The sequence below is a fragment of the Coregonus clupeaformis genome, chromosome 36, assembly GCF_020615455.1.
Source record: "Coregonus clupeaformis isolate EN_2021a chromosome 36, ASM2061545v1, whole genome shotgun sequence".
Lineage (NCBI taxonomy): Eukaryota > Metazoa > Chordata > Actinopteri > Salmoniformes > Salmonidae > Coregonus > Coregonus clupeaformis.
This window is the reverse complement of record NC_059227.1, coordinates 6,004,040-6,076,128: the sequence shown is the minus strand read 5'-3', so window position 1 is coordinate 6,076,128 and position 72,089 is coordinate 6,004,040. Positions and strand designations below refer to the sequence as shown.

The following is a 72,089-nucleotide window of genomic DNA, read 5'->3' as shown; positions in this document are numbered from 1 at the left end:
GGCCTCTCTCATCTTTTTAAGTGGGAGAACTTGCACAATTGGTGGCTGACTAAATACTTTTTTCCCCCACTGTATGTGGTTTAACTAAGGGAAAGCAGTGGTGAAATACAGAGTTGAAAGATGTGAGAAATGTCTGGTAAGCAGACTCCACATCTGCCTGATTATAAACATTTTCATCAATCAACATCTTAAAGCGCTCACAATTACTTTTGTTAAATATTCTACATTTAATGCTACTAATCATTCCCATCTGTGTCCAGAAATGTCCAGCTGCCAAAGAGAATTGTAGAATTGTAAAGCGGTCAGAAATGTCAGTTGACACAGTCCACATAACACCACTGAAGACTTCAGAGGGTTACGACATTTAGAGCAATGTGTGTTTTTTCATGAGGTGGAACACATGAACAAAGTAGAGTAAATGTGTGTGTGTGTGTGTGTGTGTGTGTGTATGTGTGTGTGTGTGTGTGTGTGTCAAATCAGGTGACTATAGCGGAGTCACTTGCCATAGGCCTAGGAGAGGGGGGTGAACGGCCTGCTGATCAAACTTCAGGTATGCGATGTTGCCTTTCTTTCGTTCTTAAATTAGTGAACGACCAGCAGTTCCTTTCTTTTGAGGCGTACCTTTTTGAAGAAGACTTAATTGATGAAGATGTTGGTTCCCTTCAGGCACTTGGCCTGAGAATCTCCTCATCGTTGAGCCTGAACAGTTTCACCACTATAGATCTGGGCCGTCCATCGGGGAACAAAGGGCCATTCCTATACAACTCTCCATCTCCATGAGTTTAGAGTTTGAGTTGATCTGCCAGGAGTTTCCTGGTCCCACCGTCTGTGTCACGCCAAGTTTTAGTCTTTACGTCCTCAATTCCATCGATTAAAATGTTATTGCGCCTCGATTGGTTTTTTCGAGGTGGTCTCCTTTGGAAGAGTGCTTGTCAAGTGTTGTTTGGAAGATTTCAAAACCATGTCTGAGGATTTAGCATTCAGTCTGGCTGGTGACATCCCTTTAGCTCCTCCACCACCGACTGCGTCAATTCCAATCTGTGTTTAAATTTCATTACATCCTTAAAACAGATCATCATGTTAGATAAACTGCACTGTTGGTGCTAGAAACACAAGCATTTCGCTACACCCGCAATAACATCTGCTAAACACGTGTATGTGACAAATAACATTTGATTTGAACCCTTTTGTTGGTAGAATCCATAAAGAGTTGCAGGAAGGACTTCAAGTTATTTTCCTGCAGATCTATTAGATTATTATTTAACTATTTTTGTTGATCGAGTAGTTCATGGAGTGTATTGCTTGATACGTATTCCCCTTCACAATTGAGCTTTGAGGCGTTTTTCTGTCTAGTATTAGCCATGCTACAAGCTTGTTGTGAGCTAAAATGAGTTCGCAAACACAACCCACACCCTGCCTCCTGAAAATAAGCTCTGCCAGTGAAATGGCAAACACACACAAGCAACACAGACTTGATGACACATGCACCAGTACGATAAACGGAGAGAAGGCAGAGAACTTACTCACTGTATGGATCCTGGCTGCACTTTACTAAACGAGCGGGAGATTACCAACTAGCAAATTAGTGCTGTGGATACAAGCAGTATGTGGGGCAGTAAGCCAAAACACCAGTCAAAGATGCTTGGGAGAGACAGTGGTAGGTCCTGGATGGCAGGGAGCTCGGCCCTAGTGATGTACTGGGCCGTAGGCACTACCCTCTGTAGCGCCTTTTGCTCGGTTGCCAAGCAGTTGCCATACTGGTGATGCAGCCAGTCAAAATGCTCTCAATGGTGCAGCTGTATAATTTTTTGAGGATCAAGGAGTACAGGATGGGACTGAGCATGCACCCCTGAGGGGCCCCAGTGTTGCGGGTCAGCATGGCGGATGTGTTGTTGCCTACCCTCAACACCTGGTGGTGGCCCGTCAGGAAGTCCAGGATGCAGTTGCAGAGAGGTGTTCTTAGCATTGTTTTAATTTATTTTAATTTTTTACATCTTTTAGGGGGTAGATCAGCTTTAATATTGCAGATAGATTGTAACTTCCATCAATGTAATTGTCTGCATCACTTCCAATTGCCCATATGTTGTTTTTTCTCGCAAATATATATACTCTGTACCGGTGCCCGTAGCTAAATCTGCAGAGCTGGGAAGATTGTATCCCCCATATAAATAACATTTTATTGGTAGCAAGACTTTTGTATAATAATTTACATTGAAAAATTCTAAGTTTTGAATCTGGCGTCGTTTTGCGTATCATTTCATAAACACTATGCCATGGAATCGGTACATCAAAAATCTCTTGCCAACTATTTTGCAATCTATATGGGACGGCTGTCAAACCTTTGGTCCTTAAATTAAACTGGTATACTTTTTTATTTATCACAATCTTCTTTAACCAATTATGGTCTTTAATGCAGGGCCGACAGACAAGTTCCTTACTTTTTCCCCCTTCCACTTTCCTCTTCCATTTTTGCGGTAATGCTGCAATTATTTGGTTGTAATTTTGGGTAGAGCAGACATTTCCATATGTTTTGTTAGCTGCATGTGCAACATAACTCCACCAGTGCTACCTATGATATCATTTATGAAGATTATACATTTTTTCAAACATATTTTCAACAAAAAAAAACAATTAGTATATTTGAGTTTAACCACAATATTTGTTGCATTATTTGTTCTGTCATTTCTGGAGGATTAAAATGAAATTGCAACCAACTTTCTATGGCTTGTTTTAGAAATAGTGATATTTGGGAGATGATTTCCTTTTCAAATAACTGAAAGTGAGAGTTTGTAATCTGAATAAAGGGAAAAAGGCCATTCTTGAACATGGTGTGAGACAATCTTTTTTTATTTGTATATTTTTTTCCTTTTTTGGGGGGTAGATCAGCTTAATATTGCAGATAGATTGTAACTTCCATCAATGTAATTGTCTGCATCACTTCCAATCCCCCATGTTTAAAAAAATAATATATATATATATACAGTGAGGGAAAAAAGTATTTGATCCCCTGCTGATTTTGTACGTTTGCCCACTGACAAAGAGATGATCAGTCTATAATTTTAATGGTAGGTTTATTTGAACAGTGAGAGACAGAATAACAAAAAAATCTATAAAAATGCATGTCAAAAATTTTATAAATTGATTTGCATTTTAATGAGGGAAATAAGTATTTGACCCCTCTGCAAAACATGACAGTACTTGGTGGCAAAGCCCTTGTTGGCAATCACAGAGGTCAGACATTTCTTGTAGTTGGCCACCAGGTTTGCACACATCTCAGGAGGGATTTTGTCCCACTCCTCTTTGCAGATCTTCTCCAAGTCATTAAGGTTTTGAGGCTGACGTTTGGCAACTCAAACCTTCAGCTCCCTCCACAGATTTTCTATGAGATTAAGGTCTGGAGACTGGCTAGGCCACTCCAGGACCTTAATGTGCTTCTTCTTGAGCCACTCCTTTGTTGCCTTGGCCGTGTGTTTTGGGTCATTGTCATGCTGGAATACCCATCCACGACCCATTTTCAATGCCCTGGCTGAGGGAAGGAGGTTCTCACCCAAGATTTGACGGTACATGGCCCCGTCCATCGTCCCTTTGATGCGGTGAAGTTGTCCTGTCCCCTTAGCAGAAATGTTGGGTAGAGCAGACATTTCCATATGTTTTTGTTAGCTGCATGTGCGACATAACTCCACCAGTCCTACCGATGATATCATTTACGAAGATAATACCTTTTTTTTTTTTTTTTTGACAAAAATAAAAGTTTTTTTGTCAATTTGAGTTTAACCACAATATTTGTTGCATTATTTGATCTGTCGTTTCTGGAGGATTAAATTGAAATTGCAACCAACTTCCTATGGCTTGTTTTAGAAATAGTGATATTTGGGAGATGATTTCCTTTTCAAATAACTGAAAGTGAGTGGTTGTAATCTGAATAAAGGGAAAAAAGCTATTCTTGAACATTGGGTGAGACAATCTTACTAATTTGCTAGAGAACCAGTTCGGATTTAAGTATAACTTTTGTATGACTGAAGCTTTTAGTGATAGGTCTAATGCATTAATAATTAATAATTTCTGTCCTCCGAATTCATATTCATTATATAAATAGGCCCGTTTAATTTTGTCTGGCTTGCCATTCCAAATAAAACTGAATCTTTTTTTCTCAAATAATTTAAAAAACTGTTCGCTAGGCGTAGGCAAGACCATAAGCAAATAGGTAAACTGGGATAATACTAAAGAGTTAATCAGGGTGATTTTTTCACAAATTGACAGGTATTTACCTTTCCATGGTAGCAAGATCTTATCTATTTTTGCTAACTTTCTATTGAAATTTATTGGAGTGAGATCATTTATTTCCTTTGGGAAATGTATTCCGAGTATATCCACATCACCATCAGACCATTTTATTGGTAAACTACATGGTAATGTAAATTTTTTATTTTTTAGTGATCCAATACCTAATATAGTACATTTGTCATAATTTGGTTGTAATCCAGAGAGGTTAGAAAATGTATCTAGATCCTCTATGAGGCTGTGGAGGGATTCTAGTTGTGGATTTAAAAGAAAACATGAATCATCAGCGTACAATGACACCTTTGTTTTTAAGCCCAGGATTTCTAATCCCCTGATATTATTGTTGGATCTGATTTTAATAGCTAACATTTCAATGGACATAATAAATAGTTATGCTGATAATGGACAACCTTGTTTCACTCCTCTGGACAGTTTAAAACTTTCTGAGAAATAGCCATTATTTACTGGGTGGGTAGACCATTTCAGTTTGTCGGTGATGTGTACGCCAAGGAACTTGAAGCTTTCCACCTTCTCCACTGCGGTCCCGTCGATGTGGATAGGGGGGTGCACCCTCTGCTGTTTCCTGAAGTCCATGATCATCTCCTTTGTTTTGTTGATGTTGAGTGAGAGGTTATTTTCCTGGCACCACACTCCCAGAGCCCTCGCCTCCTCCCTGTAGGCGGTCTCGTCATTGTTGGTAATCAAGGCTACTACTGTTGTGTCATCTGCAAACTTGATGATTGAGTTGGAGGCGTGCTTGGCCACGCAGTCATGGGTGAACAGGGAGTACAGGAGGGGGCTGAGCATGCACCATTGTGGGGCCCCAGTGTTGAGGATCAGCGAAGTGGAGATGTTGTTTCCTACCTTCACCACCTGGGGGGCGGCCCGTCAGGAAGTCCAGGACCCAGTTGCACAGGGCGGGGTTCAGACCCAGGGCCTCGAGCTTAATGATGAGCTTGGAGGGTACTATGGTGTTGAATGCTGAGCTATAGTCAATGAACAGCATTCGTACATAGGTATTCCTCTTGTCCAGATGGGATAGGGCAGTGTGCAGTGTGATGGCAATTGCATCGTCTGTGGATCTATTGGGGCGGTAAGCAAATTGAAGTGGGTCTAGGGTGACAGGTAAGGTAGAGGTGATATGATCCTTGACTAGTCTCTCAAAGCACTTCATGATGACAGAGGTGAGTGCTACAGTGCAATAGTCATTTAGTTCAGTTACCTTCGCTTTCTTGGGTACAGGAACAATGGTGGCCATCTTGAAGCATGTGGGAACAGCAGACTGGGAAAGGGAGAGATTGAATATGTCCATAAACACACCAGCCAGCTGGTCTGCGCATGCTCTGAGGACGCGGCTAGGGATGCCGTCTGGGCCGGCAGCCTTGCGGGGGTTAACATGCTTAAATGTCTTAATCACGTTGGCCATGGAGAAGGAGAGGCCACAGTCCTTGGTAGTGGGCCTCGTCAGTGGCACTGTGTTATCCTCAGTGGCACTGTGTTATCCTCGTGCCACTGAGGGTTAAGTGCCTTGCTCAAGGGCACATCGACAGATTTTTCACCTAGTCAGCTCGGGGATTGAAACCAGCAACCTTTCAGTTACTCTTAACCAATAGGCTACCTGCTGCCCACATAGGTGTTCCTCTTGTCCACGTGGGAGAGGGCAGTGTGGAGTGCAATAGAGATTGCGTCATCTGTGGATCTGTTGCTCGTCTGGTAGGCTCTCATCACTGGGCAGCTCGCGGCTGGGTTTCCCTTTGTAATCCGTGATAGTTTGCAAGCCCTGCCACATTCAACAAGCGTCAGAGCTGGATTCGTAGGGTCCGATCTTAGTCCTGTAATGACATAGAAGCATCGGGCTTTAGTGTCCCGCTCCTTAAAAGCGGCAGTTCTAGCCGTTGGCTAAGTGCAGATGTTGCCTTTAATCCATGTCTTCTGGTTGGGATATGTATGTACGTATGTACACTACTGTTCAAAAGTTTGGGGTCACTTAGAAATGTCCTTGTTTTCGAAAGAGAATCAATTTTGTTGTCCATTAAAATAACATCAAATTGATCAGAAAAACAGTGTAGACATTGTAAATGGCTATTGTAGCTGGAAACAGCTGATTTTTTATGGGATATCTACATAGGCGTACATTTTTGTCACTTAGCAGACGCTCTTATCCAAAGCGACTTACAGTTAGTGAGTGCATACATAAAAATAAAAACAAAATCATACTGGCCCCCCGTGGGAATCAAACCCACAACCCTGGCGTCGCAAGCGCCATGCTCTACCAACTGAGCTACAGAGGGTCATTAACAGCAACCATCAGTCCTGTGTTCCAATGGCACGTTGTGTTTGCTAATCCAAGTTTATCTTTTTAAAAGGCTAATTGATCATTAGAAAACCCTTTTGAAATTATGTTAGCACAGCTGAAAACTGTTGTGCTGATTAAAAAAGCAATTAAACTGGCCTTCTTGAGACTAGTTGAGTATCTGGAGCATCAGCAATTGTGTGTTCGATTACAGGATCAAAATGGCCAGAAACAAATAACTTTCTTCTGAAACTCGTCAGTCTATTCTTGTTCAGAGAAATTAAGGCTATTCCATGCGAGAAATTGCCAAGAAACTGAACTGAATCTTGTACAATGCTGTGTACTATTCCCTTCACAGAACAGCGCAAACTGGCTCTAACCAGAATAGAAAGAGGAGTGGGAGGCCCCGGTGCACAACTGAGCAAGAGGACAAATAAATTAGAGTGTCTAGTTTGAGAAACAGACTCCTCACAGGTCCTCAACTGGCAGCTTCATTAAATAGTACCCGCAAAACACTAGTCTCAACGTCAACAGTGAAGAGGCGACTCCGGGAGGCTGACCTAGGCAGAGTTGCAAAGAAAAATACATATCTCAGACTGGCCAATAAAAAAAAAAGATTAAGATGGGCAAAAGAACACAGACACTGGACTTTTTCTTTGCAACTAGGATGCTAATATGACTAAGATCGTGCCTTTGGCTTCTGGACAACAAAATAAAGTTGATAAAACCAATAGAACTGGAGAGAAATGGCATAGCGGCTGGGTCCAACAGTGAAGTAAATGGAAGTAAATACATTTGTCATAAATAAAATACTTCACCAGAAAGCATAACTTAGCCACAGAGCAATCAAGGATCATTAGCTTAATTTTAGAAAAATAGCTGTGGATTGTTTCACATCACAAGCCCGTAGGCCTATGCTTATTTGGGAAGCGTGTGTGGCAGTAGGCTGATTATTGAGTTGCGGCTGTCAGTGAAAATGTTTACATTTTAGTCATTTAGCAGAAGCTCTTATCCAGAGCGACTCACAGTAATGAGTGCATACATTTTCATACTAGTCCCCCGTGGGAATCGAACCCACAACCCTGGCGTTGCAACCACCATGCTCTACCAACTGAGCTACACGGGACTAAAATATGTTTGAAGATAATGTGTCTTGAGTATAATTTAAAATGTTGTGACAAGAAGAAGGGGAGGGTGTGTGGCTAAGACATAGGCCAGTCTCTCTCCAGAATAGCTCAGCTGTTTCCCGCCAATTCCTTGTTTCATTGTGTGAATTGTTTGCCCTTTAATAAAACAAATTGTAATCAATTCTCCATTACACACAGTGCATTCGGAAAGTATTCAGACCCCTTGACTTTTTCCACATTTTGTTACATTACAGCCTTATTCTAAAATTGATGAAATTGTTTTTTCCCCCCTCATCAATCTACACACAATACCCCATAATGAGGAAGCAAAAACTGGTTTTTATTTTTAATACATTTGCAAAGATGTCTAAAAACCTGTTTTCGCTTTGTCATTATGGGGTATTGTTTGTAGATTGCTGAGGATTTTTATTTATTTAATCAATTTTAGAATAAGGCTGCAAAATGTGGGAAAAGTCAAGGGGTCTGAATACTATCCGAAGGCACTGTATGTCACCAGTACTAAATGTACCGTTAATCCCCATAATTTGGTTCCATACATTTCTGTTAATGCATGTATTATCGTTCTCATTCTCGGAGTGGAAACGTTGTTTGCAGAGTTCACAACCTGCTACACTTTTGAGAAACAAGTTGTGGTTCATCTCATAACCACAATTTACGAGATTTGCCCATTTTTTCATTATCTCCCCTCGATAATCACCAATCCTCGGTGTGAAAGAGCAATGGAAGTTATGCTGCTACATTGGCATATAGGCTGAGGTCCATGCGCTCATTTCTTTAGCCACCAATCGATCACGGTGTATCAATGTGTCCATATGGCAGAGGGTGGTGATCTCGCATTAGTGACTTTTACCTTTTAGATTTTTATCAGATTTGTATGATTAACCACGTGACAATGACTGAGAAAAAAAATGTTATTCTTGAAACTGTTCCACGAACATGTGCATATGAAAATCATAACGGGCATGCAGAACGGTAGAAATTGTAGAATAAATTGTAAGCTTTCCCAAACGTCAAACTCACGCGTCGCCTATGAAGTCTTTATCAAATAATTGCCTCCACGTTTCCATGGTTGGATTTTCTTAACACATACTGCCTCCAGCTCGCATTGTAAAGTGGTGGGTGACGCGCTGATAGCCTATTGCCTGCACTTGAATGGTGAATGGGATGCGTGCTTCAATTACCAGTTGAGAAATAAAAAATAGTAACTATTTAATTGTGCACCAAAACTGTTTTTAACACTCTATTGCATTTAGAATTGTTGCGCAATGAACAATAAAAGCACGTTTTACTACCAGCAGCAACCAGACGAGGAGCTGCAGGAGAAATCCAGCTCAAAATAAACTCTGTATGCTGTGCATGTGTGATATTTGTGTTGGATAAATAAGATACATGATGACTAAGGAAAACACACGCAGGCAAATTTAATTCCACAAAATTATGCAAATTAACCCATAGACCGATAAGCGTGAAGGTCGAATGTATTTTTATTGACTGGTATTTACATTGACATCAACGAATAAAAAACATTATTTTAGTATTTTTTTTAAAATCCTGGTCAGCAACAGTTTAATTGATTGGCTTTTATTTTTTATGTCAAAGCTGGCAATAACGTCGTTGATGCACTTATTAATGAGGCCGGTGACTGATGTGGTATACTCCTCAATGCCATCGGATGAGAATGTAAATGAGAATGTGTTCTCAGTCAACTTACCTGGTAAAATACGGGTAAAATAAAATAAATTCAAAAAAGTAGTTATAGCAACACAAACATCACACCTCTCTCTCTCAGCCAAAGCAGTGGTCAGAGTAGCAGGCAGTCACTGGAGGGGCCAGCCACAGCCGGAGGGGCCAGCCACAGCCGGAGGAACCTCAGACACACACTCATACTCCACAGCAGAGCTGCTCAAACTTTAACAGAGAGAGATCTAGAGGACAGCTGACTATCTGCACATTTTCATTTCCATAGGACACCAGAGATCATCTAGCTCCCACTCCACTTCTCCCAGATCTCACTGGAATGACCAGAGAGATTACATTTACATTTTAGTCATTTAGCAGACGCTCTTATCCAGAGCGACTTACAGTTAGTGCATACATTATTATTTTTTTGATTTTATTTTTTATACTGGCCCCCCATGGGAATCGAACCCACAACCCTGGCGTTGCAAATGCCATGCTCTACCAACTGAGCTACCTCCCTGCCAGCCATTCCCTCCCCTACCCTGGACGACGCTGGGCCAATTGTGCGGCGCCCCATGGGTTTCCCGGTCGCGGCCGGCTACGACAGAGCCTGGATTATCCTTCTTCCCTCTCGATTGTAAAATGAGATCTACAGAGAAGACATCCGATTTCAACATTTCCTCCCTCCTCTCTGCTGTAAAGGAGGACACCACATCTACAACTGAGGAAGTTATTTTACTGGCCACTAGGGAAGAGAACAGCTCTGCCTCCATTCAGCCTGGGCTCTGAGGCTGTCTGTCATTCTGCTCTGAACTAGTGGAGACACTGAACACCTGAGATGGATGTGGCGAGAGTGAATACCTCTACCTAGCCTTTCTACTAGGGTTATTCTGACCTGGAGTACGGGAAAGAGAAAGATAATAATATTTAGAGAAAGAGATTGAGATTGAAAAGGAGAGGGAAAGAGAGCGGGAGAAAGGAGGAGAGAAAGGGAGAGAGAGGAAGGGTAGAGAGAGGGAAAAGGGAGGAGAGAAAGGGAGAGGCGAAGGCATTAAGAGTGAGAGGAACAGCGAGAGCAACAAGGAGAGAGAGAGAGAGAGAGAGAGAGACAGAGAGGGAGAGAGACAGAGAGAGAGACAGAGAGAGAGAGAGAGAGAGAGAGAGAGAGAGAGAGAGAGAGAGAGAGAGAGAGAGAGAGAGAGAGAGAGAGAGAGAGAGAGAGAGAGAGAGAGAGACAGAGAGATACAGAGAGAGAGATAGAAAGCTCACCTGGAGGAGAGGTAAAGGATTACCTAACATCATATTGAAGAGGAGCGTGACTGTGTGGAAGTCCTTCTGGTGCTGGACAGACACATCGTATCTGGGAGACGACTGAGATATCAGCTGTGAGTAGCCCGTCTTTCACATCATTTAATGACTCAGGAAATTAAACACTGAACAAGGGAAGTGCTCAACTATAGTATGCATACTGCTAGTGTTTGATTTAAACAGTGAAATTGCTCTGGTATAATAAAATACCTATATCAGAGGAATTAGTCAATATTTGATGAGCTTATCCTGAATTAGATCACATGATGAGGTAGATTGGCTTATACTTCTCTGTCTGATAAACATTTGATGACAATATTGCACAACTTCCACCTAGATTTTTTCTGAGAAAAACAATTAGGCTATTTGCACCAAAGAAAAGAAGTGAAAGACAAAACAGTACAGATAAAAACCTGGTAAAAACGGTGTGCAGATGAGTTTGGAAGCCCAAAAGGGCTTATATGAAAACCACGGCACAAATATAAGTACAAAAAATAAAAGTTTGTTCAATCAGTTAAAGCATATTAAATATAATTGCACATGATATACTCATTATACAAGAAAAACCATCAAATCAAATGTTATTTGTCACATGCGCCGAATACAACAGGTGTAGACCTTACCGTGAAATGCTTACTTACAAGACCTTAACCAACAATGCAGTTGAAGAAAAACAAGAGTTAAGAAAGATATTTACTAAATAAACTAAAGTAAAAAATTAAAGGGCAACAATAAAATAACAATAACGAGGCTATATACAGGGGGTACCGGTACAGAGTCAGTGTGCGGGGACACATGCTAGTCGAGGTAATTGAGGTAATATGTACATGTAGGTAGGGGTAAAGTGACTATGCATAGATAATGAACAGAGAGTATCAGCAGCATAAAAGAGGGGGTGGGTGGGACAATGCAAATAGTCCAGGTAGCCATTTGATTAGCTGTTCAGCAGTCTTATGGCTTGGGGATAGAAGCTGTTAAGAAGCCTTTTGGACCTAGACTTGGCGCTCCGGTACCGCTTGCCGTGCGGTAGCAGAGAGAACAGTCTATGACTACGATGGCTGGAATCTTTGACAATTTGTAGGGCCTTCCTCTGACACCGCCTGGTATAGAGGTCCTGGATGGCAGGAAGCTTGACCCCAGTGATGTACTGGGCCGTACGCACTACCCTCTGTAGCGCCTTGAGGTCGGAGGTCGAGCAGTTGCCATACCAGGCGGTGATGCAGCCAGTCAGGATGCTCTCAATGGTGCAGCTGTATAACTTTTTGAGGATCTGAGGACCAATGCCAAACCTTTTCAGTCTCCTGAGGGGGAATAGGCTTTGTCGTGCCCTCTTCACGACTGTCTTGGTGTGTTTGGACCATGATAGTTTGTTGGTGATGTGGACACCAAGGAACATGAAGCTCTCAACCTGCTCCACTACAGCCCCGTCGATGAGAATGGGTGTGTGCTCGGCCCTCCATGTTTGATTATGTGTGTATGTGTGTGAGTGAGAGTTAGGCTACATGGATTATTGGGTAGTTTGGTTCATCAGGCTGACATCAGGCTGACATCATGACCAACAGTCTTCGCTTGAAGTTATTGAGGGATGATGAGGTTTTGGCAATGTGAAGATAATAATTCCAGAGTATGGTACCTCTGTATCTGATAGAGAATTGACTACGTGAGGTGCGGCAGTGGGGAGGGTGAAGGTTATCGCAGTCTTGCGCTATAAAAAAATATGGATTTCAGAATTAACCTGGAAGAATCCATTGAAGGGTTTAGGTAAACTGTCTGGGAGGTATGAGTATTTGTCTATGAAAGTGCATAATTGGCATACATTAATGTCGTAAATAGACAAGATATTGAGTTTCTTAAACAAAGGTGCATATGGAGCCAGGAAATTAGAGGAGGTGGCCAGTCTTGCACATGTATTTTGTATGATGAGTAATTTGTGTAGGTAAAGTTAGCATGGAGGGGTGCGTGGTAGTGGGAGTGGCCAATGGCACCGTTTTAGAGACCATCCTCTTGGCCGCGGCCGTTTTAAAGCTAATTTCCTGCAATTCTACGCATTTTGCCATGGCTTATGTCATGTGCTTATGCTATTGGAGTGACTCAAACATTATAACAAAACCAATCCAAGCCATTTTTGGAATTTTTGATTCTTCCTGAAAGTCTAGTTTTTTATTTAGGTGATTGTTAGTTCCCAAAGATGATCTTATTTAAAGCTGCAATATGTAGCTTTTTAGGAGACCCGACCAAATTCACATAGAAATGTTGGTTATAGATCTGTCATTCTCATTGAAAGCAAGTGTAAGAAGCAGTAGATCTGTTCTATGTGTGCTATTTCTATGCTTCTTAAGTGTCGTTTTTGAATATTTTACTTGTACTTTTGAACACCAGCTTCAAACAGCTGAAAATAGAGTATTGTTGGTTATGGAAAATATATTTCACAGCGGTTTAGATGGTACAATGATTCTCTACACTATACTTGCTTGTTCTGTCACATAAACTGAAGTTAACTATTAGAATTTTAGCAACCAGGATTTTATTTTTATTTAACTCGGTCAAGTCAGTTAAGAACAAATTCTTATTTACAATGACGGCCTACACCGGCCAAACCCGGACGACGCTGGGCCAATTGTGCGCCATCCTATGGGACTCCCAATCACGGCCGGTTGTGATACAGCCTGGAATCGAACCAGGGGGTCTGTAGTGACGCCTCTAGCACTGAGCTGCAGTGCCTTAGACCGCTGCGCCACTCGGAGAGATCTCTGCATAGTGCATCTTAAAAAATATATATCGCTCCATTATCTTTTCTACATACTTTATTTCTAGTTTTACTCGTTTAAGTTTACACTGAAAATGTTATACCATCCCAAAAAGTATATATATACAGTATCAACAAAAGTTTGGACACACTTCTTTATTTTTTACTATTTTCTACATTGTAGAATAATAGTGAAGACATCAAAACGATGAAATAACACACATGGAATCATATATTTTATATTTGAAATTCTTCAAAGTAGCCACCCTCTGCCTTGATGACAGCTTTGCACACTCTTGGCATTCTCTCAACCAGCTTCATGAGGTAGTCACCTGGAATGCATTTCAATTAACAGGTGTGCCTTCTTAAAAGTTAATTTCTGGAATTTCTTTCCTTCTTAATGGGTTTCAGCCAATCAGTTGTGTTGTGACAAGGTAGGGGTGGTATACAGAAGATAGCCCTATTTGGTAAAATACCAAGTCCATATTATGGCAAGAACAGCTCAAATAAGCAAAGAGAAACGACAGTCTATCATTACTTTAAGACATGAAGGTCAGTCAATACAGAAAATATCAAGACTTTGAACATTTCTTCAAGTGCAGTTGCAAAAACCATCAAGCGCTATGATGAAAGTTGCTCTCATGAGGACCGCCACAGGAAAGAAAGACCAAGAGTTAACTCTGCTGCAGAGGATAAGTTCATTAGAGTTACCAGCCTCAGAAATTGCAGCCCAAATAAATGCTTCACTGAGTTCAAGTAACAGACACATTTCAACATCAACTGTTCAGAGGAGACTGCGTGAATCAGACCTTCATGGTCGAATTTCTGCAAAGAAACCACTACTAAAGGACACCAATAAAACACGAGCAATACATTAGACCAGTGGAAATCTGTCCTTTGGTCTGATGAGTCCAAGTTTGAGATATTTGGTTCTAACCGCCGTGTCTTTGTGGGACACAGAGTAGGTGAACGGATGATCTCCGCATGTGTGGTTCCCACCGTGAAGCATGGAGGAGGAGGTGTGATTGTGTGGGGGTGCTTTGCTGGTGACACTGTCAGTGATTTATTTAGAATTCAAGGCACAGTTAACCAGCATGGCTACCACAGCATTCTGCAGCGATACTCCATTCCATCTGGTTTGCGCTTAGTGGGACTGTCATTTGTTTTTCAACAAGACAATGACCCAACACACCTGCAGGCTGTGTAAGGGCTATTTGACCAAGAAGGAGAGTGATGGAGTGCTGCATCAGATGACCTGGCCTCCACAATCACCCAACCTCAACCAAACTGAGATGGTTTGGGATGAGTCGGACGGCAGAGTGAAGGAAAAGCAGCCAACAAGTGCTCAGCATATGTGGGAACTCCTACAAGACTGTTGGAAAAGCATTCCAGGTGAAGCTGGTTGAGAGAATGCCAAGAGTGTGTAAAGCTTTTATCAAAGCAAAGGGTGGCTACTTTGAAGAATCTCAAATATATTTTGATTTGTTTAACACTTTTTTGGTTACTACATGATTCCATGTGTTATTTCATAGTTTTGATGTCTTCACTATTATTCTACAATGTGGAAAATAGTAAAAATAAAGAAAAACCCTTGAATGAGTAGGTGTCTCCAAACTTTTTACTGGTACTGTATATACAGTGCATTCGGAAAATATTCAGACCCCATCCCTTTTTCCACATTTTGTTACATTACAGCCTTATTATAAAATCGATAAAACAACATCTTCAATCTACACACAATACCCCATAATGACAAAGCAAAAACAGGTTTTTAGAAATGTTAGCAAATGTATGAAAAAATAAATAATAGAAATACCTTAGTTACAGTGGGGAAAAAAAGTATTTAGTCAGGCACCAATTGTGCAAGTTCTCCCACTTAAAAAGATGAGAGAGGCCTGTAATTTTCATTATAGGTACACGTCAACTATGACAGACAAAATGAGAAAAAAAAATCCAGAAAATCACATTGTAGGATTTTTTATGAATTTATTTGCAAATTATGGTGGAAAATAAGTATTTGGTCAATAACAAAAGTTTCTCAATACTTTGTTATATACCCTTTGTTGGCAATGACACAGGTCAAACGTTTTCTGTAAGTCTTCACAAAGTTTTCACTCACTGTTGCTGGTATTTTTGGCCCATTCCTCCATGCAGATCTCCTCTAGAGCAGTGATGTTTTGGGGCTGTTGCTGGGCAACACGGACTTTCAACTCCCTCCAAAGATTTTCTATGGGGTTGAGATCTGGAGACTGGCTAGGCCACTCCAGGACCTTGAAATGCTTCTTACGAAGCCACTCCTTCGTTGCCCGGGCGGTGTGTTTGGGATCATTGTCATGCTGAAAGACCCTGCCACGTTTCATCTTCAATGCCCTTGCTGATGGAAGGAGGTTTTCACTCAAAATCTCACGATACATGGCCCCATTCATTCTTTCCTTTACACGGATCAGTCGTCCTGGTCCCTTTGCAGAAAAACAGCCCCAAAGCATGATGTTTCCACCCCCATGCTTCACAGTAGGTATGGTGTTCTTTGGATGCAACTCAGCATTCTTTGTCCTCCAAACACGACGAGTTGAGTTTTTACCAAAAAGTCATCGGACCATATGACATTCTCCCAATCCTCTTCTGGACCATCCAAATGCACTCTAGCAAACTTCAGACGGGCCTGGACATGTACTGGCTTAAGCAGGGGGACACATCTGGCACTGCATGATTTGAGTCCCTGGCGGCGTAGTGTGTTACTGATGGTAGGCTTTGTTACTTTGGTCCCAGCTCTCTACAGGTCATTCACTAGGTCCCCCCTTGTGGTTCTGGGATTTTTGCTCACCGTTCTTGTGATCATTTTGACCCCACGGGGTGAGATCTTGCATGGAGCCCCAGATCGAGGGAGATTATCAGTGGTCTTGTATGTCTTCCATTTCCTAATAATTGCTCCCACAGTTGATTTCTTCAAACCAAGCTGCTTACCTATTGCAGATTCAGTCTTCCCAGCCTGGTGCAGGTCTACAATTTTGTTTCTGGTGTCCTTTGACAGCTCTTTGGTCTTGGCCATAGTGGAGTTTGGAGTGTGACTGTTTGAGGTTGTGGACAGGTGTCTTTTATACTGATAACAAGTTCAAACAGGTGCCATTCATACAGGTAACGAGTGGAGGACAGGGGATCCTCTTAAAGAAGAAGTTACAGGTCTGTGAGAGCCAGAAATCTTGCTTGTTTGTAGGTGACCAAATACTTATTTTCCACCATAACTTGCAAATAAATTCATTAAAAATCCTACAATGTGATTTTCTGGAATTTTTTTCCTCAATTTGTCTGTCATAGTTGACGTGTACCTATGATGAAAATGACAGGCCTCTCTCATCTTTTTAAGTGGGAGAACTTGCACAATTGGTGGCTGACTAAATACTTTTTTTCCCCACTGTACGTAAGTATTCAGACCCTTTGCTATGAGACTCGAAATTGAGCTCAGGTGCATCCTGTTTCCATTGATCATCCTTGAGATGTTTCTACCACTTGATTGGAGTCCACCTGTGGTAAATTAAATTGATTGGACATGATTTGGAAAGGCACACACCTGTCTATTTAAGGTCCCACAGTTGACAGTGCATGTCAGAGCAAAAACCAAGCCATGAGGTCGAAGGAATTGTCCATAGAGCTCCGAGACAGAATTGTGTCGAGGCACAGATCTGGCGAAGGGTACCAAAAAATGTTTGCAGCATTGAAGGTCCCCAAGAACACAGTGGCCTCCATCATTATTAAATGGAAGAAGTTTGGAACCACCAAGACGCTTCCTAGAGCAATCAGGGGAGAAGGGCCTTGGTGAGGGAGGTGACCAAGAACCCGATGGTGACTTGGACAGAGCTCCAGAGTTCCTCTGTGGACATGGGAGAACCTTCCAGAAGAACAACCATCTCTGCAGCACTCCACCAATCAGGCCTTTATGGTAGAGTGGCCAGACGGACGCCACTCCTCAGTAAAAGGCACATGACAGCCCGCTTGGAGTTTGCCAAAAGGTACCTAAAGGACTCTCAGACCATGAGAAACAAGATTCTCTGGTTTGATGAAACCAAGATTGAACTCTTTGGCATGAATGCCAAGCGTCATGTCTGGAGGAAACCTGGCACCATCCCTACGGTGAAGCATGGTTGTGGCAGCATCATGCTGTGGGGATGTCTTTCAGCGGCAGGGACTGAGAGACTAGTCAGGATCGAGGGAAAGATGAACGGAGAAAAGTGCAGAGAGATCCTTGATGAAAACCTGCTCCAGAGCGCTCAGGACATCAGACTGGGGCGAAGGTTCACCTTCCAACAGGTCAACGACCCTAAGCACACAGCCAAGACAACGCAGGAGTGGCTTCGGGACAAGTCTCTGAATGTCCTTGAGTGGCCCAGCCAGAGCCCGGACATGAACCCGATTGAACATCTCTGGAGAGACCTGAAAATAGCTGTGCAGCGACGCTCCCAATCGAACCTGACAGAGCTTGAGCGGATCTGCAGAGAAGAATGGGAGAAACTCCCCAAATATAGGTGTGGCAAGCTTGTAGCGTCATACCCAAGAAGACTCGAGGCTATAATCACTGCCAAAGGTACTTCAACAAAGTACTGAGTAAAGGGTCTGAATACTTATGTAAATGTCATATTTCAGTTTGTTATTTTTAATACATTTGCAAAAACCTGTTTTTGCTTTGTCATTATGGGGTATTGTGTGTAGATTGATGAGGATTTTTATTTTATTTTTATCCATCTTATAATAAGTAACAAAATGTGGAAAAAGTCAAGGGGTCTGAATACTTTCCGAATGCACTGTATATCAGTGGAGGCTGCTGAGGGAAGGACAGCTCATAATAATGGTTGGAATGGAGTCAATGGAACGGTATCAACCACATTTGATACCATTCCATTCACTCCATTCCAACCATTATTATGAACCGTCCTCCCCTCAGCAGCCTCCACTGATAAATATAGATATTTTATTGTATCGTTTGGAGTGGCGGCAACGATTTAGCAGTGCTAAATGAACATAGGGGAAAACACTGTCATTGTCTTCTGTAGCGTAGAGCATGGACACCAAGCAGCAGCACGATCCAGCAGCACGAGACTGTGCAGTGTGTGTGTGTGTGTGTGTGTGTGTTGCCTGGGTGTGTGTGACAACAAAGAACAACAAAGAGCTGACCACCACCAGCTGGAGATGTTAACACAACAGCCTTGACACAACTATAACTAGCTGTTGAAACAGCCTGGTATTGAGAGATGCTCCTGTTGAATGCAGCACTAGAGAATAACCAAAAGTGTACCTAGCCCCTTTAGCATGGTAAACCTCAAGCTGGAGTGTCCTGGTGTCTCAGTCTAAAATCTTGCACATTCATTATAATTCCGTGTAATTAGCCTAGAATAGCTCTATTTCCATCTTTTAGCAGACCAATGATCCACCTAATTTATCTGTCTTCTCTCCACACACTGCTATTGAAGTGTAACCAAGCGTTCGTAATTACAACACCAAAAAGGAGGCTATGGGCCTACATTACTGTAGTTTGGGATTGAAATTCAGATCAATCTTGGTTAAGAGAGAGAACATGTCCTGGTAGTCATTGTCAATCTTGTTGTTGTGAATCATCAAATACCTAATGTAATCACACACAGGCACGCACACGCTCACGCACACGCACACGCACACACACACGCACACACACACACGCACACACGCACACACACACACACACACACACACACACACACACACACACACACACACACACACACACACACACACACACACACACACACACACACACACACACACACACACACACACACACACACACACACACACACACACAGATTCACTCACTATGATAGATCGCTGCTGCCATTTAGCTGCGGCCTGCAGGGCGTTCAATTGATCCTCAGTGTTAATGTATAGAGATAGACCGATGAGCTGTGTGTGTCTGTCTGTCTGTCTGTCTGTCTGTCTGTCTGTCTGTCTGTCTGTCTGTCTGTGCTTCCGTGCGTGCGTTATTACAGATGAGGCGAGGTGCTAAAGAGGCTACATAGCCCAGGAACAAGAGGCTACATAGCCCAGGAACAAGAGGCTACATAGCCCAGGAATAAGAGGCTACATAGCCCAGGAACAAGAGGCTAAATAGCCCAGGAACAAGAGGCTACATAGCCCAGGAACAAGAGGCTACATAGCCCAGGAACAAGAGGCTACATAGCCCAGGAACAAGAGGCTACATAGCCCAGGAACAAGAGGCTACATAGCCCAGGAACAAGAGGCTAAATAGCCCAGGAACAAGAGGCTACATAGCCCAGGAACAAGAGGCTACATAGCCCAGGAACAAGAGGCTAAATAGCCCAGGAACAAGAGGCTAAATAGCCCAGGAACAAGAGGCTACATAGCCCAGGAACAAGAGGCTACATAGCCCAGGAACAAGAGGCTACATAGCCCAGGAACAAGAGGCTACATAGCCCAGGAACAAGAGGCTAAATTGCCCAGGAACAAGAGGCTACATAGCCCATGAACAAGAGGCTACATAGCCCAGGAACAAGAGGCTAAATAGCCCAGGAACAAGAGGCTACATAGCCCAGGAACAAGAGGCTACATATCCCAGGAACAAGAGGCTAAATAGCCCAGGAACAAGAGGCTACATAGCCCAGGAACAAGAGGCTACATATCCCAGGAACAAGAGGCTACATATCCCAGGAACAAGAGGCTACATAGCCCAGGAACAAGAGGCTACATAGCCCAGGAACAAGAGGCTACATAGCCCAGGAACAAGAGGCTACATAGCCCAGGAACAAGAGGCTACATAGCCCAGGAACAAGAGGCTACATAGCCCAGGAACAAGAGGCTAAATAGCCCAGGAACAAGAGGCTACATAGCCCAGGAACAAGAGGCTACATAGCCCAGGAACAAGAGGCTACATAGCCCAGGAACAAGAGGCTACACAGCCCAGGAACAAGAGGCTACATAGCCCAGGAACAAGAGGCTAAATAGCCCAGGAACAAGAGGCTACATAGCCCAGGAACAAGAGGCTAAATAGCCCAGGAACAAGAGCATTGTGGAGTGTATTAACAAACCAATCATATAGAGATGAGGATGGACATTAGACTATTAAGTCTACATCAGCCTGGCCAGAAGCTATTGATCTGTTGAGCTCAATATATGGACATGAGTTTCATCAAGATAAATCAACATCTAAGTCTTATCTGTTTCTTGTCACTCCAGACTAGTACAATGAAAAGCCTTGGGAAAGTCAACATTGCAGATAGTAACGTGTGCACTGCATTCAAAAAAACGTTATATTCAGTCATTGTGAAGTGGTTCTATAGAATCTAAGAGCATCGATCAAACAAAGGTTCAACCTTGAAGTGGAAATCATGTCCATTTCTTCTAGAACGCTAGACGCTTTCCATCCAGTTATTATTCAGAATGCAATCATCATCACATGCTTTACGTTTGACTCAGGCGTCTGTATACAGTGCATTCGGAAAGTATTCAGACCCCTTGAATTTTTCCACATTCTGTTACGTTACAGCCTTATTCTAACATTGATTCAATTGTTTTTTTTCCCTCATTCTACACACAACACCCCATAATGAAAGAAAAATCAAGTTTGTAGAAATTTTTGCAAATGTATTAAATATAAAGAATGAAATATCACATTTACATTGCTATTCAGACCCTTTACTTAGTACTTTGTTGAAGCACCTTTGGCAGCGATTACAGCCTTGAGTCTTCTTCTTGGGTATGACACTACAAGCTTGGCAGACCTGTATTTGCGGAGTTTCTCCCATTCATCGCTGCAGATCCTCTCAAGCTCTGTGAGGTTAGATGGGGAGCGTCGCAGCACAGCTATTTTCAGGTCTCCCCAGAGATGTTAGATCGGGTTCAAGTCCGGGCTCTGGCTGGGCCACTCAAGGACATTCAGAGACTTGTCCCAAAGCCACTCCTGCGTTGTCTTGGCTGTGTGCTTAGGTTCGTTGTCCTGTTGGAAGGTGAACCTTTGCCCCAGTCTGAGGTCCTGAGCACTCTGGAGCAGGTTTTCATCAAGGATCTCTCTGTACTTTCCCTCGATCCTGACTGGTCCCCCAGTCCCTGTCGCTGAAAAACATCCCCACGGCATGATGCTGCCACCACCATGCTTCACCGAAGGTATGGTGCCAGGTTTCCTCCAGACATGACGCTTGACATTCAGGCTAAAAGGTTAAATCTTGGTTTCATCATACCAGAGAATCTTGTTTTTCATGGTCTGAGAGTCCTTTAGGTGCCTTTTGGCAAACTCCAAGTGGGCTGTCATGTGCCTTTTACTGAGGAATGGCTTCCGTCTGGCCACTCTACAATAAAGGCCTGATTGGTGGAGTGCTGCAGAAATGGTTGTTCTTCTGGAAGGTTCTCCCATGTCCACAGAAGAACTCTAGAGCTCTGTCAGAGTGACCATCGGGTTCTTGGTCACCTCCTTGACCAAGGCCCTTCTCCCCCGATTTCTCAGTTTGGCCGGGCGGCCAGCTCTAAGAAGAGTCTTGGTGGGTCCAAACTTCTTCCATTTAAGAATGATGGAGGCCACTGTGTTCTTGGGGACCTTCAATGCTGCAGACATTTTTTGGTACCCTTCCCCAGATCTGTGCCTCGACACAATCCTGCCTCGGAGCTCTACGGACAATTCCTTTGACCTTATGGCTTGGTTTTTGCTCTGACATGCACTGTCAACTGTGGGACCTTATATAGACAGGTGTGTGCCTTTCCCAAATATTTTTTTTTTAGTCATTTAGCAGACGCTCTTATCCAGAGCGACTTACAGTTAGTGAGTGCATACATTTTTTTTTTTTTTTTTTATACAAATCATGTCCAATCAATTGAATGTACCACAGGTGTACTCCAATCAAGTTGTAAAAACATCTCAAGGATTATCAATGGAAACAGGATGGACCTGAGCTCAATTTTGAGTCTCATAGCAAAGGGTCTGAATACTTATGTAAATAAGGTATCTGTTTTATACTTTTAATAGATTTGCTAAAATGTCTAAAAACCAGTTTTCGCTTTGTCATTATGAGGCATTGTGTGTAGATTGATGAGGATATTTTTTTAATTTAATAAATTCCACAAAATGTGGAAAAAGGGAAGGGTTCTGAATACTTTCTGAATGCACTGCATGCCTACAACTCGAGTGATATAAAAATAGCAAACTATGACTGTAGCAGTGCATGGCCGGAGGAAGCGGGCCCTGGGAAGGAACATTTTAAAGGCCCACCTCTTGGCATCGGAGAGAACAAGCCAATTTCCTGCAATTCAACACATTTTGTCATGGGGCAGAGAGATGTTTTGTTGTTGCAGCTTTGAAGCTAATATCCTGTAATTCTACACATTTTGTCACGAGACAGAGAACATTTAGCAGTTTTAAAGCTGAGAGTGCATTTCTGGAAGAAGAAAAAAAAAAAACATTTTTGGGAGAAAACAAGCAGTATTAGGTTAAAAAATGTATAAATGGTGGAGTACTGTGGATACCAAGATCCCTGTGAGCCTTGCAGGCCCATGTTGCCCAGGGTTAAGAACGTAAATTGTACATTAATAATATTATATTGCATTACACTCTCTAAACTTATTCCACGGATCCATTAGCCAAAATGTGTTGAATCTGTTGCGAGTAATATTCATTTAAAAGTAGACTCAGCGAAATGACGTTGCCACGAGCAGCACCGCAGATATTGAGATGAGCGAGATGCAAGACTTCGCTCTCACACAGTCACACACAGTATCTGCGCATGTGCATGGGTTTGCTTCACACTCCTACAGGGTGGTAGCCAGGGCACCAAAACAGCGGAGAAGTTGAGCCTCGCACTTCAACGCTCTTAGTTTTTTTTTACGGAAATTGACCCACTATTGTCGTTTACTTTCTGCATCTACATCAAAATCGCATCGCTGAGTCCATCTTAAAAAATGTTTAAAAAACATATCTTAAATCTGTGGACCCCCTGCAGTACCACAGACCCCAGTTTGAGAACCCCTGGTGTAGGGGGTGTAGTGGTTGTTGAAGTTAGCCTCTGTTGCTGCTGTTGTTTTTATTGATCATGCTATTTTTTGGGTGCCATCTGCCTTTGTTGTAATGCACTTTGCGTTTAGTATTGTCATGTGTATGTTTGCCATTTTATTCTTACTCTGTAAGTATCTTGAAAGGCACAAATAAAATGTATTATTATTAGAGCAGTAGGTCATGGAGTATACAGAGTCTGAACAAAACACTGGAGGGGATGCAGGTGTTCAGGTGTGTGTATGTGTTTGTCTGTGTGTGTTTGTTTGTGTGTGTGTGTGTGTGTCTGTGTGTGTGTGTGTGTGTGTGTGTGTGTCTGTGTGTGTGTGTCTGTGTGTGTGTGTGTGTCTGTGTCTGTGTGTGTGTGTGTGTGTGTGTCTCTGTGTGTGTGTGTGTGTGTCTGTGTCTGTGTGTGTGTGTGTGTGTCTGTGTGTGTGTGTATGTGTGTGTGTGTGTGTGTGTGTCTGTGTGTGTGTATGTGTGTGTGTGTGTGTGTGTGTGTGTTCTGTTTCTCTCACCCTCTTTTCCTCCCCGTTTCTCCCTCTCTCTTTATCTCTCTCTGTCTCCCTTGAAAGTGGTGATTACCAGTTTTGCGAAGTGGTGATTGCAGCAGAGTAGACATGACATTTGTAGATGTTCCTGTATGAAGTCATGATTCTTGTCCCCGTGCCAGCCTGCCAGCCTGCCAGATGCTTGATGCTTTCTGATTAGAGAAAAATAATTGTAAAGTCACAGTAACATTCTTACATAGTCAAGGTCATATAACAGAGGCTCACCTCTATATTCCTTGACCCACAGCCAGAGGAGAATAGCTACCAGGGTTGGGGTCAATTCCCATTTCAATTCAGGATCTTGATCTAAACTGAAATTCCAATTCAACGTAATTTCATCCTCAGGCTGGCATCCAGCTAATCAACATGTCCGTCCTGTTGGATGGTAACGTGACAAGGTCTCATTTAGCTTCACACTCACTGACTCACACAGTCAGACATTAAAGCTACATACTTTGGCAGTCTGGACATACAGTACATGCTGCCTTGCTAGGTCCCTATATTCTAATTTTCCCTCTTACATAAAAGAATACTGCCGTTTTTTAAAAACAAAATGTGTAGGCTACTTAGTGAACATAGTGAAAAGTTGTGTGCAAGCTATGAGAGTTGGAGGAGTCTGGTGTGATGTGACCTGCCGGCCTCCAGATCAACACGATGTGTCCTGTTCTCCCGACATAGCAAACACAAGTGGATACTTCAACACTCACTCCAACCCAATGCCTCGGATATACAACAGTTAGGTTAGGATACAGCACGACCACACAACTAGAGCTGCTACAGAGCAGGCACTAGTCGTGGGGGGGGGGGGGGCTAGAGAGCAGGAGAGAAACGGTGGGGATTGGGAGAGGGAGAGAGGGGAGGAGAGAGAAAGGGAGAGAGTGGAGGAGAGAGAGAGAGAGAGAGAGAGAGAACTATATAATGAAAGTGGGAGCTCGTTATGTAGACAAAATTCCTGATTTCATGGATCCCCTAATTGCCCTGAAACGCGCCTCCTAAACACATTTCCGCCCACGTTCAATTAAGAGTCCGCTGGAGAGCTGTGGACTGCTGCTCGGCTCTCTTCTCTACCGTGACTCATCTTTCAGTGTGGGCAAAACACGGAGAGAGGGGCCACCAGGCCAACACGTCACCACAGTAACCCTCAGAGAGGAGAGAGGGGCCACCAGGCCAACACGTCACCACGGTAACCCTCAGAGAGGAGAGAGGGGCCACCAGGCCAACACGTCACCACGGTAACCCTCAGAGAGGAGAGAGGGGCCACCAGGCCAACACGTCACCACAGTAACCCTCAGAGAGGAGAGAGGGGCCACCAGGCCAACACGTCACCACGGTAACCCTCAGAGAGGAGAGAGGGGCCACCAGGCCAACACGTCACCACGGTAACCCTCAGAGAGGAGAGAGGGGCCACCAGGCCAACACGTCACCACGGTAACCCTCAGAGAGGAGAGAGGGGCCACCAGGCCAACACGTCACCACGGTAACCCTCAGAGAGGAGAGAGGGGCCACCAGGCCAACACGTCACCACAGTAACCCTCAGAGAGGAGAGAGGGGCCACCAGGCCAACACGTCACCACGGTAACCCTCAGAGAGGAGAGAGGGGCCACCAGGCCAACACGTCACCACGGTAACCCTCAGAGAGGAGAGAGGGGCCACCAGGCCAACACGTCACCACGGTAACCCTCAGAGAGGAGAGAGGGGCCACCAGGCCAACACGTCACCACAGTAACCTTTTAGACCCTAAGAGAGGAGAGAGGGGCCACTCAGTGCTTAATTTGTAAATCGGGAGGTACCGGAAACAAAAAGTGAGCGCTAGAGGGGGGTGACCTGGGGAGCTCTGAGGTACCGGAAAATCACCTTTATAATAAAGCATTGCATGCATATTATCGCATTTGCGTAGTGGTCTAGCCTACAGCAGTAGAGCAGAGGCGCTTGCAGAATTTTTTTTAATACCGCACAAAAGATAGAAATGTCAGGCTACTTTGACACTGACAAACTGAGAATGTGAGATCATTAAAATCCAACTCGTATTGAATCCATCCATAGCCTAGGCCTAGGCGTGTGGAGGAGACACACATATTGTACAATATGAGGAGGGAATGACAGTCCTAAAAAGGCTTTCCAGTTTCAATGACTCACCCAATGATGCGCAGCTCACTCACCAGCGATGGCCGATGTGCTCGTGCCAAAAGCCTATCTCTTTAGTTTTAGTTTGTAAAAACAATGCTGTTCGCTCAATAGGCCTATTTGGAAGTTGATAAAATATTTTCGTAGCCTACAGACAAGTATTTTGTTTCAGGAGGAGCCATTTGCTTTCCAACCTGTGCTATTCCGCAATTGTATTTGAAATATTGTGAAAGGCCTGTTTTGGCTGCACTGACAGATTTGCCAAGCGTTCCCGACTGTAGGCAATGCCTTGTGATTGGGCTACACACAATCCACATTTAGGCTATTAAAAAAAATTAAAAATACGCTACTGATCCTCTGTGGCTAAATTATAGGCCTACTCCTGGTGTAGTAATCTGAACTATTTCATTTATTTCTGAAGAGATGGCAGTAATTTTAGAACTTTGGCAAATGTATTTCAATGTATCAGGAATGCTGCAGCACCTCCAGCACCCTTCCCATGGCGATGATTCTATAAGGAAACACATGATGAAATACAACTCTGGAGAGATGAGAGTTGTAGACTCATGTCTATCAGAGCAGGAAAGAGATCATAGAAAGCTCTGTGAGAGATACAGGCACACAGCAACTGCCGTGACTTGGTCTCTAGGCTACGATGTTGGCTGGCCCAACCCGAATCAATTCTTAGAATATCTGGTGCGGGCTGAAAATCTACATTTTCACATTAGGCTAGGTTTTTTAGGGGGCAGGAGAATTACAGAGGAGGCAACTCAAATTATGAATTCACATTGCAAACAGTGAAAATTATGTTTCATGCCACGAGAGGTACCGGATCCTGGCAAATAGGTTCCGGACGATACAGTCCAAAACTGAGAGGTGCCGGATCCTGTTCCGGCAGGATCAAATTAAGCACTGGGGCTACCAAGTCAACACATCACCCCAGTAACCCTCTGACACCTGTTACACTGAGAGGGGGAGAGAGGGGCAGGGAGATAGAGGGGGAGAGAGGGGCAGGGAGATAGAGGGGGAGAGAGGGGCAGGGAGATAGAGGGGGAGAGAGGGGCAGGGAGATAGAGGGGGAGAGAGGGGGAGGAGATAGAGGGGTAGAGAGATAGAGGGGGAGGGAGATAGAGGGGGAGAGAGGGGCAGGGAGATAGAGGGGTAGAGAGGGGCAGGGAGATAGAGAGGGAGAGAGGGGCAGGGAGATAGAGGGGGAGGAGATAGAGTGGGAGAGAGATAGAGGGGGAGAGAGGGGGAGGGAGATAGAAGGGGAGAGAGTGGGAGGGAGATTGGGGGAGAGAGGGGAGGGAGATAGAGGGGGAGAGAGATAGAGGGGGAGAGGGGGAGGGAGATAGAGGGGGAGAGTGATAGAGGGAGAGAGAGGGGCAGGGAGATAGAGGGGGAGAGAGGGGTGGAGAGATAGAGGGGGAGAGAGGGGCAGGGATATCGGGGGGCAGGGAGATAGAGGGGGGAGAGGGGGAGGGAGATAGAGGGGGAGAAAGGGGCAGGGAGATAGAGGGGGAGAGAGGGGCAGGGAGATGGAGGGGGAGAGGGGCAGGGAGATAGAGGGGGAGAGAGATAGAGGGGGAGGGAGATAGAGGGGCAGGGAGATAGAGGGGTATAGAGTGGCAGGGAGATAGAGGGGGAGAGAGTGGCAGGGAGATAGAGAGGGAGAGAGGGGGAGGAGATAGAGGGGGAGAGAGATAGAGGGGGAGAGAGATAGAGAGTGAGAGAGGGGCAGGGAGATAGAGGGGGAGAGGGGCAGGGAGATAGAGGGGGAGAGATGGGCAGGGAGATAAAGGGGGAGAGAGATAGAGGGAGATAGAGAGGGAGAGAGGGGCAGGGAGATAGAGAGGGGGAGAGGGGGAGGAGATAGAGGGGGAGGGAGATAGAGGGGAGAGAGATAGAGGTGGAGAGAGGGGGATGCAGATAGAGGGGGAGAGGGGCAGGGAGATAGAGGGGAGAGAGGGGCAGGGAGATAGAGGGGGAGAGAGTGGCAGGGAGATACAGAGGGAGAGAGGGGGAGGAGATAGAGGGGGGATAGAGGGGGAGAGAGGGGCAGGGAGATAGAGGGGGAGAGGGGCAGGAGATAGAGGGGGAGAGAGGGGCAGGAAGATAGAGGGGGAGAGAGATAGAGGGGGGAGAGAGGGGGAGGGAGATAGAGGGTGAGGGAGGTAGAGGGTGAGGGAGATAGCGGGTGAGGGAGATAGAGAGGGAGAGAGGGGCAGGGAGATAGCGGGTGAGGGAGATAGAGGGGGAGAGAGGGGCAGGGGGGAGAGTGTCAGGGAGATAGAGGGGGAGAGAGGGGGAGGAGATAGAGGGGGAGAGAGATAGAGGGGGAGAGGGGGAAGGAGATAGAGGGGGGAGAGAGGGCCAAAGAGATAGAGGGGGAGAGAGGGCCAGGGAGATAAAGGGGGAGAGAGTGGCAGGGAGATAGAGGGGAGAGAGGGGCAGGGAGATAGAGGGGGAGAGAGTGTCAGGGAGATAGAGAGGGAGAGAGGGGGAGGAGATAGAGGGGGAGACAGATAGAGGGGGGAGGGAGATAGAGGGGGAGAGAGTGGCAGGGAGATAGAGAGGGAGAGAGGGGGAGGAGATAGAGGGGGAGGGAGATAGAGGGGGAGAGAGATAGAGGGGGAGAGAGGGGGCCTCCCGAGTGGCGCAGTGCCACTAGAGATCCTGGTTCGAATCCAGGCTCTGTCGTAGCCGGCCGCGACCGGGAGACCCATGGGGCGGCGCACAATTGGCCCAGTGTCGTCCAGGTTAGGGGAGGGAATGGCCGGCAGGGATGTAGCTCAGTTGGTAGAGCAGGGTTGTGGGTTCGATTCCCACGGGAGGTAAAAAAAATATAAATAAAATGTATGCACTCACTAACTTTAAGTCGCTCTGGATAAGAGCATCTGCTAAATTACTAAAATGTAAAATGAGATAGAGGGGGAGAGAGGCTAATGGAAAAAGGTAGAAAGGACAGAGAGATATGCTGGGGTAGAGGGAGGTAGAGAGAGAGCAAGAAATGGTGTTATAAAACCACTTAATTGGGTCTACCTAACCTTCATGTCCTCCACACAGAGGCCTTATCAGAGTATTGTTTCAGCCCTAGTACCTCTCTCTCTCTAGTGCATGTCCTAAATATTTGGTATTCTAGGTTGAGGGAGAGCTTTTTTATATTCAACCAGGGAGGCTTGTGGTAGGGCAGGTAACTCTTCCTAATAATAGGTCTTAGTTAACCAGCTACAGTGGGGTAAAAAGTATTTAGTCAGCCACCAATTGTGCAAGTTCTCCCACTTAAAAAGATGAGAGAGGCCTGTAAAAAATTGAGAGAGGCCTGTAAAATGAGAGAGGCCTGTAAAAAATTCCAGAAAATCACATTGTAGGATTTTTAATGAATTTATTTGCAAATTATGGTGGAAAATAAGTATTTGGTCACCTACAAACAAGCAACTGGCTCTCACAGACCTGTAACTTCTTCTTTAAGAGGCTCCTCTGTCCTCCACTCGTTACCTGTATTAATGGCACCTGTTTGAACTTGTTATCAGTATAAAAGAAAAGACATCTGTCCACAACCTCAAACAGCCACACTCCAAACTCCACTATGGCCAAGACCAAAGAGCTGTCAAAGGACACCAGAAACAAAATTGTAGACCTGCACCAGGCTGGGAAGACTGAATCTGCAATAGGTAAGCAGCTTGGTTTGAAGAAATCAACTGTGGGAACAATTATTAGGAAATGGAAGACATACAAGACCACTGGTAATCTCCCTCGATCTGGGGCTCCACGCAAGATCTCACCCCGTGGGGTCAAAATGATCACAAGAACGGTGAGCAAAAATCCCAGAACCACACGGGGGGACCTAGGGAATGATCTGCAGAGAGCTGGGACCAAAGTAACAAAGCCTACCATCAGTAACACACTACGCCGCCAGGGACTCAAATCCTGCAGTACCAGACGTGTCCCCCTGCTTAAGCCAGTACATGTCCAGGCCCGTCTGAAGTTTGCTAGAGTGCATTTGGATGATCCAGAAGAGGATTGGGAGAATGTCATATGGTCAGATGAAACCAAAATATAACTTTTTGGTAAAAACTCAACTCGTCATATTTGGAGGACAAAGAATGCTGAGTTGCATCCAAAGAACACCATACCTACTCTGAAGCATGGGGGTGGAAACATCATGCTTTGGGGCTGTTTTTCTGCAAAGGGACCAGGACGACTGATCCGTGTAAAGGAAAGAATGAATGGGGCCATGTATCGTGAGATTTTGAGTGAAAACCTCCTTCCATCAGCAAGGGCATTGAAGATGAAACGTGGCTGTCTTTCAGCATGACAATGATCCCAAACACACCGCCTGGGCAACGAAGGAGTGGCTTCGTAAGAAGCATTTCAAGGTCCTGGAGTGGCCTAGCCAGTCTCCAGATCTCAACCCAATAGAAAATCTTTGGAGGGAGTTGAAAGTCAGCGATAGCCCCAAAACATCACTGCTCTAGAGGAGATCTGCATGGAGGAATGGGCCAAAATACCAGCAACAGTGTGTGAAAACCTTGTGAAGACTTACAGAAAACGTTTGACCTGTGTCATTGCCAACAAAGGGTATATAACAAAGTATTGAGAAACTTTTGTTATTGACCAAATACTTATTTTCCACCATAATTTGCAAATAAATTCTTTAAAAATCCTACAATGTGATTTTCTGGAGAAAAAAAATCTCATTTTGTCTGTCATAGTTGACGTGTACCTATGATGAAAATTACAGGCCTCTCTCATCTTTTTAAGTGGGAGAACTTGCACAATTGGTGGCTGACTAAATACTTTTTTTCCCCACTGTATGTGTTAGTAAAAAGGCTTCAGGTTTGCTAACAGAGGTCAATAATAGCTTTGTATGGCTTTTACATGACAAATAATTATTCTTTCAACAGATTATACTCTTTCACCCCAAAATAAAATGATAAATATGTAATGTTATGCCCCTGCTGTGGCAGTGATCTGAGGGAGTTGAATTAGGCTAGAATGTTCAGGCTATGCTATGTCAGTGAATCACTGCTTCTCTGGATTGTCCCAGTATTTAGAACTGGAGAGCAATGGCCAATGCCCATTTTATACAGTCGGCCTACCGCTCATTCTTCAAGCATGAGCCAATCTAGTGTTGTTACTAAGGAATATGAGATGCCTCTGTCTGCTTTTTCTGTTACTAAGAAATATGAGATGCCTCTGTCTGCTTTTTCTGTTACTAAGGAATATGAGATGCCTCTGTCTGCTTTTTCTGTTACTAAGGAATATGAGATGCCTCTGTCTGCTTTTTCTGTTACTATGCAATATGAGATGCCTCTGTCTGCTTTTTCGGGGTGAACATGTAAAAGATACAGGCAGAAATGTAGTTAAAGTAAAACACTTGGCATCTTGGTCATCAGATTGATTTTACATTTACATTTTAGTCATTTAGCAGACGCTCTTATCCAGAGCGACTTACAGTTAGTGAATGCATACGTTTTAATTTATTTTTTCATACTGGCCCCCCGTGGGAAATGAACCCACATCCCTGCCGGCCAAACCCTCCCCTACCTTGGACGACGCTGGACCAATTGTGCGCCGCCCATGGGTCTCCCGGTCACGGCTTGCTGCATTGATAGTTGATTTTTGAAGATGCATCATGCTTTTGTAACTCAATTTAATACAGACATGTTTAAAACTACACAAATATAAACGTAACAATTTCAAAGATTTTACTGAGTTGCACATCTATTGTATTTTTTTGGAGTTCTCTCATGCTAACAGTTGAAGGCTGTCTCCCAACTTTTTCCATATATGAAAATGATATTGAATGAGGGCACTGACATTGATTAAATGTGTTCCAAAATAAATACTCAATATGTTTACATCCCTGCGGAGGTGAGAAGTGTCCCTCACTGGCCATTCGGCAGGCGCTGTGCATAGCAACACGTGCAATGATTGACTTTCAATGACGTGTGTTTCACTTGAGCCAATTTTAGTTCAAAGACTTTCCGGAGATGTTCAACATGTCAGCTAGCTAGCTAATAAACTGATTATCGATATCGCAACAACAACAACTATTTGAGTGTGCTAAGATTAGCCAGCTCCTCCCCCTTCCAAATGTGCCAGGTGAACCTCCGTGCCCTCGGCCACGATAATGGTCCCTTTTGCCCCTCCCCGTTCCATATCGTCCCCTTCCCTGGACCCTGTGTTCACCACTTGAGGTTTCGCTATCACCTCCACCTCCGGTCATTGGTTCCGCCTGACAATGATTAATCATTTAATGACTCCAAAATTACAAGATATGAAAAACATGAATGACAAATTGTTTAAATAATTTAAACCAACTAGAAGACTTCAGTCATGAACATTTATCAAACAACAAATTACATATATTTTTGTTTTGTTTTAAACGTTTTCAAAATCAAAAAGCCTAAATTTGAAAGATACACCAAGATAAAGTGTCTTATCCTTGTTTTTTTATTTTCTTTCAGGGGAGCCTACAGTAAATCATAATGGAGCCACATAGAGACAATTCCCTATCTATCACCTCACTGTAACATAAAGAGACAGCCGCTCAAAATGGACGTCGAGGACCTCCAGATCCAAAACCCCACGTTCGAAAGCAACACATCAGACATTCAGCCTGTCCCACACAACCTATGGGAGGTCATCACCATAGCGACCGTATCAGCCATTGTCAGCCTGATAACAGTTTTAGGCAATGTTCTTGTGATGCTGTCGTTCAAGGTCAACAGTCAACTAAAGACAGTCAACAACTACTACCTTCTCAGCTTAGCCTTCGCTGACCTCATAATAGGAGTCCTGTCCATGAACTTATACACCTCATACATCCTAATGGGCTATTGGTCCTTAGGGAACCTAGCGTGTGACCTCTGGTTAACCCTGGATTACGTGGCCAGTAATGCGTCCGTTATGAACTTGTTAGTCATCAGCTTCGACAGGTACTTCTCCATCACAAGGCCGCTGACCTATAGGGCCAAAAGGACGCCGAAAAGGGCGGCGATTATGATTGGTTTAGCGTGGCTGGTGTCGTTTGTCCTCTGGGCACCACCTATTCTGTGCTGGCAGTATTTTGTCGGAGATAGGACGGTCCCGGCAGACCAATGCCAGATCCAGTTCTTCTCCGAGCCGGTGATCACGTTCGGCACGGCCATCGCTGCGTTCTACATCCCCGTCTCCATCATGACCTTCCTCTACTGTAAGATCTACAAGGAGACAGAGAAACGCACCAAGGACCTGGCTGAGCTGCAGGGCCTCACCACATCTGGTCACCCAGAGACTGCTAATAAACCCCAGAAAACGGTTCTGTTACGGTCCTGTTTCAGCTCCAGCAACGACAGGAGGGACAGGAGGAACCAGGCCTCGTGGTCCTCGTCCAACCAGAGTAACGTCACCAAGACCACGACCCGGTCGGACGAGTTAGCCTGGGACCGGGCCGACCAGGTCATATCCTTCAACAGCTACACCTCATCTGAAGAGGAGACTCATCATCCTGTTTCCGTGGCAACCTCCCAGGGGTCGTCCAAAGGTCGAGGTCAGACTGAAGACGGAACGGCGGCCGCCGGTTATGCTGAGAACGAAGAAGGTGAGTACTTTCCGACCACCACCCCACCTCCGAAGAAACCCAGCAAGAAGGGAATCTCCTACAAGTTCAAACCGGTCTCGAAGGATACCAGCAGCCCTCCTCAGAATGACAAAAAACCCAACACGGACCCTAAAACAGCCCCTCCATGTCCCTCTGAGTCTGACCAGACAGGAGGACAGAACCACCACCAGAACTCCTCTCCATCCTCCTCCACCAACACCACCACCACCCCCAAGCCCATTGACCCCGCCCTGAAGAGCCAGATCACCAAGAGGAAGAGGATGGTCCTCATCAAGGAGAAGAAGGCTGCCCAGACCCTCAGTGCCATCCTCCTGGCCTTCATCCTAACATGGACGCCGTACAACATCATGGTGCTCATCTCCACCTTCTGTTCTGACTGTATCCCCGTGTCCCTCTGGCACCTGGGCTACTGGCTGTGCTATGTCAACAGCACCATCAACCCCATGTGTTATGCATTGTGCAATAAGACATTTCAGAAGACCTTTAAGATGCTGTTGATGTGTCAGTGGAGGAAGAAGAGAGGGGAGGATAAACTGTACTGGTGCGGACAGAACCCGGCCATCAACAGCAAGATGACATGATGCGAGGTGGAACAGAGAACATACCTATTTGGGCATTCAGCAGCAGACCCTTTTATCCCAAACTACTCTCTGTAGTCCCCCGTGTAGCTCAGTTGGTAGAGCATGGCGCTTGCAACGCCACGGTTGTGGGTTCGTTTCCCACGGGGGGCCAGTATGAAAAAATGTACGCACTCACTAACTGTAAGTCGCTCTGGATAAGAGCTAAAATGTAAATGTAATCAGATATGTTCAGCAGATATGGCCCATGTGGGTATTAAACCCACAACTGGTGTTGCTAGTGCCAAGCTCTAATCAACTGAGCACAATTGACCCAAAGTTATGAACTGTAAAACTGGCATAGTGTTTGAGCAGTGTCTGGTGAATGCATCTGTGCTTTGATCAAATTATTAAAAGTTGCAGATGAAATGGAGGCTTTCGAACCTCACCCTGGGGCCCCCCCCCCCAGCTGATTGAAATAATCACAGCTACTCTGTACATTTTGAACATATTACACATATTTCAACAAGTGTGATGTTTGTTGTACTGTATAAAGCATTTACCTGATTTCTTATGAGTTTTTGTAAAGATTATACTTACAGTTGTATGTACCGTACATTGCCTTGTGTATTTCTAGTAGTTGAATGTTATATTAATTATTCATTCATTTTAGACGTGTTCTTTCAGTTGAAGTGGATTGATCTTGCATTCAAGGGCTAATATTATACAATGTTTATAGGTTGTTATGCTGGTCTGCAGTTTCAGTTTAATGGAAATTAGAAGCCTTTTGGAGATTGTACACGACACCCACTCATCACAACATACACACAGTGCATTACCATCATACCTCTTTACCTCTGTAAGCAGAGCCAGCGGTGAATCAGATTATACACCGTACTTACATGTAAACCACAGGAGGTTGGAGCCACCTTAATTGGGGAGGACGGGCTTGTGGTAATGGCTGGAGCGGAATCAGTGGAACGCAGGTGTTTGATGCCATTCCATTGGCTCCATTCCAGCCATTATTATGAGCTGTTCTCCCCTCAGCACCCTCCACTGATATAAACACATCTCAACCCGAAAATAACATCCTCCTACAAATGTTGGAGCTGCTAAAAATATTAAATTTCATATAGTCATTGCTCCTACTGCACAATGTGGACACGTCACAGCACATCTAATTGTAAGATGGCCACTCCTCACATTCAGTACCTGATGTATCTATGAGGTTTTAAAGCTGAATACTATTGCACTCCTACGTTCGTCCCTCCTAACGTAAAACGTTTCCTCTATAAGCTCTGAGCCTTGTGTTGCGTTCAGAGAGCATGGTGATGCCGACTTATATTGTGAATGGATCAATGTTGATCTTGCCCTCTCTGTGTGGTGTTTGATAGCATGCCGCTTGTGTACCTTTGATTTGATCAGTGAAATAATACAAATAGAAAAAATATCATTAGAGATCCTCTGAATGCTCTTTTGTTAAAACGCAAGCTTTGTTTACAACTGCTTGGGGGAATGTTGAAAGTATTTTTATTACAGAAGTAGATCTTCAACGGAAGACCCTACATCTAAGGACACTCACACCGACACCCACAAAACTGTTTCTAATATTAACACAGTGTGCTATTATTACGTAGACTGCAATTAGTATTCATTATTATTCATGCACAACTAAATTGAACATGAATGATTGAAGCCCTGCATATGTAACAGGAGGGTTTACAGAGGACAAAAGGGACACCAGCCACCAAGGGAACAGTGATCTAAGGTGACTTATAGGACTCATCGGTCCACGAGCTGCAGTCGCTAACACATCTCAACTGTTCTGTTTCTGGATCACATCAACAAGATCTCTCCTGTGAATGACAGGATTCATTTCAAACCCTGCCTATGTACCAGGAGTGTTACAGAGAACAAAGAGTCACTCACCTAGAGGACAGCGATCTGACTGAGTGACTAGTGACACCCACCAAGAGGACAGGGATCTGACGGAGTGACTAGTGACACACACCTAGAGGACAGCGATCTGACGGAGTGACTAGTGACACCCACCTAGAGGACAGGGATCTGACGGAGTGACTAGTGACACCCACCAAGAGGACAGCGATCTGACGGAGTGACTAGTGACACCCACCTAGAGGACAGAGATCTGACGGAGTGACTAGTGACACACACCAAGAGGACAGGGATCTGACTGAGTGACTAGTGACACCCACCAAGAGGACAGGGATCTGACGGAGTGACTAGTGACACCCACCAAGAGGACAGGGATCTGACGGAGTGACTAGTGACACCCACCTAGAGGACAGCGATCTGACGGAGTGACTAGTGACACACACCTAGAGGACAGCGATCTGACGGAGTGACTAGTGACACACACCTAGAGGACAGCGATCTGACGGAGTGACTAGTGACACCCACCTAGAGGACAGAGATCTGACGGAGTGACTAGTGACACACACCAAGAGGACAGGGATCTGACTGAGTGACTAGTGACACCCACCAAGAGGACAGGGATCTGACGGAGTGACTAGTGACACCCACCAAGAGGACAGGGATCTGACGGAGTGACTAGTGACACCCACCTAGAGGACAGCGATCTGACAGAGTGACTAGTGACACCCACCTAGAGGACAGCGATCTGACGGAGTGACTCATGGTGAGGTGATCCTATCTGGGTAGACGGGGAATGGTGGGCCATTGCAGAGGTTACCCACGATGTGTTGCAGAACAGAGCAGGTGGCTGCCCGTTTGCTAAAGTAGTGCACTACATAAGGATTAGGGTGCCCTTTTGGACACACAACGACCTCTCCCACGTTAGATGGGTCTACAAATAGAGTCATTCATCATAACAGTTGTCCTTACTGCAACCCTGAGTGTAACTGATCATCGACAAGTGGTTTTTATTGAGAACATTTATCATGGAGAATACATTTTAATATCTATTTTTTTACACTTTGCTATTAATTTAAAAAACAGCCGGCCAGGCCGGGAGAAGTTCTCGGGAGATGTTAGGTAGTGAATGACAAGGTCATCTCAATTATTCACACGTTACAAATGGTGCAGGTGAAAAACCAAGAGACCACTTTATGATAAACGTAAAATACAACACACACCAAGGTATGATAACTAACAAGTTCACTCAGAACTCGAGCAATTAAAAAGGTGATCAGGTGTAAGAAATATGGTTCAAACTCCCTCTAGCCCACAAACACCAATCCAATGCTTTATACATGGCCAGAGCAGTGCTCACTTGAGGAGAATTGGGAGATAACCTGCATTGTGCCTAGTTAAACCACTTAATGTTGGTTAACCATTAAACTGACTGGTTGATACATTTTCATCAATGCTTAATAAATCAGTGATGTTCCACATCCCCATAACAACCTCCAGACATTCCAATAAAGCAGTTCTAGAACACGACCATCAAAGAGAGGGAACACACCATAGCGAATGTCGGCCGTGCACAGTACGGTGAGGAATCTGGGGCTGCAAGGTGCGTTCGAAGTGTCGATGATCAATGTGTCCTGCAATTCACATTAGTTCTCGCAGCTAGCTGCGTTCTTCATCGACGCACGAGCCGAATGATCCACCGCTAAGAGTTGTACTCTTTTTGTTTTTACACAGAGGCTCAGTGGCTAGGCGGGGTTGGGGAGGTTGCCCTCCTTTCCCCCGCCCCTTCGCCACAGCGAGAGGCAACAGTTCATGGATAAAAAAAATGGGCGCAGAGCGGTTGGCTAGGTACCCGGAGACGTGCGAGGGTCCTGGGCGAGACCCAAGTGCTTGATGTGTGAGACCGAGGCGGGAAGACCCAGTTCACCGGCAATCCCCGATCCCCTTCGGACGCGGCCGACGCACCTGTGCCTAACGGTGAAAGGGCAGGGTGGAGCCGGTCGGGCGCAACTCAGGCGACATGGAGATGCGGGGAACCGAGCTCGGGCGGGAGCCGAAGCCACCCTCCTGGCCCAGAACCCCTCGCCGAGGGAAGGGAGAGGCGGGGGGCGCGAGCCCCCTACCCAGCCCAGAGCAGAGTTTTGTTTTTGGAGCACAGCCCCCCGCTGAGCCGCTCAGTGTGGCACGCGTGCAGCCCAGGACATCTAAGGGCATCACAGACCTGTTATTGCTCAATCTCATGTGGCTGAACGCCACCTGTCCCTCTAAGAAGTTGGACGCCGACCGCTCGGGGCCACATAACGAACGAGTCTCCGGCATGCTAACTAGTTATCAGAATTAACCAGACAAATCGCTCCACAAACTAAGAACGGCCATGCACCACCACCCACAGAATCGAGAAAGAGCTATCAATCTGTCAATCCTTTCCGTGTCCGGGCCGGGTGAGGTTTCCCATGTTGAGTCAAATTAAGCCGTAGGCTCAACTCCTGGTGGTGCCCTTCCATCAATTCCTTTAAGTTTCAGCTTTGCAACCATACTCACCCCGGTACCGAAAGACTTTGGTTTCCCGGACGCTGCCCGGCGGGTCATGGGAATAACACCGCCGGATCGCTAGTTTCTGGTCAGAACTACAACGGTATCTGATCGTCCGCGAACCTCCGACTTTTGTTCTTGATTAATGAAAACATTCTTGGCAAATGCTTTCGCTTTTCCAAGTATTTCACCTCCAGTGGCACAATACGATTCAACACGTAGTCATCAGGATGAAAATAAAATGCTGGCAGATGTTCTATTGGTCAGAGGCGATAGGACAGCCGCCCGGCTGAGCACTGCCAACGTTCTTTATGGTGTTCCCTCTCCAAGGAACACACTATCCACAGAACACAACTGATAACGACACAGTTTCACCATCTACATTTTATTTCACCTAGGTATTTAAATAAGTATTTTTCTTCATAATTAAAATTCTATCAATTTTACAGTCCATTCACAGTCGTATTACTTAGGCCCCTCATATTCAACTCTGGACCTCGAAGCCAGTAGCCACTGCTTTTTAAAATGTTGTATTATTCCCCTCTAAATCACAAACTGATTTAGACCTGGCACACTAGGTGGGTGCAATGAATTATCAGGTAAAAACAGAAAACCAGCAGACTACGGACCTCGTAGGGTCAGAGTTGAACACCCCTGAACTAGGCCCCCCCCAACTCAAAAAAAAAAGAAGAAAATCTCTGAATATTGATGCAAGCGCTCATTCAAGTAGTGGAAGAATTAGAATTGCTGACTGATGCTGCAGGACAGTAGCGCACACCAGAGGGTTGTTAGAGTTATTATCCCATCTATCCAAGGGGACGAGGGTTAAACGGGAAGGAGTACATGAAGGGACCAAGCAGGCATAACAAAGTCACTCACAGGTACAATGCAAAACATCAAATAAAGAGTAAAATCTTTCTTTCGTATCGAGGGTTTGAACAGCGTAGTGCAAAAAAAATAAAAAAAATAATAATTTTTTACCCTCAAGCCTTCTCATATCCTCAGTCATTCCACTTACAATCAGACAGCCAGACTTGTATTTCAGACAAAAATGAAAAGACCCCTCTCAAAAAACAACTGTACAACTGATGAATGAAAAAGCTCTTTAAAAATGGTATTATTATTTCCATGGCATGACCAGTTAGAGTGGTTCCTCAGGCCCGGGGTGCTGACCCGGGGTGGTGACCCGGGGAGCATGTAACATTCTGGTACTACCTCCTCTTGACTGCCGGGCGGCCACTAGCCTTGCTGCCAGCTACAGCCTTGCTGCTGGAGCCCTTGGAGCCGGAGAACAGCTTGGTCATGAACTCAGACACGTCAGGTAGCTCAGGGTTGGGGTTCAGCATGTTCATTGACTGCTCCATTTCCTGGGAAGGTAGAGTGAATAAACACACACGATTAGTTAGTATCACACACGTGTGACCTAGCCTGGTCTCAGATCTGGTTCTGCTATGGCATGACAATGGGAGTTAGCAAGACAGCACAAACAGATTGTGTAGGTGCTTCACATTGGTGGTGGATGAGGTGAGTTCCCTTACTTTGAAATATACATTTTGATTATGAGCAAGTTTATCTAAATGGAACAACACTGAATGTACTGGATGGCAGACAACTCATGACAGGTGACTAGAGATGTGTCAGGCAGAGAAGAATAGTGTCAGAGTATAGCCGTCTATGTTCACCTTTCTCATCTCAGGGTCATTGGTGTTGACAACCTTAGGCAGCAGGACGATAATGAGGAGAGGAAGGACCATCATCATGACCTGGGGAAACAGAGAGATGTATTAAACAGCAGAGGAAACCATCATCATGACCTGGGGAAACAGAGAGATGTATTAAACAGCAGAGGAAACCATCATCATGACCTGGGGAAACAGAGAGATGTATTAAATCAATCAAATATTTGTCACACGCTTCGTAAACAACAGGTGTAGACTAACAGTGAAATGCTTACTGACGGGTCCTTTTCCAACAATGCAGAGTTTGAAAAAAGTAACATATACAGGTAAAAGTCAGTAAATTAGAATATTTTGAAAAACTTGATTTATTTCAGTAATTGCATTCAAAAGGTGTAACTTGTACATTATATTTATTCATTGCACACAGACTGATGCATTCAAATGTTTATTTCATTTAATTTTGATGATTTGAAGTGGCAACAAATGAAAATCCAAAATTCCGTGTGTCACAAAATTAGAATATTGTGTAAGGGTTACATTTTGAAGACACCTGGTGCCACAAACTAATCAGCTGATTACCTCAAAACACCTGCAAAGGGCTTTAAATGGTCTCTCAGTCCAGTTCTGAAGCCTACACAAACATGGGGAAGACTTCAGATTTGACAGCTGTCCAAAAGGCGACCATCGACACATTGCACAAGGAGGGAAAGACACAAAAGGTTATTGCAGAAGAGGCTGGCTGTTCTCAGAGCTCTGTGTCCAAACACATTAATAGAGAGGCAAAAGGGAAGGAAAAACTGTGGTCAGAAAAAGTGTACAAGCGATAGGGATCACCGCGCCCTAGTCAAGATTGTGAAAAAAAACCCATTCAAAAATGTGGGGGAGATTCACAAGGAGTGGACAGCTGCTGGAGTCAGGGCTTCAAGATCCACCACCAAGAGACGCTTGAAAGACATGGGTTTCAACTGCCGCATACCTCGTGTCAAGCCACTGTTGACCAAGAAACAGCGCGAAAAGCGTCTCACCTGGGCTAAGGAAAAAAAGAGCTGGACTGCTGCTGAGTGGTCTAAAGTCATGTTTTCTGACGAAAGCAAATTTTGCATTTCCTTTGGAAATCGAGGTCCCAGAGTCTGGAGGAAGACAGGAGAGGCACAGGATCCACGTTGCCTGAAGTCTAGTGTAAAGTTTCCACCATCAGTGATGGTTTGGGGTGCCATGTCATCTGCTGGTGTCGGTCCACTCTGTTTCCTGAGATCCAGGGTCAACGCAGCCGTCTACCAGCAAGTTTTAGAGCACTTCATGCTTCCTGCTGCTGACCTGCTCTATGGAGATGGAGATTTCAGGTTCCAACAGGACTTGGCGCCTGCACACAGCGCAAAATCTACCCGTGCCTGGTTTACGGACCATGGTATTTCTGTTCTAAATTGGCCAGCCAACTCCCTGACCTTAGCCCCATAGAAAATCTGTGGGGTATTGTGAAAAGGAAGATGCAGAATGCCAGACCCAACAACGCAGAAGAGTTGAAGGCCACTATCAGAGCAACCTGGGCTCTCATAACACCTGAGCAGTGCCAGAAACTCATCGACTCCATGCCACGCCGCATTAATGCAGTAATTGAGGCAAAAGGAGCTCCAACCAAGTATTGTACATGCTCATATTTTTCATTTTCATACTTTTCAGTTGGCCAACATTTCTAAAAAATCCCTTTTTTGTATTAGCCTTAAGTAATATTCTAATTTTGTGACACACGGAATTTTGGATTTTCATTTGTTGCCACTTCAAATCATCAAAATTAAATGAAATAAACATTTGAATGCATCAGTCTGTGTGCAATGAATAAATATAATGTACAAGTTACACCTTTTGAATGCAATTACTGAAATAAATCAAGTTTTTCAAAATATTCTAATTTACTGACTTTTACCTGTATATATATATATATATATATATATATATATATAACACACACACACAAAAAGTGATAAACAAATCAAAATATATTTTAGATTTCAGATTCTTCTAAGTAGCCACCCTTTGCCTTGATGAGAGCTTTGCACACTATTGGCATTCGCTCAAAACGTTCATGAGGTAGTCACCTGGAATGCACTTCAATTGACAGGTGTGCTTGAATTCTAAATAAATCACAGACAGTGTCACCAGCAAAGCACCCCCACGCTTTACGGTGGGAACTACACATGCGGAGATCATCCGTTCACCCACACCGCGTCTCACAAAGACACGGCGGTTGGAACCAAAAATCTCCAATTTGGACTCAAGAACAAAGGACAAATTTCCACCGGTCTAATGTCCATGGCTCGTGTTTCTTGGCCCAAGCAGGTCTCTTCTTATTAGTGTCCTTTAGTAGTGGTTTCTTTGCAGCAATTCGACCATGAAGGTCTGATTCACACAGTCCCCTCTGAACAGTTGATGTTGAGATGTGTCTGTTACTTGAACTCTGTGAAGCATTTATTTGGGCTGCAATTTCTGAGTCTGGTAACTCTAATGAACTTATCCTCTGCAGCAGAGGTAAATCTGGGTCTTCCATTCCTGTGGCGGTCCTCAAGAGAGCCAGTTTCATCATAACGCTTGATGGTTTTTGCGACTGCACTAAAAGTTCTTGAAATGTTCCGTATTGACTGACCTTCACACCTCACAGGTCCTCAACTGGCAGCTTCATTAAATAGTACCCGCAAAACACCGGTCTCAACGTCAACAGTGAAGAGGTGACTCCGGGATGCTGACCTAGGCAGTTGCAAAGAAAAAGTCCAGTGTCTGTGTTATTTTGCCCATCTTAATTTTTTACTTTTTATTGGCCAGTCTGAGATATGGCTTTTTCTTTGCAACTCTTCCTAGGTCAGCATCCCAGAGTCGCCTCTTCACTGTTGACGTTGAGACTGGTGTTTTGCGGGTACTATTTAATGAAACTGCCAGTTGAGGACCGGTGAGGCATCTGTTTCTCAAACTAGACACTAATGTATTTGTCCTCTTGCTCAGTTGTGCACCGGCGGCCTCCCACTCCTCTTTCTATTCTCGTTAGAGCCAGTTTGCACTGTTCTGTGAAGGGAGTAGTACCCAGCGTCGTACGAGTTCTTCAGTTTCTTGGCAATTTCTCACATGGAATAGCCTTCATTTCTCAGAACAAGAATAGACTGACGAGTTTCAGAAGAAAGTTATTTGTTTCTGATTGCTGATGCTCCAGGTACTCAACTAGTCCAAAGAAGGCCAGTTTTATTGCTTCTTTAAAAATCAGCACAACAGTTTTGAGCTGTGCTAACATAATTGATCAATTAGCCTTTTAAAATAATAAACTTGGATTAGCAAACACAACGTGCCACTGGAACACAGGACTGATGGTTGCTGATAATTGGCCTCTGTACGCCTATGTAGATATTCCTTTAAAAATCAGCCATTTCCAGCTACAATAGCCATTTACAACATTAACAACGTCTACACTGTATTTATGATCAATTCTATGTTATTTTAAAACGGACAAAAAAATTGCTTTTCTTTCAAAAACAAGGACATTTCTAAGTGACCCCAAACGTTTGAACGGTAGGGTGTGTGTGTGTATATATATATACACATAAAGTACAAATGTAAATAAACAGCAGAAGGCACCACCTATTCTTTCTCCGATATTTGTTGACCTCTGTGGGTCTCTAGGCCTTTTTGTTTATTACTCACTAGTACAAACACCATGCAAAAGGACACTAGTTAATTGACACCTGTTAGGGAGGCATGTGTGCTGAGGGACCGGTATGATAACTTTGGGTGTACGCATGGGACAGTAAAGCAATTGCAATACAGTAATACTACACTTACCACAGTATGACTCTCCTCAATCACAAAGCTGTAACTTCACATTTACTTAGCATCTGATGACACAGTATGGCCCTCCTACAGTACAGTACACAGTAAATGTTATTCTCTGCATCATTCGCATCTGATCATCTCACCATGGGATTCATGAGGAAGTCAGTCCATCCCCAGGTCTCTCTCTTCATGAAGTAGGCGTGTGGCCCAGAGGACCTCAGCTGGAGCGGGTAAGGCTGGCGGATCACCTCGGACGTCTTGATGAAGTTCACAAGGCGGGCCCTGTGAAGTCAACCACAGCTTAGACATCGAGCTGTCTCCTTCCCTACCATGTATACTAGCTATAAGCCTGGCAAAGAGGCAAGACATCAAGGGCACTTCTCCCAGACACAGAATAAGGCTAGTCTCAGACTTAGAGGCACTTTCAATGGGGAAATCAGCCCCAAGTATGTGGACAAAACATGTGGAAAATCATGAATGAAGATAAGCTGATATGGTACAACAATGCAGTTTTGTTTGCCTCGCTCAATGACAGTCTCACACCCTGAACAAAACAACTACCAACTGTACCTCATTTTGCCTTTAGATGTGATGTCTACACGGACTGCTTCAAATTTGTATCCAGGTGAGATCACTTCCACAACGTAGGATCCTGAGGGAACATCATTGACGACGAAGCTTCCATCAGTTCTGCAGAGAGACAGAGAAATTGTAAGTTGCAGGATAGGGATTTTCTAGGGCATCAATGAACATTATACAGTAACAGCCATGTTTAGTTTGATCTAGCATTATAACATGTGTTGGAGTCCTTGGCAAATTGGGCCCTTGGCCAGAGTGGGAACTATCAAAGTGGGGGAGGATAATAGAACAACAAATGGTGTAGGGCCCAATTCTGAATAATTAACGTTAGCTAGTTAACTAGCAAACAACATTAACTTAAACCCCTTATTAATGCACTGTGGAACTTAACACATGGAAAAGTTGGACACTAAGCATAGTCTCAATTAGTTATCCTTTATCTCAATCATCAGGCATTTGTTAAGCCATAGACTGCAAATAGACTGGGATGATGACACCGACAACGTCGTTAGCTTGCTGTCAACTACAAACTAGCCTAGCACTGCAGCAAGCGAGGCTAGTTACTAGTAGTGACCACAGGGCCCCGGCTAGCGTTAGCCCTTAACCTTTAACTAGTACAACAATCCGACAGCTGTAACTAGCTATGTGTTTTTCTTCGTTCAAGCCTCAAGTCTTACCTCAAAAAGCCTATATACTCTTCTCCCTCTACCGTGACTCGGGCTGATGAAATCCAGTCTTGTGTTTTCACTCCAGGAACGATTGCCCGACCCTCGAGTTTAAAACGATCGCCGTTTGGTTGAACAGATCCACTCGTCGCGATAGGCCCCAAATCTATATCGCTGAAACAGCACGCTAAAACAAACATAGCCTGTAGAAAAATACATAACTCTGATAGTCTGCCATGCAGCAACATGTTCGCTTGCAATATTTCAACAAAGGGTACGTTTTCTATACAACTACAATACAGTAGCTGAAATCATGTAGCCGGCGACGAGCAGGTGAACGTTTTGCATCAGCTGTCTCTCCCGTCCGGAAAGTCTTCTTCTTCTGTGGGTTTTATGGCGGACTACATCCCAAAATTATATTGCCGCCACCAACTGGACGGTTTGAAACCACAAAATATATCAAATAAAAAATAAATCCATACTTAATAGTGATACTAATTTACTCCATCCACCCTAATAAAATTAGTACATTGCCAAAACAAACAAAAACTCCCATTTCTTCCTTCTTTTAGTACTCCATATCTCCTTCTCAGGCTCTAGGACCTGAGAGAGTGATATGGCTTTTGCCAATTTTCCATGTAACTCTTTTGCGGTGAAATCTTTTAATCGCAGGAACCGTTCCGCGGCTCCGTCCGTAAATGCTGACGTCACCTAGCTGCATAAAAAATAAAGGAAAAAAAAGTTTTTCACGCACCCGGAAATACGCTAGTTCCCTGTGTAAACAGAGATCTGTCGATAGTCCAAACATCTTAATGGTGCTAGGAAAGTAAACAAACTATGATAATGGTAATTTACATGCTAGTTTGTTGATCCTCAAGATCAAAGACATTAACGAGGTTTCCATCCAGTTTTTATACGAGTAAAGTCATACCGTATAAAAAAAAAATCCGACAGCTGTGATGGAAACAGGAAGTTTCGGGACAATTTTATAAATGCCGACAATTTCGACATCATGTGATCTTTTTGTGTCGGCAAAACTAATTATGCGAGAAATGGCAGTGAAAACGCCTTTATGCCCAAATATTGATATAATAACCATCATATGGCGTGGGAAACCATGCAGTTTATTAGACTACAGATTAAATAAATTATGATGAACTTCACAGGGTGGTGAAAGTGCATGGTGATCTTGATGCGCCTTTCCAATAAATATCGAGTCCTCCGGGAGGAGAGGGAGAGAGAGAGAATTAGAGGGAACATACTTAAATTCACACAGAACACCGGATAAGACAGGAGAATAACACCGGATAAGACAGGAGAATGACCCTAGCCCCCCGGCACATAGACTATTGCAGCATACAATACCAGTCAAAAGTTTGGAAACACCTACTCATTCAAGGGTTTTTCTTTATTTTTAAATTGTTTTACATTGTATAATAATAGTGAAGACATAAAAACTATGAAATAACACATATGGAATCATGTAGTAACCAAAAAAGTGTTAACCAAATCAAAATATATTTTAAATTTGAGATTTGTCAAATAGCCACCCTTTGCCTTGATGACAGCTTTGCACAATATTGGCATTCTCTCAACCAGCTTCATGAGGTAGTAACCTGGAATGCATTTCAATTAACAGGTGTGCCTTCTTAAAAGTTAGTTTGTGGAATTTCTTTCCTTAATGCGTTTGAGCCAATCAGTTGTGTTGTGACAAGGTAGAGGGGGTATACAGAAGATAGCCCTATTTGGTAAAAGACCAAGTCCATATTATGGCAAGAACAGCTCAAATAAGCAAAGAGAAATGACAGTCCATCATTACTTTAAGACATGAAGGTCAATCAATACGGAACATTTGAAGAACTTTGAAAGTTTCTTCAAGTGCAGTCGCAAAAACCATCAAGCGCTATGATGAAACTGGCACTCTTGAGGACCGCCACAGGAATGGAAGACCCAAGTTAATTAGAGTTACCAGCCTCAGAAATTGCAGCCCAAATAAATGCTTCACAGAGTTCAAGTCACAGACACATCTCAACATCAACTGTTCAGAGGGGACTGTGTGAATCAGGCCTTCATGGTTGAATTGCTGCAAAGAAACCACTACTAAAGGACACCAATAATAAGAAGAGACCTGCTTGGGCCAAGAAAACACGAGCAATGGACATTAGACCGGTGGAAATGTGTCCTTTGTTCTGGAGTCCAAATTTGAGATTTTTGGTTCTACCCGCCGTGTCTTTGTGAGACGGGGTGTGGGTGAACGGATGATCTCTGCATGTGTAGTTCCCCCCGTAAAGCATGGAGGAAGAGGTGTGATGGTGTGGGGGTGCTTTGCTGGTGACACGGTCTGTGATTTATTTAGAATTGAAGGCACACTTAACCAGCATGGCTACCACAGCATTCTGCAGCGATACGCCATCCCATCTGGTTTGGGCTTAGTGGGACTATTATTTGTTTTTCAACAGGACAATGACCCAACACACCTTCAGGCTGTGTAAGGGCTATTTTACCAAGAAGGAGAGTGATGGAGTGCTGCATTAGATTACCTGGCCTCCACAATCCCCAAACCTCAACCCAATTGAGATGGTTTGGGATGAGTCGGATGGCAGAGTGAAGGAAAAGCAGCCAACAAGTGCTCAGCATATGTGGGAACTCCTTCAAGACTGTTGGAAAAGCATTTCAGGTGAAGCTGGTTGAGAGAACTGTATTGGTTACTACATGATTCCATCTGTGTTATTTCATAGTTCTGATGTCTTCACTAATATTCTACAATGTAGAAAATAGTAAAAATAAAGAAAAACCTTTGAATGAGTAGGTGTGTCCAAACCTTTGACTGGTACTGTAGATACTGGAGGCAGAGACAGGTGGGGTCGGGAGACACTGTGGCCCCGTCTGACGATACCCCCGGACAGGGCGAACCAGGCAGGATATAACTCCACCCACTTTGCCAAAGCACAGCCCCCACACCACCAGAAGGATATCAACAGACCACCAACTTACTACCCTGAGACAAGGCTGAGTATAGCCCACGAAGATCTCCTCCACTGCATGAGCCAGAGGGGGCGACAAACCGGATTAAATAAAACCAGTGCAGTGAGTCTCTTTTACCAGCAATATCTGTTCCCAGAAAAATATTTAATGTCTAGGGCGTTTATTTATTTATTTATTTTTTTACACATGACCCTATTCATGTCACTTGCATTTGCCCTCTCATATCACCTTATACAGTGCATTTGCCCTCTCATATCACCATATACAGTGCATTTGCCATCTCATATCACCATATACAGTGCATTTGCCATCTCATATCACCATATACAGTGCATTTGCCATCTCATATCACCATATACAGTGCATTTGCCATCTCATATCACCATATACAGTGCATTTGCCATCTCATATCACCATATACAGTGCATTTGCCATCTCATATCACCATATACAGTGCATTTGCCATCTCATATCACCATATACAGTGCATTTGCCATCTCATATCACCATATACAGTGCATTTGCCATCTCATATCACCATATACAGTGCATTTGCCATCTCATATCACCATATACAGTGCATTTGCCATCTCATATCACCATATACAGTGCATTTGCCATCTCATATCACCATATACAGTGCATTTGCCATCTCATATCACCATATACAGTGCCTTTGCCATCTCATATCACCATATACAGTGCCTTCAGAAAGTATTCATACCTTGCCTTATTCCACATCTTGCTGTGTTACAGCCTGAATTCAAAATGGATTACATCGATTGTTTTCTAACCCATCAACACACAACACCCCATAATGACAAAGTGAAAACATGTTTTAGAAATGTTTGCAAATGTTTTGAAAATGAAATACAAAAACCTAATTTACATAAGTATTCACACCCCTGAGTCAGTACTTTGTAGAAGGACGTTTAGCGGCAATTACAGCTTTGGGTTTGTCTAAATCAGCTTTACACATCTGGATTTGTGGATTTTCTCCCATTCTTCCTTGCAGATTTTCTCAAGCTCTGTTATGGTAGATGGGGAGCGGCGGTAAACAGCAATCTTCAAGTCTTCCCACAGATTTTCAATGGAATTCAAGTCTGGGCTTTGGCTGGGCCACTCAAGGACTTTCACATTCTTGTTCTGAAGCCATTCTAGCATTGCTTTGGCTGTATGCTTAGGGTCATTGTCCTGTTGGAGCGTAAATCTTCGCCCCCAGTCTGAAGCAGGTTCTCATCAAGCATTTGCCTGTATTTGGCTCCATTAATTGTTTCGTCCATCCTTACCAGTCTCCCAGTCCCTACTGCTGAATAGCATCCCCATAGCATGGTGATGCCACCACCATGCTTCACGGTAGGGATGGTGTTAGATGGTTGATGAGCTTTGCATTCAGGCCAAAGAGTTAAATTTTTGTCTCATCAGACCACAGAATATTTTGCCTTACTATCTCAGATTCTTTCACGTGCCTTTTTGCAAACTCCAGGGGCACTGTCAGGTGCCTCTTTCTCAGGAGTGGCTTCCATCTGGCCACTCTACCATAAAGCCCAGATTGGTGAAGTGCTGTAGAAAACTGTTGTCCTTCTGGCAAGTTCTCTCAGCCAAGGAACCCTGTAGTTCTGTCAGAGTGGTCATTGGGTTCTTGGTCACCTCCCTGACCAAGGTCCTTCTTGCCCGGTTGCTCAGTTTGGTCGGACGGCCAGCTCTAGGCAGGGTCTGGGTAGTTCAATATTTTTTCAGTTTCCCAATGATGGAGACACTGTCCTCTTGGAAATGTTCAACACTCTAAAACATGTTGTATACCCTTCCCCAGATACACTATATATACAAAGGTATGTGGACACCCCTTACAATTAGTGGATTTGACTATTTCAGCCACACCCGTTGTTGACAGATGTATAAAATCGAGCACACAGCCATGCAATCTCCATACACAAACATTGGCAGTAGAATGGCCTTGCTGAAGAGCTCAGTGACTTTCAACATGGCACCGTCATAGTATGCCATCTTTCCAACAAGTCAGTTGGTCAAATTTCTGCCCTGCTAGAGCTGCCCTGGTCAACTGTAAGTGCTATTATTGTGAAGTTGAAACTTCTAGGAGCAACAACAGCTCAGCCGCGAAGTGGCAGGCCACACAAGCTCACAGAACGGGACCACCGAGTGCTGAAGCGCGTAAAGCATAAAAATAATCTGTCCTCATTTGCAACACTCACTACCCAGTTCCAAACTGCCTCTGGAAGCAACGTCAGCACAATAACTGTTTGTCGGGAGCATCATGAAATGGGTTTCCATGGCTGAGCAGCCGCACACAAGCCTAAGATCACCATGCGCAATGCCAAGCAGTGGCTGGAGTGGTGTAAAGCTCGCCGCCATTGGACTCTGGAGCAGTGGAAACGCGTTCTCTGGAGTGATGAATCACGCTTCACAATCTGGCAGTCTTGACGGCCAAATCTGGGTTTGGTGGATGCCAGGAGAACGCTACCTGCCCGAATGCATAGTACCAACTGTAAAGATTGATGGAAGAGGAATAATGGTCTGGGGCTGTTTTTCATGGTTCGGGCTAGGCCCCTTAGTTCCAGTGAAGGGAAATCTTAACGCTACAGCATACACTAACATTCTAGACAATTATGTGCTTACAACTTTGTGGCAACAGTTTGGGGAAGGCCCTTTCCTGTTTCAGCATGACAATGCCCCCATGCACAAAGCGAGGTTCATACAGAAATGGTTTGTCGAGATCAGTGTGGAAGAACTTGACTGGCCTGCACAGAGCCCTGACCTCAACCCCATCAAACACCTTTGGGATGAATTGGAACACTGGCTGCGAGTAAGGCCTAATCGCCCAACATCAGTGCCCGACCTCACTAATGCTCTTGTGGCTGAATGGAAGTAAGTCCCTGCAGCAATGTTCCAACATCTAGTGGAAAGCCTTCCCAGAAGAGTGGAGGCTGTTATAGCAGTAAAAAGGGGGGACCAACTCCATATTACAGTCTTTCCCCAATTGTTTATACACTAAAACTGGCCCATGAGGCACAATGACCCAAACCTGTAACTCATTTAGCAGAACCATACACCAAATCTGACCCAAACCTGTAACTCATTTAGCAGAACCATACACCAAATCTGACCCAAACCTGTAACTCATTTAGCAGAACCATACACCAAATCTGACCCAAACCTGTAACTCATTTAGCAGAACCATACACCAAATCTGACCCAAACCTGTAACTCATTTAGCAGAACCATACACCAAATCTGACCCAAACCTGTAACTCATTTAGCAGAACCAGACACCAAATCTGACCCAAACCTGTAACTCATTTAGCAGAACCAGACACCACATCTGACCTAAACCTGTAAGTCATTTAACAGAACCAGACACCAAATCTGACCCAAACCTGTAACTCATTTAGCAGAACCATACACCAAATCTGACCCAAACCTGTAACTCATTTAGCAGAACCAGACACCAAATCTGACCCAAACCTGTAACTCATTTAGCAGAACCATACACCACATCTGACCTAAACCTGTAAGTCATTTAACAGAACCAGACACCAAATCTGCAATACTACTGGCACATGTTTTGCTTTACACTCAGATTGCAATTCTATAACAATTTGGTAAAACACAACACACAACGCTCTACCTTTGGCACAACCTTCACAACTAAAATATCTTCAAATCAAATCAAATTTAGCAGATGTTATAGCGGGTGTAGCGAAATGCTTGTGTTTCTAGCTCAAACAGTGCAGTAATATCTAACAAGTAATATCTAACAATTTCACAATTTCTTGTGTGCAAATGAAAAGCAAAACTGTTCAACAAGCTAAGCTCAATTACCAATTGATCGCTTTCACTCTTCACATGTGCAAACACTAATTGTGTAAATGTTCACTTTTAAATCAGACTTTTGGTATGGATAAAAAGGCTACAGGTGAATACTCCTGTTAGGAGAACAATGGAAGAAACTTAGCAGAGAGAGGTGGAGGTAGAGGTGGAGGTGGAGGTGGAGGTAGAGGTGGAGGTGGAGGTGGAGGTAGGGCTGGAGGTGGAGGTGGAGGTGGAGGTAGAGGTAGAGGTAGAGGTAGAGGTAGAGGTAGAGGTGGAGGTGGAGGTAGGTAGAGGTAGAGGTAGAGGTAGAGGTGGAGGTGGAGGTGGAGGTGGAGGTGGAGGTGGAGGTAGAGGTGGAGGTGGAGGTAGGGCTGGAGGTAGAGGTAGAGGTAGAGGTAGAGGTAGAGGTAGAGGTAGAGGTGGAGGTGGAGGTAGAGGTGGAGGTGGAGGTGGAGGTAGAGGTGGACCAAGAACAAGGAGAGTAATCTCTGATGAAATTTGGGCGACTGTGGTGGACCATGTGGTCAACCATGGTTTGACCTTGAGAGAGGCTGAGCAGAGAGTGCAGCCCATTCTGAGCCGCTTCATCGTAGCGTCCATTATCAGGACGTTCCAAAATGACAATAGGTATGTACTGCAGACATTAGACCTCTCTACTACTTTTACTACTTGACACTAGCACTACATAAAGCACAGTAAAGACTGTAGATTCCAATACATACTGTAAGGGGAAACAAAGTCAATGTTTCATGTATTACTGGATGGAGGAAACTGGGAGCGATACTACTTTGTAACATGTTTATGTTGTATACTGTATTACTGTAGTGTTTACTGCACTGTGTGCTATTTGGTTTTTGTACAAACTGAAAGACTAAATAGAACGTGTCTATTTACAGTCCAACAGGAGGCTGCCACTGTGCAAATGGTGGTTGAAAATAATGCCATAAGACTGCGGGAAATCAAACAACAGATTATTGAAAACCTTTCATAAGATCAGTGAGTTTATCAACCATAGCCCGCATCCTTAAGAAACACAATTTCCGGATGAAGCAAATCTACGGAGTCCCATTTGAAAATAATTCCCAAAGACTGAAGGATAAACGGTACGAATATGTACAAGTAAGTAATGTACTAGTATTACACTCTTGAAACAGAGACTCATTGATGTTGCCAGTGAACTTTACTATTCAGCAATTACAGTATTTACTGTCATTTCAGAGACTTGTGGAGTTGGATGCAAGTCCCATCCCCCAGGAACTCATATTCATAGAGGAGGTTGGATTCAATTTAGTAAAGACGAGGAGGAGAGGAAGGAACCTCATTGGTCATCGAGCCGTCATTGGCCAGCGTGGGGGAAATGTCACCAGATGCCCAGCTATGAGCCACAATGGGGTCCTCCACCGCCATGCCACCCTTGGACAATACAACACTGACCATCTCCTTAATTTCCTGAACACCTTACAAGACAATCTTTTTCAGCCAGAGCAGAGAGGGCCAGGTGATCCTGAGCAGCAAATGTATGTTCTAATTTGGGACAACGTGAGTTTCCATCAGGCTGCTCAGGTCCACAACTGGTATCCATCACCATCCCAGGTTTACAATTCTCTATCTCCCACCATATTCCCCAATTCTCAACCCCATTGAGGAGTTGTTTTCAGCATGGCGGTGGAAGGTGTATGATCCCAAACCCCATGAACGTATGGCCCTTCTCCAGGCAATGGAGGAGGCCTGTGGTGACATTCCAGCAGAGTCCTGTCAGGGGTGGATGCCAGAAGATATTTCCCCCGCTGTCTGGCCAAGGAGAATATCGCCTGTGATGTTGATGAAAATCTGTAGCTGGACCAAAACAACAGGCATGACTGATTTTGTTTTCGCAATGGAGTATTTGTTTCTTGACTTATGATTTTACTGTATTTTGACAGTTGATTTATCTATTCCGTACAATTGATCTAACATACAGTACTGTAGTACAAATAGGCCTATTTTTCTTCCTTTGCATATGCAAAATAATTTACTGTATGTGTGCTTACAGTATGCTGTTTGACATGTATTGAGTCATGTTGTAATATAAAACTTTAATTTTTGCATTTGTGTTCCTTTCTTGTTTGAGTACACACAAACAATATAACGACAAAATATTATTCTTTACACTGAAATAGGTTCTGATAGTAGTGTTTTGAATGTCACAGTGTGATCTCGGTTGTCACTAAGTTAGATTCATTTGATGTGTGCGTCTCATTTATATGCAGTTCCATTTTGACATGGGAGTACATGATTTTGATTGCTGTGCTTCATTTTGCAAGATGTCTGTGGGGTTTGGGGAAATTGGCTAACTGTTTTGTCTTTAGAGTTAAGAGTACCTGCGATGTAGTTTCAGCTGACGTGTGTTAATTGGGAAAAACCAATGCCCATGATTTGGAAATGAGATGTTCGACGAGCAGGTGTCCACATACTGTTGGTCGTGTAGTGTATATGCCTCATCAAAATTCTCTCTCGGAGATCTAGACAGTTCCTGGTATAGTTTCTGTTCTGACATACACTGCCAACTGTGGGACCTTATATAGACCGGTCTGTTCCTTTCTAAATCATGTCTAAACAATTGAAATTGGCCACAGGTGGACTCCGATCAAGTTGTAGTGACATCAAGGATGATCAAAGGAAAATGGTGCTCATTATGAAGTGTCACAGGTGTGAGAATACTTAGGTAAAGGAGATTTCTGTATTTCATTTTCAATATATTTGCAAAAAGGTCGAAAAACGTTTCACTTTGTCATAATGTGGTATTGGGTGTAGATGGGTGAGAAAAAGATCAAATTCAGGCTGTAACACAAAATGTGTATTAAGTCAAAGGGTATGAATACTTTCTGAAGGCACTGTATAACAATGGGCAAAACACATGAATAGTGAAGTGTCCACCATTTAAAAAAATAAATGTAATTTATTTTTGAAATTTTATTTTTAAGATGATTAAAAGAATCACTGTATTTACACTTTTACAGTCAAACGTCGTTCATGAACAGGCAAAAAACAAAACAAAAAAAACAAGAAGAGCTCTCATAACTTAAGACCGCATCCGTTTCAAGTTCATGATTCAGGACATGAGTGGAAGAATCAAATAGCATTAAAACAAGGAAGGGGCATGCATTCCGTTACATCCATGATCTGTACAGGTTTACACACCATGGTGAAGAGTGCTGTGGTGGTGAGAAAGAACTTGGCACTTCACAGAGAGGCCCAGAGCCAGTCAGTGTGCATCCAAAATGGCACCCTATTCCGGTTCAAAACGTGCACTATATAGGAAATAGGGTGCCTTTCTGGTCAAGTCTCAGTCTCATGTTAGTCGATTGAAGAATTGCACCGTCGCAAGACGTCGATCCACTTCAATGTGAAGTAGTCATTCCTGGTTTTGCAAAGAGAAAGGCTCCTTCCTCTCTTGTGTCTCAGTTGTGATGGGAGTACGGGAGTTGTCTGAATTGCTCAGTCCATCAATCCCCATAGAATAGAACATGGTTCCTGTCGGTGTGTGGAGCATTGTCTTGTCTTTAGTGTCTCTGGCTCCAGGTAACGTTCAAGACACAGCTCTATCCGGCAGTAATGGTGGCTTCTTCAGTGCTACATTGACTGATTGGTCAGCGAAGTTGTGATAGATAAGACTCAATGGCCTGGTGAGAGAGAGGAGAGAATGGTGAGAGACGTTGACTCAAATGTCAAATGTAATAATAATTATTATATAATAATTATTATAATAAGCCATTTAGCAGACGCTTTTATCCAAAGCGACTTACAGTCATGTGCGCATACATTTTTACGTATGGGTGGTCCCGGGGATCGAACCCACTACCCTGGCGTTACAAGCGCCATGCTCTACCAATTGAGCTACAGACCAGGGAAGGGCAACTGGCAGCCCGTTTTGTAGGCCCACGGATCATAACGTTTTGCTCGCAAGGTGGGTGGGAGGGGTCCCCCCCCCTCAACAAAATTGTAACTTGGGGCCCCCGAAAAGCTAGGGATTGCTCTGACTGCATGTGTGGGTATGCTTACCTGCGAGCTACTGCGGCCCCTCATGATGAGTTCTGATCTTTTGTGGTCCCCACCCCCATATCTAGCCTCAATGGCCTGGAATGGACGAAGATAAAGGATCAATAACATGAAGGGTCGCAATGACACCTTACCTTTGCCATCTCTCCTGTACTTCCCGGAACTAAACTTAACCGGGGTCCTTCCTCCCATAATTCCTTCAGCTGCTGCTTCATCACTCGGAGGTTCCTGCAAAACAGACATAAGTCAAATTAGGCTTGTAGCAAAATCATGCACAGAGCCTTTCAATGTGCGCTGCCACTAAGACCCTAACTGTGCTGTCAGGAGAAAGAGTAAGTTGGTTAAATGTAATGTAAATGGTTAAGTAAACCAAACGTGGGAGCGAACAGCAAAATATGAAAACCTGTTAATATACCTGTCCTCTGAGCAGCTGTCCTGCAGGCTCTTGCTGTTTGCGGAGAGTTCTGGCCACCATTTCTTAATGACAGACTGAACCCAGTGTAGACCCACAATCAGGTGTCTGGAGAAGGGACAGAACTAAAATTAGCATTCAGGTGGATCCCACCGGTACTTCTTCAGCAGCAGCAACTACAGGTCGTTGCTGTAAATGAGAATTTGTTCTCAGTCAACTTACCTGGTAAAAATAAAGGGTAAAATAAATAAATACAAAATTCCACAGTTTAACCTACTCTTCATATTTACTGGCGAGGATGGTTTTGACTTGTGGCAGGAGGTCTACACAACAGCCCAGTGATATGCACGGAGCTTCGTCTTGAAGGCTACGCGAGCAAAACGAGAGACAACATGAATACGCGTGTCACAAGTTGTCTCATCACAGCCAACCATTATAATGTTCAATTCAACTGTGACACTCACTTTTTCGTTATAACTGGTAGGCAGTCAAGAAGCACGCCTGTGTCTTCAATTCTACGGAACAAAGACAGTGTTTATTGGATATGAACGTGTTGATTAATCGTTAACAGTATATGGAGAGGAAGTCCTTCCAAACATGAAGATGGATGAGAAGTCAGCGTTCCTACCTGATCAAGTACGCCACTAGTTCGCTGGCGTTTCTTCGCCATAGCGTCAGAGCTACATTTAGCCGGAGATTCCTTCCAAAAAGCACACGTGTCATTGCATCATGATCCTTTGATAGCTGGTCAGGAAAGATTCCCACAAGGAGGGGGGCATTACAAAACATGTCAATAAAATCCACTTCAAAAGCTAAACGAACAAACAGAAAAAAACGCTTGCATGGTCTCAGAAAGAGAATAACATTGAGCGACACTTTTCTTCCCAATAAACAGTGTCTACGAATATATCCCTTGCATCTACCCACTGTGCAAGGATTGGAGAGGTATTGGCAATATGGTGACAATTCCAACCCTCTCAGATCCAAGAGCGCAGGGGCAAGGGTTTGATGTTGGGAATGGAAAGTATGTAGCGCAGCAGTGGTCCGTCCCAATGATCGCTCCCTACAGGTCTGCAAACATCAAAGGATCAGGGGGCCTATGGGACGGGGTAGGGAGTGAACTGGGGCTAGCTGGTAGTATCTCACCTCCGTGAAGTAATCACTGTACTTGTTTCCCGGCCCTGCCATCTTGGAGCCTGCTTCTGCCGCAGAGTTGACGGGGAAAACGCAGCAGTCATTGTAGTGTATGGCCTGCACTTCCTCTGAGCAGGTCAGTTCATTCTCCTTGTTGGCCATGTCACAGACAGCCCGACCTGCGGGGGGCGCTCTGCGGCGCACGCAGGAGCTCACCACGACGCCGTGACGCGACAACGAACACTTCCTCTTGTAGCACACAGACACTTGTTTCGCTTTGCCAGAGATGTGTGCACCGCGACTCACGGGAAATCTGTTGGGGAGAGAAGGAGGAGAGTCCAGCTGATAAAAAAGGTAAGGTTTTTGTCTTGATACAAGCACTGCTTAGTTAGGAAACTATGCTTCGGAAAAGATGGAAAGATGTTTCGACGGTTAGATTTCCCCCAGTAACTGAGCAGCTGTGACTGCAGTGCTAGGAAAGGCAGCTTGTGCATTGGATCCACACAGGTCCATGTGACAATCTCCTTCCTGGAAAACTCACCTCTCGTTATCTATTTCTTCCTTATTTAAAACATCCACCTAAAACAAAAGGATAGGTGATAAACACACAGTTTTCTTTTAAAGAGAAAATGTTTGACTACAGTTAGTAAACACTTCTTGGTTCATATTCATAACAGAATCACTGTATGCTCCCGACTCTCCACACTGTGTATTTACACGATCGCCATCATAGATTTAACAATGGTGAAAACTCCTCCCAGTCAACGCTTACATCAACCTAAGGCTTTTATTTCAATGACATGGAGTGGGCACGTGCACACTGCGGGAGAAGTGTGGAGAATCGGGATGCAGTTGGGTACCAAGTTGTACACTTCCCCCCCTTGAGGTGCACTCACCTCCTTCATGTTCTTGTCAGCTGCAGAGTGGTCGCTGATGTGATGGAGAAATCCATGAGGTTTTCCCTGGTTGAGCGGTTGGAATTCCCTGCTTTGCCCTTCATGACTTCCAGAGGCCATAGTAAGAGACACTATTGGAGAGGAACAAACTTCGTCAACAGTGTAAAAAAGGTATGTCATTCATAGTGCACAAACGTCATGCCAAATTGTCAAGCCAACCCCCTTAACCCAAAGTTGTCTGTGAACTGTCACCCACTCAAAAGATGGAGGTACACCACAAGACATACAGTGCATTGTTAAAAGTATTCAGACCCCTTGATTTTCCCCCCACATTTTGTTACGTTACAGCATTATTCTAAAATTGACAAAATAAAAAAAATCCATCAATCTACACACAATAACCCATAATGACAAGGCAAAAACAGGTTAGACATTTTTGCAAATGTATTAAAAATATAAAACTGAAATATGACATTTACATAAGTATTCAGACCCTTTACTCAGTACTTTGTTGAAGCACCTTTGGCAGCGATTACAGCCTCGAGTCTTCTTGGGTATGATGCTACAAGCTTGGCACACCTGTATTTGGGGATTTTCTCCCATTCCTCTCAAGCTCTGTCAGGTTGGATGGGGACCGTCGCTGCACAGCTATTTTCAGGCCTATCCAGAGATGTTACATAAGCAACACCCACCCGTAGTATGCGCTCCAGCAGGTTTATCTCACTGGTCATCCCCAAAGCCAACACCTCCTTTGGCCACCATTCCTTCCAGTTCTCTGCTGCCAAAGACTGGAACAAACTGCAAAAATCTCTGAAGCTGGAGACACTTATCTCCCTCACTAACTTTAAGCATCAGTTGTCAGAGCACCTTACCGATCACTGCACCTGTACACAGCCCATCTGTAATTAGCCCACCCAACTACCTCATCCCCATATTGTTATTTATTTTGCTCATTTGCACCCCAGTATCTCTATTTGCACATCATCTTCTTCACATCTATCACTCCAGTGTTAATACTAAATTGTAAATTATTTTGCACTATGGCCTATTTATTGCCTTACCTCCATAACTTACTACATTTGCACACACTGTATATAGATTTTTTATTTTTCTATTGTTATTGACTGTACGTTTTTGTTTACCCCATATGTAACTCTGTGTTGTTGTTGTTGTTGTCGCACTGCTTTGCTTTATCTTGGCCAGGTCGCAGTTGTAAATGAGAACTTGTTCTCAACTGGCTTACCTGGTTAAATAAAGGTGAAATAATAAAATAATAAGGTTAAAGTCCGGGCCACTCAAGGACATTCAGAGACTTGTCCCGAAACCACTCCTGCGTTGTCTTGGCTGTGTGTTTAGGGTCATTGACCTGTTGGAAGGTGAACCTTCACCCCAGTCTGAGGTCCTGAGCGCTCTGGAGCAGGTTTTCATCAAGGATCTCTCTGTACTTTGCTCCGTTCATCTTTCCCTCGATCCTGACTAGTCTCCCAGTCCCTTCCGCTGGAAAACATCCCCACAGCATGATGCTGCCACCATGCTTCACCGTAGGGATGGTGCCAGGTTTCCTCCAGACATGACGCTTGGCATTCAGGCCAAAGAGTTCAATTTTGGTTTCATCAGACCAGATATTCTTGTTTCTCATGGTCTGAGAGTCCTTTAGGTGCCTTTTGGCAAACTCCAAGCGGGCTGTCATGTGCCTTTTACTGAGGAGTGGCCACTACTATAAAGGCCTGATTGGTGGAGTGCTGCAGAGATGGTTGTCCTTCTGGAAGGTTCTCCCATCTCCACAGAGGAACTCTGGAGCTCTATCAGAGTGACCATTGGGTTCTTGGTCACCTCCCTGACCAAGGCCCTTCTCCACCGATTGCTCAGTTTGGCCGGGCGGCCAGCTCTAGGAAGAGTCTTGGTGGTTCCAAACTTCTTCCATTTAAGAATGGAGGCCACTGTGTTCTTGGGGACCTTCAATGCTGCAGAATTTTTTTTGGTACCCTTCCCCAGATCTGTGCCTGTCTCTGAGCTCTACAGACAATTCCTTCGACCTCGTGGCTTGGTTTTTGCTCTGACATGCAGTGTCAACCTTGGGACTTTATATAGACAGGTGTGTGCCTTTCCAAATCATGTCCAATCAATTGAATTTACCACAGGTGGACTCCAATCAAGTTGTAGAAACATCTCAAGGATGATCAATAGAAACAGGACGCACCGGAGCTCAATTTCGAGTCTCATAGCAAAGGGTCTAAATACTAGTTTTTTAATAAAATGTTCTAAAATCTCTAAAAACCTGTTGTCACTTTGTTATTAAGGGGTAGTGTGTAGATTGATGAAATAAATAAAAAAAATCAATTTTAGAATAAGGCTGTAACATAACAAGATGTGGAAAAAGGGAAGGGGTCTGAATACTTTCCGAATGCACTGCATAGCAGGAGTTGCGGTGATAATGAACGTCTGGTGTATGCTGTTCTTGTTTTGTCACGGGTTCACGACCTGGACACAAACCTCCTTATATTACAAGCTGCGTTTAGCTGATGAGAGTGCTACTACTAGTTCATATGACAACTATGATTCAACTAGCTACAGGGAAACAAGTTGGTCTAAATAAAAAAATGGCAGATTACAACATAATGTGCCTGTAACATTATAATAATAATAATAATAATAATAAGCCATTTAGCAGACGCGTTTATCCAAAGCGACTTACAGTCATGCGTGCATACATTTTTTTTTGTGTATGGGTGGTCCCGGGGATCGAACCCACTACCTTGGCGTTACAAGCGCCGTGCTCTACCAGCTGAGCTACAGAGGACCACATTAAGCTAAGCTAGCATTGTTAACAAGCGCCTTCCAACAATGCACTAGTGTAGCTAGTGGTGCACGACTCTAGGATTTTTGGAGTCGACTCCGACTCCTGTGGTTGGAGTCACGCTTGCACGACTCCAACGACACGCTCAAAACAAATGCGCACACATGTAACACACTACCTCATTATTGCAGAGTCCTACTAGGAAGGCTACATTTGCATTCTAGAGGACTGACATGAGCATGGTGTTATCCATTTGCTCATCAACTTAGCCTATAAAAAGGCCTATTATGTTTGAATATAGGAACTATAATATTTCAGTGCTATTTCTTCTGTGTGCAGCCTTGATGGATCCCATGGGATGATGTGGCGCACTCTACGCTAATATTCTTTGCCATGGTATTGCCCTATTCAGACGGGTATTACTAGAGATGTTGTTCATTATTTTTATCCAAGCATGTGTGCTATTCCAGAGGATGATTCACACAGGATTAGTTTTTCCCAAACTGCCCCCCAGTAATTCTTTATTTTTTTCCTAGTTTAAATTGACTCTTGATGGAAGCCTGGAGGTTTTTATTCTAGGTGTGAAGATATGTCAACATCATGTCTAGGCGATAATAGGCTACACCGATAACTCGTGCTTGGCTGCCAAATGTAAAGGTGTCCCCATAATATTTCAATTGATGAAGTGTGATCATAATCAGTATTTTAGCGATCCATGGTAGACGTCCTTCCTAATAACAATGCCCCCCATCATGCTGATTAGAGCTGCTGAACCGTATTTGCAATTGAGATGCATTTATGGATGAGAAATTGAACTTGCCATTTCCAAAAAGTTTAGCGGGGGATGCCCTGCTTTGTGATCTATTGCCTAGGGTAGGACTCTCCAACCCTTTACGTGGAGAGCTGCCATCCTGTAGGTTCACTCGAACCCTAATCTTGCGCATCTGATTCAATAATTAGGTGGGGATAAACTGAATAAGGTTTGTTACAACTGGGGTTGGAGCAAAAACCTTCAGGAAGGTAGCTCTTCAGGAATCGGGTTGGAGAGCTCTGACCTAGTAGGACATCAGGACATCAACAGCCAGCCAGGGTTTCATTAAATAAGCTATAGACAAAACTTTTTTATTGTACAGTTAGGTCTAATTAAACTGACGCATTGAAGAATAGCTTATCCATACTCAATGATAGCCTAATATATATACTCTTTTGGTGAATTTACGAGGCATTATAAGAAAAGACATTGCAAGAAAACAGATGAAAAGAAATAGCCTATGCGCACATTGTGTCTGCCTGCCCCGATCCTCTCTCCCTCGCCTGCTCTTCCTCCTCACTATGAACAACTCTAGTGTGTCTTCGGTCTGTTGCGTGTAGAATAGCTCAGCCTACTTACTTATTGACAGCCCCTACTTAAGTGAATTTGCGCAAGACATTGCAAGCCAATAAATTGCGAGATACAGCATTGCAATAGCCTATTACCAACGCACGGTTCTGTCTGCTTGGTGGTCGAGATGCCTGCCTGGCCTCTTCTCTTTCTCCCTAGCTAGCTCTTTCTTTGCTGTGAAAGATCAGAGAGTTTGTTCTCGGAAGTAGCCTACGGCAACTAACGTTAGTTTCCTCCACAAAAATACTGAGTCGAGGACTAGCGGGATCGAAGCTTGATACCCAGAAATGGGAGACGACGGGCAAGCAGTTGAGGAATCGATTATTTTGAAGTAGACTAAGCATAGTTAGCTAGCTAACGACGAGGCGTTGGCTATGCTGGTCAACCACAACCCACGTACCTACTAGAAGCAAACAAACTAAATAGAAATGTTACAAAGCAGCACACATTGTAACATGATATCTTACCTAGTTAGCTAAGTACACATTTGCTAATTTGCTAGATAGCATTGCTAAATTACTAACCTTGCCAGCCCACAGAGTACGAAGCAATGTGTGAACTAATGTCAGCTAGCAGCAAGCTCACTAGCTAGCTACCTTTCTAGCACAATGAGCTGCGAACACGCAGATAAGTAGTTATCTAACGAAATTAATGTAACTACGTGTCTAATGTTTTGATAGTAAAATGTCGCAATACTCATCTCATCCGGGTGACAATACAACGTTCTTTAGCTGTCTACGTTTAGAAAGCAGGCACGCTAATGACACAAATGTTAATGAGACCCTAGCCGACTTAACCGTGGAGTTGAGTTTAGTCGGTTAATGAGACCCTAACTAGCAAATTGTAACGGGCTAATATGATGTTCCAGGGTAACCGTCTGACTAGGCTATATTTTTAATAGCTAATGAGATCCGTGACAGCATATGGTGATGGGCCTAGCTAGCTCAGGAAAACATTAAACTTGGTCAGGCTAACATAGTTGGCAAGCTCAAAACTAAGATTAAAGCTTGACTAGCTAATATTGAAGATGTCGACTAGCTTGCTATTGATAAGTAAGTTAGCTAGCTGAAACTAGATAGCCTAGCAAAGGGTGGGTGGCTAGCCAACCAGCTAGCTAACGTTTGCTAGTTTTATTTTTAGGAAACATATGGCAAGAAAAAAGTTGATTTAGCTACTAATTCAGTTATTGCAATCATTATTTTACTAACCGTCACATTTTGTGAAATGTCTTGACTCTCCTCAGCAATGTATGTCCACGTGGAAGAAGCAGTAAGGAGATAATTGTAAAGTATAAATCTGCATGAAATGTCTAGCTAGCTTTCCAAATTGCATTCACGTTTAGAGCCATTCAAATGAATACACCGTTTGCAAGGATTGTGGGATTGATATTGGCAGTGAAAAAAGTGGAATTTTGCGGTATCTAGCGGCGAAAAGTATAACTACACCTGCCATTAGTGTCTGGTCCTAGTTCGCCATCTAGTGTTAGATATGTATTTACACGTGCTGTTACTTCACAAAGCACTAAAACAATTGTCAGTCCATTGGTAAATAACTTTCAGTTGAAAAGAAGTACCTACTACAACCTACCAGAAAATGATGCTGCTATAGCTAGCTATATTACAGCTCGTTCTCCTTCCTGTGCAACTGAGACCCGTACTTCCTGATGGGCCGACCCCAGGTGAAGGTAGGCAACAAGACCTCCGCCACTCTGATCCTCAACACAGGGGACCTACAGGGGTGCGTGCTCAGCCCCCTCCTGTACCCCCTGTTCACCCATGACTGCGTGGCTATGCACGTCTCCAACTCAATCATCAAGTTTGCTGACGACACAACAGAGGTAGGCCTGATTACCAACAATGACGAGACAGCCTACAGGGAGGAGGTGAGAGCCCTGGCGGAGAGGTAACCTCCATCTCAACATCAACAAAATGAAGGATCTGATCGTGGACTACAGGAGAGCAGAGAGAGCACGCCCCCATCTACATCGACAGGAGAGGGTCAAAGCTTAAAGTTCCTTGCCGTGCACATCACTGATGACCTGAAATGGTCCCTCCACACCAACAGTGTGGGAAAGAAGGCGCAACAGCACCTTTTCAACCTCAGGAGGTTGAAGAAATTCGGCTTGGCCCTTAAGACCCTCCCAAACTTCTACAGATCCACCATCGAGAGCATTCTGTCGGGCTGTATCGCCGCCTGGTACGGCAACTACACCGCCCGCAACCGCATGGCTCTCCAGAAGGTGGTGTCGTCAGCCCAACGCATCACCGGGTGCACACTGCCTGCCCTCCAGGACATCTATAGCACCCGGTGTCACAGGAAGGCCAAGAAGATCTATAAGGACCTCAGCCACCCAAGCCACGGCCTATCCACTCTGCTACCATCTAGAAGGAAGAGACAGTACAGATGCATCAAAGCTGGGACGGACAGACTGATAAACAGCTTCTATCTCCAGGCCATCAGATTGTTAAACAGTCATCACTAGCTGGCCTCTGCCCGGTACCCTGTCCTGAACCTTAGTCACTGGTACTAGCCGGCTACCACCCGGTACCCTGCATCATAGAGACTGCTGCCCAATGTACATAGATAGAGTTAATGAACCCTGGTCACTTATTTATATACTGTTTTACCTACTAGTCAACGCTCATCCTATATAACTACTGCTGTGCACACCTTTTCTGTTCATATACTGTCCATACTATGCACACCATTTATACAACAGGCTTACAATTCCACCACCATACAATTCCATTTTTCTTGTTCGTGCAATAAAAGTCTTTATAGATTTTAGGGGTTCATGCGCTGTGATTGAGATCATTGTTGTTGTTGTAAAAAGACACATTTATTCATCTGTTATTATGAATATTCAATTTCTACCCTGTTTTACTTCTTGTACCAGCTAAATTAGTGTCATTATAGGTCTATTATTATAAGACTGCCATGCTAGGAGAATATTTACTGAATAAACCTCCCAGTTATGAAAAAACACAATTACAACCATACTGGTCCCCTGCTTGGTTTAATAGAACTAAACCCACAAGTCAAATATTTATCTTTCTATTAATGGCATTTTACTTTATGAAATGTGTCATATTTCAGACAGTGTTAGTGTGTGTGTTAGTGGTACTTAAAATAGTTACGTCCAATTTTATACAAAAAAATTAAGAAATATGTTTGATTTTAGACCCAGACAGCCACAGAAATGAGCCTGCCATTTTGTCAAGCCCTGTGGTTCTGTATTATTCAGCTGCTGTAGCCGACCCTGATCATTTCCTGGATATCGTAAGTATAAATAGAATCGAAGACGGATTCTTTGGGACACAAACGAAAACAAACCTAAACGGTGGAAATTGATCTCAATCACTGCAATTTAGCTGCTGAATAAACAGCTACCATTTCCTTGGTTTCATTTGGTATGTAGCTACATACATGTTTTGATGTAATAGTTTTACAATAAATTGGCCAACTGCATCTTATGTAAGCGCAAAACGAATGGTCCTCTACCAAAGGTCATCTACCATGTGACCTTGACCTTTCCATGGGCACCGAATCAATATTGAACTGAAATCGTTGGAAAATTTGATTTTACTCTTAGCTTACCTTCTGTAAAAACAGTGAAATAGCACATCCCAGATTAGTTTAGTTGGTAAACAGAAGCACAGAGCCTGAAGAGCTCTGTTGGCATGGCATCAGTACCTGTGAGGAGGTCCAGAGTGAAATGACAGTTTCAAGGAAGTCAGTGTCAACCATCTTAACAGCTGTAGAGGGACCATTAGACGTCTCTCCTCGGTTCTCCATGGTCCAATGAAGATTTCCAAAACTCCTTAGATTGGCCTTGGCATTGCCCTGGCTCTGAGATGCAGCTCCTCTGATTGGTTCTGGCATCGCCTGGCTCTGAGATGTTGCTCCTCTGGCAGATTGGATTATATCAATATAATGGTATAATGCAATTTCTCTGCAGCACAACCCACAATGGAAGCTAGATGACAGATTATGTAAAAAAAAAAAATCTAATATGTTTTATCATGTTTTTAATAAAAAACATAATGCAGAAACAGCAGGGTAATTTATGCGCATCTAAATATGGTGGTTGCATGTTATTATTACTGGTTTGTGGCAACTGAACATTTTCATTGGCTAAAATAATCTGTAAATGTATAGTAATGAAGAGAAGGATGAAGAAGGACAAAATACAGTTATTGATTTTAATTTGTGACGTGACCATCGTGACCATAAGTCTGAGCCTGGTTAGAACAAAACCATTACAATGCAGTTAGCTACTTTTAAACAATAGTGATCATCATATAATACAGAATAGGCCTTTATACTATTGAATCGTCATGCTGAAATTCCATACACACAAGGAATGATATAATGCATACCCATAGTGTCTAGGATGTCTTTGCTGAGGCCTATCAGGAAGTACTGTACATTGTTCTGTAGCCATGCTGCTTATAGAAGAACATCATGACATTTCCGGAACTTCCAAAGAGTGATGTCCTTGTGGCACGCTACAAAGTATCAATGTTTTTTTCCGTGCGACAATCCATCATTTAACAGTTCAAGGAAGGAACTGCGAAATTGGAGGAAGGGAAAAACTAAACACAATGTTCCTTTTCCTCAAACAAACTATTCTCCTCTCTCTTTCGCTAAACATCTTTTATATAGAAAATAACTCTTAAAATACATACAGCTTGTGAAATAACTGATTTTCTCAGACAAACGCCACCACCCACAGCGTCAAGTCCAATCCAGTCTGCAAGAGGGTTAAGAGATTTCCATTTACACACACAAGGATTTCTAGGACAAGATTTCATCCACATAAAACAACTAATTATAGGGATTCCAGTCTCCATGTTGGAAACAGGTTGAGTTCGTTAGCAGGACATCCAGTCTGAGGTACTTTTAGTGAAATTGTCTGAGGTTATTCAAGACTAAAACTGTTTAAGCAGGATGTGCTTATGGATAAGGAGAAAGAGGCATGTTTGCTGTGTAAGGCAGACATACAAATATATGTCTCTGCTGTGTGAAGCAGACACATCTCTCTGCTGTGTGAAGCAGACTCACATCTCTCTGCTGTGTGAGGCAGCCATTCACGGAGCCATGGATATTTTTCCTACAAAAGGAAGAACACAATCAATTCAGTAAAGGTTATAACCAACATATGTGCTTCATCTCAGGTGATCTACAGTTTTACTTTGCCCAACTCTACTCCCCTTGATTTCATCACCTCGCTGTTTTTCAACTGTCTGAAAGGGTAGAGTACAGAACATTACACCATTGATGGAGCCATGCCTTTCAACATGGATGTTTTTCTGCTAAAGGAATTGGGACATCATGTCAAATCTGCAGACAATTAGCAGACACTTCACTTAATTTACAGTTATCCTTTGGCCCTCTACTCACCCCTTCTCCCCTATACTTCTCCCCTATATTTCAACTGTCTGAAACATCGATGTACTGTATATGTCTATGGTCTGAAAGAGTAGAGTACAGAACATTGGACAATTTCTGAAACCTAACATAACAAAATCTCTACAATAACCAGATAGTGATTCATAATAAAGCATCTCCTACTGATGGTGCTTGTCCAAATGCTTGGTCATCTGTAGTCTTTACCTTATTGTGTGTTGTACTCCCTGTCCCTGGGCCAGTGGCCACTCCTAGCCATACCTGTCCTACTCCCTTCCTGTCCAGTGGCCACTCCTAGCCATACCTGTCCTACTCCCTCCCTGTCCAGTGGCCACTCCTAGCCATACCTGTCCTTCTCCCTTCCTGTCCAGTGGCCACTCCTAGCCATACCTGTCCTACTCCCTCCCTGGCCAGTGGCCACTCCTAGCCATACCTGTCCTACTCTCTCCCTGTCCCTGGCCAGTGGCCACTCCTAGCCATACCTGTCCTACTGCCTTCCTGTCCCTGTCCCTGTCCAGTGGCCACTCCTAGCCATACCTGTCCTACTCCCTCCCTGTCCCTGGCCAGTGGCCACTGGTAGACTTGCCAAAACAAAACGAACTGGCAACAGACAAACAGAGAACACGGGTATAAATACACTGGGGAAAATGGGGAAGAATGGCACCCTATTCCCTATATAGTGCACTACTTTTGATGGGCCCTGGTCCCCTGTAGCTCAGTTGGTAGAGCATTGCGCTTGCAACGCCAAGGTTGTGGGTTCGTTTCCCACGGGGGGCCAGTATGAAAATGTATGAACTCACTAACTGTGAGTCGCTCTGGATAAGAGTGTCTGCTAAATGACTAAAATGTAAAATGTATTTGGGATATAAGCATGGATGATTGGGCGCAGGAGGCTGAGATGCTAGCATTCCTCTCACGTGATGCACTAACAGACAGACATCCAGAGTGGAGATGGCCAGAAGGGAATAGTCTAATGGGAGACTTGCTTGGTTGGTTGCCCTTAGTAGCAGTGTTCAAGTGTTTTGACCATGTTCTCTCTGGGGGAAAAGGTTAAATGCCATTCAAAACAATCCCACAGCAGAATGATTTGTTGTTGGTTGGTTGCTTTCATTTGTATGCATGCTATTTCTCACTGAGTCCTTTCCATCTCTCTTTTTATACCACTGGGTATAAACGTACACAATTATCAGATAGAAATACAATAACTAGAACAGGCTTTCTCCTTTCTGACTTGTAGAATGTTGCCTATTGAGCATAGCCTGGTCTCTGATCAGCTCATGAGAAACACCTGGCTGTGGGAATGTGTTTAATCTGAGTCAAGTGACCGGTGGCAGGGGTGGCTTTGACGGATGCTGTGTTCACACTGTTTAGATTAGAGACCCAACACAGATCACAGTCTGCCACGATACAAGCTGCACCATGGCTGTAACCCATCACTCCATCTCTTGTAGAACACATTGGGCTCTCGAATCTCCATGCCATAGGCAAGCAATGGCTGTGGGAAACAGAGGGAAAGCTGGCAGAGAGAGCGTGTGTGTGTGCTCTTCTATACCAAAAATAAGTCTGTCTGTGATTAGACATGTCATTTCACTGAGACGTGGATTCCCCCTTACAAACAAATAAGGCTTTAGAAAAACAGATTTACAGTTAAATCAGTTTCAATAACACAGGACAGGGTCTTTACTACCTTACAATATATCGAGTGCATCAAGCAAACAACAGCTTCATACATTTACATTTTAGTCATTTAGCAGACGCTCTTATCCAGAGCGATTTACAGTTAGCGCATACATTATTTTATCGAACCCACAACCCTGGCGTTGCAAACGCCATGCTCTACCAACTGAGCTACATCCTCTGCTGGCCATTCCCTCCCCTATCCTGGGCCAATTGTGCGCCGCCCCATGGGTCTCCCGGTCGCGGCCGGCTACGACAGAGCCTGGGTTTGAACCAGGATCTCTAGTGGCACAGCTAGCACTGCGATGCAGTGCCTTAGACCACTGCGCCACTCGGGAGAGTAATACCATCTGTACTGTAAATATCCCACAAAGCACAGGATGTTTGTTGTCAACTGTCATCAGTGTCACAGGTCTCTATGGTAACAGCTGACTCTGCATGGTTCTATTCTATTGTTTGTTGTCAACTGTCATCAGTGTCACAGGTCTCTATGGTAACAGCTGACCCTGCATGGTTCTATTCTATTGTTTGTTGTCAACTGTCATCAGTGTCACAGGTCTCTATGGTAACAGCTGACTCTGCATGGTTCTATTCTATTGTTTGTTGTCAACTGTCATCAGTGTCACAGGTCTCTATGGTAACAGCTGACCCTGCATGGTTCTATTCAGTTGTTTGTTGTCAACTGTCATCAGTGTCACAGGTCTCTATGGTAACAGCTGACCCTGCATGGTTCTATTCTATTGTTTGTTGTCAACTGTCATCAGTGTCACAGGTCTCTATGGTAACAGCTGACTCTGCATGGTTCTATTCTATTGTTTGTTTGTTGTCAACTGTCATCAGTGTCACAGGTCTCTATGGTAACAGCTGACCCTGCATGGTTCTATTCTATTGTTTGTTTGTTGTCAACTGTCATCAGTGTCACAGGTCTCTATGGTAACAGCTGACTCTGCATGGTTCTATTCTATTGTTTGTTTGTTGTCAACTGTCATCAGTGTCACAGGTCTCTATGGTAACAGCTGACCCTGCATGGTTCTATTCTATTGTTTGTTGTCAACTGTCATCAGTGTCACAGGTCTCTATGGTAACAGCTGACCTTGCATGGTTATATTCTATTGTTTGTTGTCAACTGTCATCAGTGTCACAGGTCTCTATGGTAACAGCTGACCCTGCATGGTTCTATTCTATTGTTTGTTGTCAACTGTCATCAGTGTCACAGGTCTCTATGGTAACAGCTGACCCTGCATGGTTCTATTCTATTGTTTGTTGTCAACTGTCATCAGTGTCACAGGTCTCTATGGTAACAGCTGACTCTGCATGGTTCTATTCTATTGTTTGTTGTCAACTGTCATCAGTGTCACAGGTCTCTATGGTAACAGCTGACTCTGCATGGTTATATTCTGTTGTTTGTGAGTACCGGATGAGATGCTGCTGATTTATTGGAACCTAAAACTTTACGAGGGATTGTATTTGGATGTGTGTCATGAACAGCACGGCAGATCCTGTTGTTGTAGGCTATGGGAGGCAGGGCACACAGCCGTCTACGTAGGTGGCCCTTTATGCCAAACAGATGCTGGGAGATTGAGGCCTGGAAGACAACTACCAAAAACTTGCTCTGGGTAAAAGTTGCCCTCATGTAAATTCACAGATCTAGGATCAGTTCATCCTCAATGTATCCATTCGGGAGTGAAAATAAAAACGACCAATGTCATCCAACTGCATTTATTCCCTCTACCACTAGATGGAGGTATGCATCATTGTGGCTGCTGTCTGTGCGTCTTAGTGCGGCACGGTGGCTGTGTGATACAGTGGCTCAGTCTGTCATGCCTGTCTGGAGGATTGACTGAGGGTTTACAGCAACACACTGTAGGGCTGCCAGGTCCTCTCCTCTATAGAGCTATAGTCTAACTGTAGGGCTGCCAGGTCCTCTCCTCTATAGAGCTATAGTCTAAGTGTAGGGCTGCCAGGTCCTCTCCTCTATAGAGCTATAGTCTAACTGTAGGGCTGCCAGGTCCTCTCCTCTATAGAGCTATAGTCTAACTGTAGGGCTGCCAGG

The 72,089-nt window shown here is 44.1% G+C and overlaps 3 protein-coding genes, 1 long non-coding RNA gene and 1 pseudogene across 4 annotated transcripts; 2 read left to right on the top strand and 3 right to left on the bottom strand.

The window, feature by feature from the left end:
• Nucleotides 1–32,753: 32,753 nt before the first annotated feature.
• LOC121552774 (muscarinic acetylcholine receptor M5-like) lies at nt 32,754–34,417 on the top strand. Its single transcript, XM_041865807.2, has one exon. It carries the CDS (start codon nt 32,864–32,866, stop codon nt 34,337–34,339), a length of 1,476 nt encoding a protein of 491 aa, XP_041721741.1. The 5' UTR covers nt 32,754–32,863; the 3' UTR covers nt 34,340–34,417.
• A 935-nt stretch (nt 34,418–35,352) lies between these two features.
• Nucleotides 35,353–47,145, top strand: LOC121552950. Its single transcript, XR_005997342.2, has 3 exons — nt 35,353–38,649; nt 39,201–39,202; nt 47,133–47,145. It is a non-coding gene; the product is annotated as an uncharacterized LOC121552950 (long non-coding RNA).
• On the bottom strand, nt 37,755–37,919 carry LOC121553084 (annotated as a pseudogene).
• LOC121552949 (ER membrane protein complex subunit 7-like) lies at nt 38,534–45,852 on the bottom strand. Its single transcript, XM_041866062.2, has 5 exons — nt 45,489–45,852; nt 44,803–44,922; nt 44,376–44,514; nt 40,423–40,503; nt 38,534–40,107 (listed from the first exon to the last, which is right to left on the bottom strand). Exons 1-5 carry the CDS (start codon nt 45,722–45,724, stop codon nt 39,952–39,954), a joined length of 732 nt encoding a protein of 243 aa, XP_041721996.1. The 5' UTR covers nt 45,725–45,852; the 3' UTR covers nt 38,534–39,951.
• A 7,968-nt stretch (nt 47,146–55,113) lies between the features above and the next one.
• On the bottom strand, nt 55,114–64,315 carry LOC121552492 (KATNB1-like protein 1). Its single transcript, XM_041865434.1, has 10 exons — nt 64,159–64,315; nt 58,773–58,903; nt 58,418–58,455; nt 57,889–58,189; nt 57,371–57,486; nt 57,207–57,257; nt 57,020–57,109; nt 56,746–56,850; nt 56,465–56,558; nt 55,114–55,954 (listed from the first exon to the last, which is right to left on the bottom strand). The coding sequence occupies exons 2-10, from the start codon at nt 58,890–58,892 to the stop codon at nt 55,922–55,924; spliced, it is 948 nt and encodes a 315-aa protein (XP_041721368.1). The 5' UTR covers nt 58,893–58,903; nt 64,159–64,315; the 3' UTR covers nt 55,114–55,921.
• Between the last annotated feature and the right edge of the window lie 7,774 nt (nt 64,316–72,089).

Excerpts from the sequence above, each read along its gene's own strand:
- LOC121552774 (XM_041865807.2), top strand. The coding sequence starts at position 32,864 with ATGCTGTCGTTCAAGGTCAACAGTCAACTAAAGACAGTCAACAACTAC.
- LOC121552949 (XM_041866062.2), bottom strand. The coding sequence starts at position 45,724 with ATGTTGCTGCATGGCAGACTATCAGAGTTATGTATTTTTCTACAGGCT. Across the intron at positions 44,923-45,488 it reads GAGTATATAGGCTTTTTGAG|AACTGATGGAAGCTTCGTCG; the intron begins GTAAGACTTGAG and ends GTCTCTCTGCAG. Across the intron at positions 40,108-40,422 it reads ATGACCCTGAGATGAGAAAG|GAAATGGAGCAGTCAATGAA; the intron begins GTGAACATAGAC and ends CTACCTTCCCAG.
- LOC121552492 (XM_041865434.1), bottom strand. The coding sequence starts at position 58,892 with ATGGCCTCTGGAAGTCATGAAGGGCAAAGCAGGGAATTCCAACCGCTC. Across the intron at positions 58,190-58,417 it reads GAAGAAATAGATAACGAGAG|ATTTCCCGTGAGTCGCGGTG; the intron begins GTGAGTTTTCCA and ends TCTCCCCAACAG. Across the intron at positions 56,851-57,019 it reads CTCGCCAGTAAATATGAAGA|ACACCTGATTGTGGGTCTAC; the intron begins GTAGGTTAAACT and ends TCCCTTCTCCAG.